Consider the following 72,089-nt stretch of genomic DNA (forward strand, 5'->3'; position numbering starts at 1 on the left):
GAAAGTTATTTGTTTCTGGCCATTTTGAGCCTTTAATCGAACCCACAATTGCTGATGCTCCAGATACTCAACTAGTCTCAAGAAGGACAGTTTTATTGCTTCTTTAAATCAGCACAACAGTTTTCAGCTGTGCTAACATAATTGCAAAAGGGTTTTCTAAAGATCAATTAGCCTTTTAAAATGATAAACTTGGATTAGCAAACACAACGTGCCATTGGAACACTGGACTGATGGTTGCTGATAATGGGCCTCTGTACGCCTATGTACAGTTGAAGTCGGAAGTTTACATACGCCTTAGCCAAATACATTTAAACTCAGTTTTTCACAATTCCTGACATTTAATCCTAGTAAAAATTCCCTGTTTTAGGTCAGTTAGGATCACCACTTTATTTTAAGAATGTGAAATGTCAGAATAATAGTAGAGAGAATGATTTATTTCAGCTTTTATTTCTTTCATCACATTCCCGGTGGGTCAGAAGTTTACATACACTCAATTAGTATTTGGTGGCATTGCCTTTAAATTGTTTAACTTGGGTCAAACGTTTCGGGTAGCCTTCCACAAGCTTCCCACTGTAAGTTGGGTGAATTTTGGCCCATTCCTCCTGACAGAGCTGGTGTAACTGAGTCAGGTTTGTAGGCCTCCTTGCTCGCACACTTTTTCAGTTCTGCCCACAAATGTTCTATAGGATTGAGGTCAGGGCTTTGTGATGGCCACTCCAATACCTTGACTTTGTTGTCCTTAAGCCATTTTGCCACAACTTTGGAAGTATGCTTGGGGTCATTGTCCATTTGGAAGGTCCATTTGCGACCAAGCTTTAACTTCCTGACTGATGTCTTGAGATGTTGCTTCAATATATCCACATAATTTTCCTTCCTCATGATGCCATCTATTTTGTGAAGTGCACCAGTCCCTCCTGCAGCAAAGCACCCCCACAGCATGATGCTGCCACCCCTGTGCTTCACGGTTGGGATGGTGTTCTTCGGCTTGCAAGCAACCCCCTTTTTCCTCCAAACATAACAATGGTCATTATGGCCAAACAGTTCTATTTTTGTTTCACCAGACAAGAGGACATTTCTCTAAAAAGTACGATCTTTGTCCCCATGTGCAGTTGCAAACCGTAGTCTGGCTTTTTTATGGCGTTTTTGGAGCAGTGGCTTCTTCCTTGCTGAGCGGCCTTTCAGGTTCTGTTGATATAGGACTCGTTTTACTGTGGATATAGATACTTTTGTACCTGTTTCCTCCAGCATCTTCACAAGGTCCTTTGCTGTTGTTCTGGGATTGATTTGCACTTTTCGCACCAAATTATGTTCATCTCTAGGAGACAGAACGCGTCTCCTTCCTGAGTGGTATGACGGCTGCGTGGTCCCATGGTGTTTATACTTGCGTACTATTGTTTGTACAGATGAACGTGGTACCTTCAGGCGTTTGGAAATTGCTCCCAATGATGAACCAGACTTGTGGAGGTCTACAAGTTGTTTTCTGAGGTCATGGCTGATTTCTTTTCATTTTCCCATAATAATAATAATATGCCATTTAGCAGACGCTTTTATCCAAAGCGACTTACAGTCATGCGTGCATACATTTTTGTGTTTGGGTGGTCCCGGGGATCAAACCCTCTACCTTGGCGTTACAAGCGCCATGCTCTACCAGCTGAGCTACAGAGGACCACAATTGTTTAAAGACATGATGTCAAGCAAAGAGGCACTGAGTTTGAAGGTAGGCCTTGAAATACATCCACATGTACACCTCCAATTGACTCAAATGATGTCAATTAGCCTATCAGAAGCTTCTAAAGCCATGACATCATTTTCTGGAATTTTCCAAGCTGTTTAAAGGCACAGTCAACTTAGTGTATGTAAACTTCTGACCCACTGGAATTGTGATACAGTGAATTATAAGTGAAATAATCTGTCTGTAAACAATTGTTGGAAAAATTACTTGTGTCATGCATAAAGTAGATGTCCTAACCGACTTGTCAAAACTATAGTTTGTTAACAAGAAATGTGTGTAGTGGTTGAAAAACGAGTTTTAATGACTCCATCCTAAGTGTATGTAAACTTCCGACTTCAACTGTAGATATTCCATACAAAATCTGTCGTTTCCAGCTACAATAGCCATTTACAACATGAACACTGTATTTCTGATCAATTTTATGTTATTTTAATGGAGAAAAAAAAATTGCTTTTCTTTTGAAAACAAGGACATTTCTAAGTGACCCCAAACTTTTGAACGGTAGTGTATATAGTTTTGGAGCACCAAAAACATACAGTTTGAGACCTGATGGCCTGCGTAATGTTTTTCAACAGACTGTTCCATGTCTTCCATCACTGGCTCCAACCCCTCATGACCAAGCAGGTATCACTCAGCCCAACTATGTGTCGTGGCTCAATGAACACAGCCAGAAGAAGAAGCTGTCTCTGAAGGCTTTGGAAGAAACACGGGATGGACCCAACAACACCTCACAGTAAGACTTAATACAGTACTCTAAAGTTACTCACTTACATGCCGTGGCAAAGGGTCAAATCCAAAACTAAAGTGTGTGTGTGTTTTGTATGTCAGGTGCTGTAGGTATGTGGTAGGTGAGAAAGAATACCCAGAGGGCTTTGGGAACACTAAGAAGGAAGCTAAGGAGGAAGCAGCAATGCTGGTCTATCAGGAGATATGTGGCGGTAGTCAGACCATAGGGGTAAGTGTTACTAAGGCCACACCGTAGACCACACTACATCTCGTTGCCTGCATGGTAGGATATGCCATCTAAATGCAGTTGGTTTTTTATGATAGTGGTGAAGTAAAGAATGTGTTATTTCCAAGACTGTAGACGAAAACTGCAATGGCACTATTGAAAAACACAAGGAGGAATTGAATGGAAAGGTTGTAGCCCTCTGGTAAGCCAAAACCATTTGTTTTTATTTTTATTCAAAGTCTCCAGTGCATATATTACTAAGTCATCTGTAGTTGTCTGTTATTGAGGCATCTCTGTCACATAATTAGCAGTCTAGCATAAACATTGTCTTTTTGATTTCTTATGTCTTCCAGTGAGAAGGTTGGACACCTGAACATGAGCCCAGAACAGAATGTATCAGAACAACGTAGCGTCATTACAAAAGAGGAGACCAACTTCATAGGCATACTCAACCACTACTGTCAGAAAACCAAAGGGTTTCTTGACTTTAAACTAGTGGGGAAGAGCGGACCATCACACGACCCTCTGTGAGTCTACTGACACTACGAGAAGATCATATCCAAACTGTCATTGAATGTCACTGAAAAAAAAATATGACCTATTTTGTCCCCACACAGATTTGTTTATAAAGTATTGATCGACAAGAACGAATACCCAGATGGTTCGGGTAAGACAGCCAAGGAGGCCAAACAACAAGCGGCTCAGTTAGCATGGTCTGCTCTGCAAGAACAGTCTGACTGGAACAGCCAGGTAGACATTTAGCATCATCAGCACTGTGGTTATTACCAGCAGCATTATGTGTTATAGCGCACTTAAGCCCGATGAAGCCGACAGATGCAGCGTTACCTTGAATGTGAAACATTGCCTTTTTTAAAAGGTGCATAGCTGAAGAAGTGTAAACGGATTGAATCCCGGCCTAAGACAATTTTCCCCTCGGGCCGGGACATTAAAGGTTATCCTATCACTCTAACCGCCTTTCCTGAAAATAGCCTCTCCTAGTTTCAAATGTGTCTTTTTCTCTACAATGTAAAATAGACAAGTGTCTGTCTGTCTGTCTCTGTTGATGAATACTTTGTTGTCTCTACGTTGTGGTTTATAGGTGTCCTGCAGATCAACAGTTTCAGAAGATGGAGGACTGTCCTCTCTAACCCCCTCCAGTACATGGCAAGATGGAGGACTGTCCTCTCTAACCCCCTCCAGTACATGGTAAGATGGAGGACTGTCCTCTCTAACCCCCTCCAGTACATGGTAAGATGGAGGACTGTCCTCTCTAGCCCCCTCCAGTACATGGTAAGATGGAGGACTATCCTAAATAACCCCCTCCAGTACATGGTAAGATGGAGGACTGTCCTCTCTAACCCCCTCCAGTACATGGTAAGATGGAGGACTGTCCTCTCTAACCCCCTCCAGTACATGGTAAGATGGAGGACTATCCTAAATAACCCCCTCCAGTACATGGTAAGATGGAGGACTGTCCTCTCTAACCCCCTCCAGTACATGGTAAGATGGAGGACTGTCCTTTCTAACCCCTCCAGTACATGGTAAGATGGAGGACTGTCCTCTCTAACCCCTCCAGTACATGGTAAGATGGAGGACTGTCCTCTCTAACCCCCTCCAGTACATGGTAAGATGGAGGACTATCCTAAATAACCCCCTCCAGTACATGGTAAGATGGAGGACTGTCCTCTCTAACCCCCTCCAGTACATGGTAAGACGGAGGACTGTCCTCTCTAACCCCCTCCAGTACATGGTAAGATGGAGGACTGTCCTCTCTAACCCCTCCAGTACATGGTAAGATGGAGGACTGTCCTCTCTAACCCCCTCCAGTACATGGTAAGATGGAGGACTGTCCTCTCTAACCCCCTCCAGTACATGGTAAGATGGAGGACTGTCCTCTCTAACCCCCTCCAGTACATGGTAAGATGGAGGACTATCCTAAATAACCCCCTCCAGTACATGGTAAGATGGAGGACTGTCCTCTCTAACCCCCTCCAGTACATGGTAAGACGGAGGACTGTCCTCTCTAACCCCCTCCAGTACATGGTAAGATGGAGGACTGTCCTCTCTAACCCCCTCCAGTACATGGTAAGATGGAGGACTGTCCTCTCTAACCCCCTCCAGTACATGGTAAGATGGAGGACTGTCCTCTCTAACCCCCTCCAGTACATGGTAAGATGGAGGACTGTCCTCTCTAACCCCCTCCAGTACATGGTAAGGCATGGAGCAATACTGTCTGGGGTAGCTCAACTGAAAATAAAACATATGGAATTAAATATCAGTGTGAAAAACATGAGACTGTATGTGTTTTTTAATGTCTATTGTGACAGAAAATCAATCCATTTCCTTTGAAAAATGGACAATAAAGTATATTTTCTGTTCTATCCTATCAGGGAATCCCAAGGTGCAACACCATCATCCCGGAGTATAGCAGGAAGTACCTGTAGCTCCATCATATTCACAGACTCCCCCCAGGTACAGATCCTCTTATTGTTGCTATAGCTTCAGCCAATAGGATTCACAGGATGTGAGCAGTGGTACTGTGAATATAAACACCTATCGTTTCTTTAAGCATGGTGTAAGACATTGGTTATTGTTGTGACACCAAATCAATATCTGTTCTGTTCTATAAGCAGGAGGAAATCCCTGAGGAAAGCCCTGTAAATGTGAAGCCTAAAATAAAGTAAGCCCCAATTCAAGACTCTTCCTTCAAGATGTTGATGAAGTTGTTTTTATTTTACCTGGACTATCTGACCTCTGACCTCCTATTTAGACTAGCAGCTAACTTCCAGATGTCACCGGTCAAGACCACACAGGTATTAGCCTCCAAGATACTAAATAAACCCTTCTGGGAGAAGGTTCTGGCTTGATTGATTGATTGATTGGTTGGTTGATTAATTGATTGATCGGTTGATTAGATTTAATTTATTTGACAGAGATTGCGCAAAGCCACTGACTTATTTCCTTTGTGGTCCAAGATGAAAGTAATTATCTTGATTATACAGTTACAGCTGTGGTGAAATATATCATATAAATATATTGGCATCCTTGCACTTTTCTTCAATCATTCCAAATTCTTCTAAAATAAGTTGAAATAGAAAATAAAAAATAAAATAAAAAATAAGACATGTCATGGACAATATTATTGGCACCTCTGAGTTAGTACTTGGTTGCACAGCCTTTGGCCAAGATAACTGCAGACAAACTTCTTGTAGACATCAATGAGCTTGCTGCACCTTCCTCCTGGCAGCTTGGCCCACTCTGCAGCGCCAAACTGCTCTAATTCTTTGAGGGGTGTCCTCCACCAACTGCCGTTGTCAGATCTCGCCATAGGTTCTGGAGGTGAGTCAGATCTGGATACTTCGCAGGCCACTCCAGAACAGTTGAGCATCTCTTCTTGAAACCATTCTTCTGTGCTTTTTTGATGTGTTGTTTTGGGGTAGTTGTCCTGCTGGAAGACCCACAACCTTCAATGGAGACCCAGTGTTTGGACACTGGGTTGAACATTGGACTCCAAAACACCTGATCATCTGCTGAGTTAATGATGCCTTGCACACGTTCAAGAGCCCCCAGTAACAGAGGCAGCAAAGCATTTTCTGGAATGTAGAAAATCCAATAACAAGATGTGGAGACCAAACTGTCTTTTCAATAGGGAAATATTTAAGAAAAGTGCATCGGTTGCCAATATATTTGGCTGCAACTGACTGTATCTGATTACTGTTATGGTAACTGAAACACAACTAGAAATGTGATCTTCTGGCAGTTTGTTGTAGGCTCCTCTATAAACATGCTGTAAAGCAGGGATGGGCAACTGATGCCTTTTTGAAGACCCTCGGATCAAAAAATTATTATTATTGCATTTTTGAGGGAACTCAGTCGGGGTCTCAATTTACTGTTGCGAGTTAGAAAAGTAGAATACACAAGGTGCAATTTCTAAATGTGGCTGTGAATCAGCGGTTTTACTCGTGTTCTGTCAGTCACTGACAGTCAGTCAATCAGCCCATGTCAGCTAACATTTTTCTGATCGCTAAGTTAGTTTAGCGGCCAGCTATCAAAACTTGTTATCATGGTCTAATTGCCGGCCGTGGGGCTCCCACTGATTTTGTTAGTCAGTCTCACTCAGATATCATATTAAAAACTGCAAAAATTAGTTATAAAATTGCAAAGTCTTCTCTCCGCCCCACGCCAAAATGTGTAGAACTCTAAAATAGATTAGGGTTTCCATTATGAAAAATGTGGCTCTGGATAGTCATAATAATATCAATTTATTAATAATACTCAATCACCGTTCGCAAAAAAATCTGTTCAGTTCATGGCTGAGCGCATATAGAGTTGAAGCCGATGCGCTCCGCTGGTGCCAATAAGATAGGTTGTTACTGTTGTAGGAAATTAAGTTGAGAATTTTGAAAAAGACAATCTTTACAGAAATAGACATTTCCAAACTACGTTTTTCCTGCGATTTTTTAAATTTTTTATATTGTGATATGGCCTGGTTTGGCCTCTTCTTTTCACACAGTCACAACTCAACAATAATCTGCCCAAATTTTCGCACTCTGTCTTTCTTTTCGACTGTAGGCAATGCGATTTTAGAACAATCCACAACTTAAAAATGTTTATAGCTAGTGGAAGCTAATGATCCTCTGTGGCCAAATCATGCTTTAGGAGCCTATTCTGTTCAGACAGGAGGAGGCTAATTAGGCTATATACATTTTATTCAATTCACTTAAGGAAAGCTTCCCCTTTTCACGCTTTTGGCTACACGCGAATGTGGATTCAGACAATGAGAGACAGTTGAAAACCAATAGAACATGAGAGAAACTACTAGAGGCTACTGGTTACAATGGCAGCACGGAAGTCTGTATGAAATAATTGCCTCCATGGATATGGTCGGGTTTTCCCTGGGTTACTTTGAAGCGAGGTAAAACGTGTAGTAAATCATTCAGGTTTAAAAAAAATAATAAAAAAAATAAGTAGCTGTATGTTTTCAAAATGCCTCCAGCTTCATTGAAAAGTGGTGTGTGACGTGCTGATGGCGCCTGCCTTCTGTTGCATTTGAATTGCGAATGGGAAGCACGCTTCCATTAGCAGTAAAGAAACAACAACAACAACAAAAACTATTTTTAATCGTGGCCCAAAAAAACTATTTTTGACACACGATTGCATTTAGAATTGTTGCGTAGTATTTGGGCTTATAAACGTGCCGTCTGACAGATTTTCCTTCAAAGGCTCTGTATCTGTATGCTGTACGGTGTGATGAATAGTATACTCTCGGCTCTCTCTCTCTCTCTCTCTCTCTCTCTCTCTGTCTCGGCTCTCTCTGTCTCGGCTCTCTCGCTTTCTGTCTGTTTCTCTGCCTCTGTTTCTTCCTCCGTTTGTCTACATACACAGTGCATTCGGAAAGTATTCAAAACCCCTTTACTTTTTCCACATTCTGTTACGTTACAGCCTTAATATAACATTGATTAAATTGTTTTTTTCCCCTCATCAATCTACACACAATACCCCATAATGACAAAGTAAAAACAGGTTTTTAGAAATGTTAGCAAATGTATAAAAAATATACTGAAATATCACATTTACATAAGTATTCAGACCCTTTACTCAGTACTTTGTTGAAGCACCTTTGGCAGCGATTACAGACTCAATTCTTCTTGGGTATGACGCTACAAGCTTATCACACCTGTATTTGGGGAGTTTCTCCCATTCTTCTTTGCAGATCCTCTCAAGCTCTGTCAGGTTGGAAGGGTCTCTCCAGAGATGTTCGATCGGGTTCAAGTCCGGACTCTGGCTGGGCCACTCAAGGACATTCAGAGACTTGTCCCAAAGCCACTCCTGCGTTGTCTTGGCTGTGTGCTTAGGGTCGTTGTCCTGTTGGAAGGTGAACCTTCACCCCAGTCTGAGGTCCTGAGCACTCTGGAGCAGGTTTTCATCAAGGATCTCTCTGTACTTTGCTCCGTTCATCTTTCCCTCGATCCCGACTAGTCTCCCAGTCCCTGCCACTGAAAAACATCCCCACAGCATGATGCTGCCACCACCATGCTTCACTGTAGGGATGGTGCCAGGTTTCTTTCAGACGTAACGCTTGGCATTCAGTTCAATCTTGGTTTCATCAGACCAGAGAATCTTGTTTCTCATGGTCTGAGAGTCTTTAGGTGCCTTTTGGCAAACTCCAAGTGGGCTGTCATGTGCCTTTTACTGAGGAGTGGCTTCCATCTGGCCACTCTACCATAAAGGCCTGATTGGTGGAGTGCTGCAGAGATGGTTGTCCTTCTGGAAAGTTCTCCCATCTCCACAGAGGAACTCTGGAGCTCTGTCAGAGTGACCATCGGGTTCTTGTTCACCTCCCTGACCAAGGCCCTTCTCCCCTGATTGCTCAGTTTGGCCGGGCGGCCAGCTCTAGGAAGAGTCTTGGTGGTTCCAAACTTCTTCCATTTAAGAATGATGGAGGCCACTGTGTTCTTGGGGACCTTCAATGCTGCATACATTTTTTGGTACCCTGCCCCAGATCTGTGCCTCGACACAATCCTGTTTCGGAGCTCTACGGACAATTCCTTCTACCTCATGCCTTGGTTTTTGCTCTGACATGCACTGTCAACTGTGGGACCTTATATAGACAGGTGTGTGCCTTTCCAAATCATGTCCAATCAATTTAATTTACCACAGGTGGACTCCAATCAAGTTGTTAGAAACATCTCAAGGATGATCAATGGAAACAGGATGCACCTGAGCTAAATTTCGAGTCTCATAGCAAAGGGTCTAAATACTTATGTAAATAAGGTATTTGTTTTTTATTGTTAATAAATTAGCAAACATTTCTAAAATGGTTTTTGTTTTGTCATTATGGGGTATTGTGTGTAGATTCATCCATTTCAGAATAAGGCTGTAATGTAACAAAATGTGGAAAAAGGGAAGAGGTCTGAATACTTTTCGTACAGAACTAATATACACTCCAATTTAATTTCACTAAATTATGCTAATTTAGCCATAGACTGATAAGCATGACTGGTCAAATGTATTTACATCAACTGTTATTTCCATCAATGAATACGATGCTAAAAATTATTATTTTGCAGTGGGATGTTTTTTCTTCTCCCGGACAATTGGCCGGTGCCAATTTAAAATTTATCGGCTTTTCTATTGTTTTTGCGGCCAAAATCCGTCTATTACCGACTAACGGAAACGTTATGGATGTGGGTACGCAGACCAGCGGGCAGCTGCGGGCCCTCATGATGAGTTCAGATTTTTTTTTTGGGCCCACCCCCATCAAAGTTGCCCACCCCTGCTGTTGAGGATATATGGACTGCAGTATTAAATGTTGATTGAGTGTTTGTCATTGTTTTTCTAAGGACGGTCCCAATTTAAAAGGCAACATTGGAAGGACATCCAACCAACCAGTTATATCTAGGTACATTATGGGGTTACTTTCAGCATGACAACTATCCTCATTTTATCTAGCCCACATTTTAATGTACATTTACATTTACATTATTTAGCAGACACATTGAAAATCTATTGCTGAGGGAATCATCTATGATACTGATGACAATACAGTTTGATAATGTTGATGGATTGATTATTTAAATATGGTTTATTTTCTCAGGTTTTCATCAGAGTTTGATTCGATAGAGAAGATTGGCAAAGGAGGCTTTGGCCACGTTTACAAGGCCCGACGGAAACTGGAGAATAAGTATTTTGCTGTGAAGATAGTACGGAGTACAGAGTAAGTCAGTTATGTTCTAGATCTTTCCCTCAATGCAGCCACTGCATTATATTCAACAACTTTGAGGGATTTCACTGTGACTCTTTCCTCAGGAAAGCCAAGCGGGAGGTCGGTGCCTTGGCAGAACTTCAGCACCCCAACATAGTGCGTTACTACACCGCCTGGGTAGAGGACACCGAGTACCGATGTGACGCCGCTTCTGAGAGCTACAGCACTTCACAGTAACATTATTACTACTGTCCCTGTCGTATGGCACTATGTGATGTTACGGAATAATTACATTTTACTATAAGAACATTTTACGTTTACATGTTAGTGTTGCGTTCCCCAGCAAGAAAACCAAAAATGTCGCTCAAACAGAAGGGGAAACTAACAACTAAAACTAAACAGGGGGTTTTAGGAGGGGTTCTGAAAGACACTCATGGGGGTGTCCACTGAAAGTTTACTAGCAACAACTGGCACCTAAAGGACACCCACCATGAGCTGGCACCTAGAGGACACCCACCATGAGCTGGGACCTAAAGGACACCCACCATGAGCTGGTACCTAAAGGACACCCACCATGAGCTGGGACCTAGAGGACACCCACCATGAGCTGGGACCTAGAGGACACCCACCATGAGCTGGCACCTAGAGGACACCCACCATGAGCTGGGACCTAGAGGACACCCACCATGAGCTGGGACCTAGAGGACACCCACCATGAGCTGGGACCTAGAGGACACCTCCATGAGCTGGGACCTAGAGGACACCCACCATGAGCTGGTACCTAAAGGACACCCACCATGAGCTGGCACCTAGAGGACACCCACCATGAGCTGGGACCTAGAGGACACCCACCATGAGCTGGCACCTAAAGGACACCCACCATGAGCTGGGACCTAGAGGACACCCACCATGAGCTGGGACCTAGAGGACACCCACCATGAGCTGGGACCTAGAGGACACCCACCATGAGCTGGGACCTAAAGGACACCCACCATGAGCTGGGACCTAAAGGACACCCACCATGAGCTGGGACCTAGAGGACACCCACCATGAGCTGGGACCTAGAGGACACCCACCATGAGCTGGGACCTAAAGGACACCCACCATGAGCTGGGACCTAGAGGACACCCACCATGAGCCGGGACCTAGAGGACACCCACCATGAGCTGGGACCTAGAGGACACCCACCATGAGCTGGGACCTAGAGGACACCCACCATGAGCTGGGACCTAGAGGACACCCACCATGAGCTGGGACCTAAAGGACACCCACCATGAGCTGGGACCTAGAGGACACCCACCATGAGCTGGCACCTAGAGGACACCCACCATGAGCTGGGACCTAGAGGACACCCACCATGAGCACCCACTAAATTTGCCTGAGTAGAGGCAAACCAAAAGAAAAGCCACCCCAAACTTAAAGACAGGAAGCAAACCAAAAAGGTGGAGCCAAACCAAATCAGATAAAGGATTGTTTGTCTAGAAATCAAATAGGGAGCATCAACTAAAGGTGTTGACCCTCCACATCTCTCAAGATAACTGGAGCACTGGGCCAGCCACTCTTAAATATCACCGGGGCCAGCACAGGTGTAACACCTTTCCACTAACTAGATGGCAACCAGCACAGGTGTAACACATACTGACTAACGAGGTGACGCCAATCGGTGCGCCCTACGGTGCGCCCTACGTGCAACCTCAAAACATAAATGGAAAAACCGAAGCCTGTAACATTAGTCATTAAGCAAACATTCTTATCCAGAGGGACTTAGTCAGTGTATTCAACTAAGGTAGATAAATGACCCCATATCATAGTGCGTAAAAAGAACAATCATATTTTCCCTTTTATTGGTATAAGTTGTTGCTGCCATTTCAGTAAGGTCTGTTCCCATTTCAGACCATTTGACCAACTGAAACTGAAAAGCATGATATTGTTCTTTACTTCCTGGTGCTTTAGTTCAGGCAGCAGTTCGTCCTCTGAGTTCCTGTACATCCAGATGGAACTATGTGACAAGAGGACTTTAAAAGTGTGGATCGATGACAGGAACGCCCATCGGAAACCCAAACGCAGGGAGGAGAGTCTACACATCACCCAGCAGATAGTGGACGGAGTAGAATACATCCACTCCAAGAAACTCCTACACAGAGACCTAAAGGTGGGTTACTTACCTACTTATCTTGGCCACCTCGTCCATCACAGTGGTTTTGGACCACGTTTTATATTTGAACAGCTTCTTTTTTTTTTTTTTTCAGCCCGCTAACATCATGTTTGGTATTAGTGACGGAGAGGGTAAGGGAGAGGTAAAGATCGGGGACTTTGGTCTGGTGACGGCAGAAGACAATGACAACGATGAAAACATGCTGGAGAGAACGAAAAAGACAGGAACTAAGTCTTACATGGCCCCTGAACAGGTAACTAACTCCCAAGTCTTACATGGCCCCTGAACAGGTAACTAACTCCAAGTCTTACATGGCCCCTGAACAGGTAACTAACTCCAAGTCTTACATGGCCCCTGAACAGGTAACTAACTCCAAGTCTTACATGGCCCCTGAACAGGTAACTAACTCCAAGTCTTACATGGCCCCTGAACAGGTAACTAACTCCAAGTCTTACATGGCCCCTGAACAGGTAACTAACTCCCAAGTCTTACATGGCCCCTGAACAGGTAACTAACTCCAAGTCTTACATGGCCCCTGAACAGGTAACTAACTCCCAAGTCTTACATGGCCCCTGAACAGGTAACTAACTCCAAGTCTTACATGGCCCCTGAACAGGTAACTAACTCCAAGTCTTACATGGCCCCTGAACAGGTAACTAACTCCAAGTCTTACATGGCCCCTGAACAGGTAACTAACTCTGTGATGACACAGTTAGAATACAGGTATACCGGTTCTAAGTCAGGTGTTATTACCACACCTGTTAAAGGAGCAATACGCAGTTGGTACATACATTTTTGGACTTTGAAATTAATTATATATAACCAATGATTCTTGAAGGATATAATGTAGAAATGCCTCGTCAGCTTAGTTCAACTGTCGTACCCCGTCAGAACCCAAAATATAAGCTTGTTTTACTCCAATGTTTGTAAACATTGTAAATGTAAACAAACACTGTATAGCTTCAAAACATGCTTGAAACTATCATTTTGATGGTCAGTCCTTGCATCCCATAGCTCTGTCTATGAATTTGAGAGTGGTTACATTTCTCTAGGCGTATCCCTCAGCTTTTTACCAAAACACTTTTTACCAGACGCTTTTTAAAAATTGTTTTAGATGCAGATTGACCCCTGTAGCCCTTTCCTGCAGTCAAATGACCAAATCGCCCCCTAGTGGCCTCATGGGTGGAATGTTATTAATATTTGTCATAATTGTATAATTAATACATTTTTTTTGTTGTTGTTGCCGTAAATCCAGTGTTTCTATGTCAAACTGTTTTGTCATATTTCAGTCTTCTGTGATGTATATAAAGTGTAATATTGGGATGCAAACTCAAAAAATTTAATACATTTCAACTCTATATCTGACATGGTACAAGTGTCTTCTTTCTTTTAAGCCCATAACCACGTGTGTGAGGTGTATACTTTTGTTTCAAAGTAGATTTTGTTTTAGACTACCAAGAGACACTGCAGTAAAAGGTTAAACATGTCTAATGAGTGTTATGCAATGTCCAATCTGTGTCAACAGAGGAACCAGACCTCTTATGACAGAAAAGTGGACATATTTGCGTTGGGTCTGATCTACTTTGAACTGCTCTGGAACCTGTCTGGAATGGAGAAATCAAAGGTGACTGCGACAATGACTTTTGATGGAAGGAATCAAGGAAAGATTCATTAAGATAGTATATATCATAGTCATATAGGGTCTGCAATGCATTCAGAAAGTATTCACACCCCCTGGCCTTTTTCCACATTTTGATGGGTTACAGCCTGAATTTAAAATGACGTTAAATTTAGATTCTGTGTCACTGATCTACACACAATACCCCACAATGTCAAAGTGGAATTATGTTTTTAGAAATGTTTACAAATTAATTAAAAATGAAAGGCTGAAATGTCTTGAGTCAATAAGTATTCAACTCCTTTGTTATGGCAAGCCTAAATAAGTTCAGGAGTACAAATGTGGTTAACAAGCCACATAATAAGTTGCCTAGACTCACACTGTGTCCAATAAAAGTGTTTAACATGATTTTTAAATGACTACCCCATCTCTATACCCACACATACAATGATCTGTAAGGTCCCTAAGTCGAGCAGAGAATTTCAAGCACAGATTCAAACACAAAGACCAGGGAGGTTTTCCAATACCTCGCAAAGAAGGGCACCTATTGGTAGATGGGTAAAAAAAAAAAAAGCAGACATTGAATATCCCTTTGAGCATGGAGAAGTTATTAATTACACTTTGAATGGTGTATCAATACACTCAGTCACTATAAAGATACAGGCGCCCTTCCTAACTCAGTTGCCGGAGAGGAAGGAAACCGCTCTGGGATTTCATGATGAGGCCAGTGGTGATTTTAAATCATACAGAGTTTAATGGCTGTGATAGGAGAAAACTCTGGATCAACAACATTGTAGTTACTCCACAATACTAACCTAATTGACTGAGTGAAAAGAAGGAAGCCTGTACATAATTAAAATATTCCAAAACATGCATCCTGTTTGCAATAAGGCACTAAAGTAATACTGCAAAAAATAAATTCACTTTTTGTCCTGAGTACAAAGCGTTGTGTTTGGGGAAAATCCAACACAAGACATAACTGAGTACCACTCTTCATATTTTCAAGCATGGTGGTGGCTGCATCATGTTATGGGTATGCTTGTCATCGGCAAGGACTGGGGATTTTTTAGGATAAAAATACATGGAATAGAGCTAAGCACAGGCAAAATCCTAGAGGAAAACCTGGTTCAGTCTGCTTTCCAACAGACACTGGAAGATTAGTTCACCTTTCAGCAGGACAATAACCTAAAACACAAGGCCAAATATAGACTGGCGTTGCTAACCAATATGACACTGAATGTTCCTGAGTGGCCTAGTTACCGTTTTGACTTAAATCGGCTTGAAAATCTATGACAAGACTTGAAAATGGCTGTCTAGCAATGATCATCAAAGAAGTTGACAGAGCTTGAATTATTTTTAAAAGAATAATGTGCAAATATTGTACAATCCAGGTGTGCAAAGCTCTTAGAGACTTACCCAGAAAGACTCACAGCTGTAATCGCTGCCAAAGGTGATTCTAACATGTATTGACTCAGGGGGTTGAATCCTTATCTAATCAAGATATATTAGTGTTTTATTTGAGAGGACATGCAGTCACCCCCCTCCACAGACACACTCCCGATACGCAGTTTAAAGGCTGAGAGAGGAAACACAGAAATACATGTCTGTAAACACATGTAAACACGTTATAGACCTCTATAAGTCTTTGTGTAAAGTGGAACCCAATGCCATACACATATCACTCACCATATGGACTCTTGCAGAAGTTGTTCTGGATGTCTGCCTCTCCCTCAGCAGCCAGACTGCACAGATAACTGTTCCTGAGGACACCAAGAGACATGCCACGGAGAACAGGGACCCTGATGAGCGTAAGCCGCTGATCCCCCCACCCGAACCCCGACAGCAAGCCCCTCAACGGCACAGAATGGAGCTCCGCCAGAGTACCCTCAGCCCGCACAGACGAACAGGCCTTACTCACATCCATCCTTACCAAGACAGCCGTGAACATCATCGACGTCTCGGCTGCAGACTGTCAAGGCATGGAGCAGCATGAGTACATGGACAAAGCTCGGCAATACAGTACAAAACTGGCCTTGTTGAGTAACAGTCTGTCTCAGAAGAAGCCCCTCCCTCTCCCTTCCCTTACCAGCCAGCCGCACCAAGTGCTCGCTAGTGATCTGGTGCCAGACTCGGATGTACAACAGGTGTCCAAGATAGCTGCCTATGCTTACAGTGCAATCTCTCAGATCAAGGTGGATGCTAAAGAAGAGCTAGTGGTTCAATTTGCCATCCCCTGATCTACCCTCTGGCTGCCATAATACTCATCCCGTCCCGTCCCGTCCCCCATACCCACAATGCATCTATGATTACCAGTCCTTGTGCTACCCAGCTATGCCACTAGCAACCTGCTGCTCCAGCTGAGGGCTATGACAACCAGGCCTCCCCTGCTAAAAGGGTTTTAACCAACCTCCTCAGAACCACCTTTCAAAGCCACCATTCATCCTTCCTTCACCAGCCGTCAATGAATGTTTTAACTCTCATATAACGATAATGGTGTTAGGGCAGTTTTTTGTAATTTTAAAGTTTCTCGTTTGAAGAGTGACTGAGTCTGATTTAATGAATAAACGGTTAGCTAGCTGCGCGGCATTGGCTAGGCTGCTGGTGGCGTTAGCTCTGGCTGTGAGTTTCAGGAGTAGCTAGCCTCGTCTGATATACAGCTACGGTAATATACTAACTAACTAACCACAGCTAGGAAAAGAGGGTAATTTAAGCATGTCCAAATGTAGCACAGTAACAGGACAAAAAAAGATGTCCACAGCCAGCCAACTCACTAGTCAGCATGTTGTTCTGACACTGGGTGGACCCGTCACCCAGAACACACATCCCACCCCTCATGTCTCATGTCAGTATGAAAAATAATGTATGCACTCACTAACTGTAAGTCGCTCTGGATAAGAGCGTCTGCTAAATGACTAAAATGTAAATGTATTTTCCATTCATAAAATTTTTTTTAAAAAAATTGAATTCTTCCTCTTTGACATTACAGAGTATTTTGTGTAGATCGTTGACAAAAAAATGACAATTAAATCCATTTTAATCCCACTTTGTAACGCAACAAAACATGGAAAAAGTGAAAGGGTGTGAATACTTTCTGAAGGCCCTGTATGTCAATTACTTTGATGTAGTATACTCTTGAACTATAATGGAATGTAGGCCTACAACCAGAATGTACCATATCATAACTGTATGTATTCCTTGTTTAGGTCTGGGATGATGTCAGAAGCAAGGTGTTTCCTCAACAGTTCGACACGCAGTTCCCCTTAGAGGTACACATACATGTATTTGGTTGAAAACATATTTTAGAACATGTCAAAAGTGTGGATGCTGTGGGTGGTTGTGTTAGAGTGGATGCTGTGGGTGGTTGTGTTAGAGTGGATGCTGTGGGTGGTTGTGTTACAGAACAAGGTGATACAGTTGATGCTGTGGGTGGTTGTGTTACAGAACAAGGTGTTAGAGTGGATGCTGTGGGTGGTTGTGTTACAGAACAAGGTGTTAGAGTGGATGCTGTGGGTGGTTGTGTTACAGAACAAGGTGTTAGAGTGGATGCTGTGGGTGGTTGTGTTACAGAACAAGGTGTTAGAGTGGATGCTGTGGGTGGTTGTGTTACAGAACAAGGTGTTAGAGTGGATGCTGTGGGTGGTTGTGTTAGAGTGGATGCTGTGGGTGGTTGTGTTACAGAACAAGGTGTTAGAGTGGATGCTGTGGGTGGTTGTGTTAGAGTGGATGCTGTGGGTGGTTGTGTTACAGAACAAGGTGTTAGAGTGGATGCTGTGGGTGGTTGTGTTAGAGTGGATGCTGTGGGTGGTTGTGTTACAGAACAAGGTGTTAGAGTGGATGCTGTGGGTGGTTGTGTTACAGAACAAGGTGTTAGAGTGGATGCTGTGGGTGGTTGTGTTACAGAACAAGGTGTTAGAGTGGATGCTGTGGGTGGTTGTGTTAGAGTGGATGCTGTGGGTGGTTGTGTTACAGAACAAGGTGTTAGAGTTGATGCTGTGGGTGGTTGTGTTACAGAACAAGGTGATACAGTGGATGCTGTGTGCCAACCCAGAGGAGAGACCAGATGCCAGGCAGCTGAAAACAAAACTGAACCAGTGTTTTGTTCCGACCAGGGATAACAACTTCCATCAAGACAACATGACCATCTAAAGACAGTCAGTCGTATTCATAAAGGGTCTCAGAATAGTATTAATTGTGATATAAAATGCACAATTGATCCTAGATCAGCTTTCTACTCTGAGAGCTGTGAATGCAGGCCCTGAACATCCAACAAGACAACACAATGATATGATCCCAGATCAGCTTTCTACTCTGAGAGCTGTGAATGCAGGCCCTGAACATCCAACAAGACAACACAATGATATGATCCCAGATCAGCTTTCTACTCTGAGAGCTGTGAATGCAGGCCCTGAACATCCAACAAGACAACAGAACTATCTGAATTTCAACTGTATTATACAGACTTTGAATGTGTCACAAATCATGTGTTTTCACTGGATCTGTCTTTAAACAGTATACTGTAATGAACTCTAAGTCCCAGCAGAATCCAGGATAGTTTATCAGTTCAAAATGTAATTATTGCTGCATTCATGACATGTCGGAACTAGGAAACTCAGAAATGTTCGACTTGGAAACTCATTGTTGAAAGATGATACCCGAGTTTCCCACTAGAAAAGTATCAGAATCAACCAACAGGAAGCTCTACGCAAATAACTTACATTAATCTGAATGTAGTTTCCCACTTGTCATGAATGCAGTGTCCGTTATAACCATGAATAAGTAGTTTACTGACTATAATGGGTACAAGTCCCATGTTGAAACCTTAGTGTTATTTTACCAAGAGTACCTGGTCCTTAATGTTATTGGTGGTACTATACACCATGGTATGTAGGCTACGGTATGTTATGTACTGTAGGCTACTGTATGTTATGTACTGTAGGCTATGGTATGTTATGTACTGTAGGCTATGGTATGTTATGTACTGTAGGCTACTGGATGTTATGTACTGTAGACTACTGGATGTTATGTACTGTAGACTACTGGATGTTATGTACTGTAGACTACTGAAGTTATTAACAGCTATAGGTATAGATAGATAAAGCAGAATAGATTAACAGGAAGTAATATATGATGTGCTTTTCTTAAATGGACAGGAACGTTATGAATGTTTGAAAATTAGATTGATTAGATGGGCTTTGAAAAATAAATGTAATATACTGACAAAAGATTGGTATTTTATTAGGATCCCCATTAGCTGTTGCAAAAGCAGCAGCTACTCTTCCTGGGGTCCACACAGAACATGAAACATGACATAATACAGAACTTTATTTTATTTTTTTACAGGTTTGTTGTTCATTTGAGCAATATGAGATGGAAGGGAGTTCCATGCAACAATGGCTGTATATAATACTGTGCGTTTTCTTGAATTTGTTCTCGATTTGGGGATTGTGAAAAGCAGGCGCTGATAGGGATATTTAAGACCAACCAAAAGCTGATTTTAGCGGTAATGCAGTTGGTTATGGCGTGATTTTTGACAGAGAAACGCAGCCTATCCAGCCGTGATGCACACTACCCATATGCGCATGGAACAAGAGTAGCCTAATGTGCTTTTGGTGCCTGTATACTTCATATTTAGAAACATAAAAAACTTATGTTTTTTCACATTTTGTTTTATTTGATTAAAAACCAAGCATAGCCTCCCCTCCTCTCAATTAAGGCTTTTTTTGTCTGCACCAATGCAATCGCGAAGTAGTCAAGACTGTCGATGAAGGGTTTGGTTCCTGAGACCACTTGGAAATAAATCTTAATCACCACAGCTTTATTAAAATATCAAGTTTCAGAGGCGTAAATCAACAATTTCCTGCATATTATGCAAGCTCATGCATATCTGACCAATCACCCACTTTTCCCTGCATAAAACAGTCAAATCATCGCAATATTATTGCATAAAACAGACCCATCAACGCAGTACAAAAACAGGGCTTACAATTTCAACCAATCACCACACAATATGGTTGAATCAAGCCACACGTCAACAACTTGTTCAAAATCAAGCATTTTTGCCAGCAAATATCACCAACTATCCCCGCAAAATCTTGAAGGGATTGCTAAGAGCTCGATTCAATCCGTATCGTAGAGGTTTAGCGCTACAGCGCAATTGAAATTAAAAGGAAACGTTCTTGCATTCGCAGAGACTGAATTCACGGTAAACGCTGCATATGTCGGCTCAATTGGAAGCTCTTTGAGACTCCCAGCTGTAATCGTTGCCAAAGGTGTTTCTACAAGGTATTGACTCAGGGCTGTGAATACTTATGTGAATGAGATATTTCTGTATTTAATTTTCAACTTATTAGCAAACATTTCTAAAAACATGTTTTCACTTTGTCATTATGGGGTATTGTGTGTAGATGGGTGAGAAAAAATATCATTTGAATCCATTTTGAATTCAGGCTGTAACACAACAAATGTGGAATAAGTCAAGGGGTCTGAATACTTTATGAAGGCACTGAAACAGACCACCCTGAAGGCTCTCTGTGACTTGGGAATAATGAGGGCAAAAACCTCAAAATTATTTCAAAGTTTCTCCATAAACCATTTATAACCCCTTTATTCATAGGTTGTCTCTGTCTCTGTCTCTGTATCTGTCTCTCTCTCTCTCTCTCTCTCTCTCTCTCTCTCTCTCTCTCTCTCTCTCTCTCTCTCTCTCTCTCTCTCTCTCTCTCTCTCTCTCTCTCTCTCTCTCTCTCTCTCTCTCTCTCTCTATTTAAGGGGCTTTATTGGCATGGGAAACATATGTTAACGTTGCCAAAGCAAGTGAAATAGATAATAAACAAATGTGAAATAAACAATAAAAAATGAACAGTAAACATTACACTCACACAAGTTCCAAAGGAATAAAGACATTTCAAATGTCATATTATGCATTCAGAAAGTATTCAGACCCCTTGCTTTTATCCCCCATTTTGTTACGTTACAGCCTTATTCTAAAATTGATTAAATAAAAATGTTTCCTCATCAATCTACACACAATATCCCATAATGACAAAGTGAAAACAAGCTTTTAGAAATTGTTGCAAATGTATTAAAAATAAATAACTGAAATCTCATTTTTACATAAGTATTCAGACCCTTTGCAATGAGACTCGAAATTGAGCTCAGGTGCATCTTGTTTCCATTTATCATAATAATATGCCATTTAGCAGACGCTTTTATCCAAAGCGACTTACAGTCATGTGTGCATACATTTTTGTGTATGGGTGGTCCCGGGGATCGAACCCACTACCTTGGCGTTACAAGTGCCATGCTCTACCAGCTGAGCTACAGAGGACCTTGAGATGTTTCTGCAACTTGATTGGAGTCCACCTGTGGTAAATTCAATTGATTGGACATCATTTGGAAAGGCAAACACCTGTCTATATAAAGTCCCACAGTTGACAGTGCATGTATGAAAAATGTATGCACCCAATAACTGTAAGTCGCTCTGGATAAGAGCATCTGCTAAATGACTCAAATGTTTAAAAAAATGTCAGAGCAAAAAACAAGCCATGAGGTCACAAATGTAATGTCGAAGGAATTGTCCGAAGAGCTCCGAGACAGGATTGTGTCGAGGCACAGATCTGGGGAAGGGTACCAAACCATTTCTGCAGCATTGAAGGTCCCCAAGAACACAGTGGCCTCCATCATTCTTAAATGGAAGAAGATTGGAACCACCAAGACTCTTCCTAGAGCCGGCCGCCCGGCCAAACTGAGCAATCAGGGGAGAAGGGCCTTGGTCAGGGAGGTGACCAAGAACCCGATGGTCACTCTGACAGAGCTCCAGAGTTCCTTTGTGGAGATGATATTCAATCAGCTGCATCTGTCATATTCTAGAATGATATTGAATAGGCTACAGCCGTCATATTCTAGAATTATATTCAATAGGCTACATCTGTCATATTCTAGAATGATATTCAATAGGCTATATCTGTCATATTCTAGAATGATATTCAATAGGCTACATCTGTCATAATCTAGAATGATATTGAATAGGCTACAGATGTCATATTCTAGAACGATATTCAATAGGCTACAGCTGTCATATTCTAGAATGATATTCAATAAGCTACAGCTGTCATATTCTAGAAGGATATTCAATAGGCTACATCTGTCATATTCTAGAATGATATTCAATAGGCTACATCTGTCATATTCTAGAATGATATTCAATAGGCTACATCTGTCATATTCTAGAATGATATTGAATAGGCTACAGATGTCATATTCTAGAATGATATTCAATAGGCTACAGCTGTCATATTCTAGAATGATATTCAATAGGCTACATCTGTCATATTCTAGAATGATATTCAATAGGCTACATCTGTCATAATCTAGAATTATATTCAATAGGCTACATCTGTCATATTCTAGAATGATATTCAATCTGTTGGTACAAAGGTTAAGAAATTATGACGTCGTTTACATTTTTATTGCTCTCCAGCACCTACAAAATGTGCACTATACCAGGGTTTCCAAAACTCGGTCCTCAGGACCCAAGGGGTGCACGTTTTGGCTTTTGCACTAACACTACACAGCTGATTCAAATAATGAACTAATCATCAAGCTTTGATCATTTGAATCAGATGTGTAGTGTTAGGGCAAAAACCAAAATGTGCACCCTTGGGGTCCCGAGGACCGAGTTTGGGAAACGCTGGTTTAGAGTTAGACTTTGGGTTCGTGGCTCTGGATAGGACTCATTAGGACTAAAATAAGACTAAAACTACATCCAATACTATAAGTAACAAATACTACAGCTAATACTATAAGTAACTAATACTACAGCTAATACTATAAGTAACTAATACTACAGCTAATACTATAAGTAACTAATACTACAGCTAATACTATAAGTAACTAATACTACAGCTAATACTATAAGTAGCTAATACTACAGCTAATACTATAACTAACTAATACTACAGCTAATACTATAAGTAACTAATACTACATATAATACTATAAGTAACTAATACTACAGCTAATACTATAAGTAGCTAATACTACATATAATACTATAAGTAACTAATACTACAGCTAATACTATAAGTAACAAATACTACAGCTAATACTATAAGTAACACATACTACAGCTAATACTATAAGTAACTAATACTACATCTAATACTATAAGTAACTAATACTACAGCTAATACTATAAGTAACTAATACTACAGATAATACTATAAGTAACCAATACTACAGCTAATACTATAAGTAACTAATACCACAGCTAATACTATAAGTAACAAATACTACAGCTAATACTATAAGTAACTAATAATACAGCTAATACTATAAGTAACTAATACTACAGCTAATACTACAAGTAGCTAATACTACAGCTAATACTATAAGTAACTAATACTACAGCTAATACTATAAGTAGCTAATACTACAGCTAATACTATAACTAACTAATACTACAGCTAATACTATAACTAACTAATACTACAGCTAATACTATAACTAACTAATACTACAGCTAATACTATAAGTAACTAATACCACAGCTAATACTATAAGTAACTAATACTACAGCTAATACTATACGTAACTGATACTACAGCTAATACTATATGTATCTAATACTACAGCTAATACTATAAGTAACTAATACTACAGTTAATACTATACGTAACTAATACTACAGCTAATACTATAAGTATCTAATACTACAGCTAATACTATAAGTAACTAATACTACAGCTAATACTATAAGTAACTAATACTACAGCTAATACTATAAGTATCTAATAATACAGCTAATACTATATGTAACTAATACTACAGCTAATACTATAAGTATCTAATACTACAGCTAATACTATAAGTAAGTAATACTACAGCTAATACTATAAGTAACTAATACTACAGCTAATACTATACGTATCTAATACTACAGCTAATACTATAAGTAACTAATACTACAGTTAATACTATACGTAACTAATACTATAGCTAATACTATAAGTATATAATACTACAGCTAATACTATAAGTAACTAATACTACAGCTAATACTATATGTAACTAATACTACAGCTAATACTATAAGTAACTAATACTACAGCTAATACTATAAGTATCTAATACTACAGCTAATACTATAAGTAACTAATACTACAGCTAATACTATAAGTATCTAATACTACAGCTAATACTATAAGTAACTAATACTACAGCTAATACTACAAGTAGCTAATACTACAGCTAATACTATAAGTAACTAATACTACAGCTAATACTATAAGTAGCTAATACTACAGCTAATACTATAACTAACTAATACTACAGCTAATACTATAACTAACTAATACTACAGCTAATACTATAACTAACTAATACTACAGCTAATACTATAAGTAACTAATACCACAGCTAATACTATAAGTAACTAATACTACAGCTAATACTATAAGTAACTAATACTACAGCTAATACTATAAGTAGCTAATACTACAGCTAATACTATAACTAACTAATACTACAGCTAATACTATAACTAACTAATACTACAGCTAATACTATAACTAACTAATACTACAGCTAATACTATAAGTAACTAATACTACAGCTAATACTATAAGTAACTAATACCACAGCTAATACTATAAGTAACTAATACTACAGCTAATACTATACGTAACTAATACTACAGCTAATACTATACGTATCTAATACCACAGCTAATACTATAAGTAACTAATAATACAGCTAATACTATACGTAACTAATACTACAGCTAATACTATACGTATCTAATACTACAGCTAATACTATAAGTAACTAATACTACAGTTAATACTATACGTAACTAATACTACAGCTAATACTATAACTAACTAATACTACAGCTAATACTATAACTAACTAATACTACAGCTAATACTATAAGTAACTAATACTACAGCTAATACTATAAGTATCTAATACTACAGCTAATACTATAAGTAACTAATACTACAGCTAATACTATAAGTAACTAATACTACAGCTAATACTATAAGTATCTAATACTACAGCTAATACTATATGTAACTAATACTACAGCTAATACTATAAGTATCTAATACTACAGCTAATACTATACGTATCTAATACTACAGCTAATACTATAAGTAACTAATACTACAGTTAATACTATACGTAACTAATACTATAGCTAATACTATAAGTATATAATACTACAGCTAATACTATAAGTAACTAATACTACATCTAATACTATATGTAACTAATACTACAGTTAATACTATAAGTATCTAATACTACAGCTTATACTATAAGTAAGTAATACTACAGCTAATACTATAAGTAACTAATACTACATCTAATACTATATGTAACTAATACTACAGCTAATACTATAAGTAACTAATACTACAGCTAATACTATAAGTATCTAATACTACAGCTAATACTATATGTAACTAATACTACAGCTAATACTATAAGTAAGTAATACTACAGCTAATACTATAAGTAACTAATACTACAGCTAATACTATACGTATGTAATACTACAGCTAATACTATAAGTAACTAATACTACAGTTAATACTATACGTAACTAATACTATAGCTAATACTATAAGTATATAATACTACAGCTAATACTATAAGTAACTAATACTACATCTAATACTATATGTAACTAATACTACAGTTAATACTATAAGTATCTAATACTACAGCTTATACTATAAGTAAGTAATACTACAGCTAATACTATAAGTAACTAATACTACAGCTAATACTATACGTATCTAATACTACAGCTAATACTATAAGTAACTAATACTACAGTTAATACTATACGTAACTAATACTATAGCTAATACTATAAGTATATAATACTACAGCTAATACTATAAGTAACTAATACTACATCTAATACTATATGTAACTAATACTACAGCTAATACTATAAGTAACTAATACTACAGCTAATACTATAAGTATCTAATACTACATCTAATACTATATGTAACTAATACTACAGCTAATACTATAAGTAACTCAGAATAGTATTAATTGTGATATAAAATGCACAACTGATCCCAGATCAGCTTTCTACTGTGAGAGCTGTGAATGCAGGCCCTGAACATCCAACAAGACAACACAATGATATGATCCCAGATCAGCTTTCTACTCTGAGAGCTGTGAATGCAGGCCCTGAACATCCAACAAGACAACACAATGATATGATCCCAGATCAGCTTTCTACTCTGAGAGCTGTGAATGCAGGCCCTGAACATCCAACAAGACAACACAATGATATGATCCCAGATCAGCTTTCTACTCTGAGAGCTGTGAATGCAGGCCCTGAACATCCAACAAGACAACACAATGATATGATCCCAGATCAGCTTTCTACTCTGAGAGCTGTGAATGCAGGCCCTGAACATCCAACAAGACAACACAATGATATGATCCCAGATCAGCTTTCTACTCTGAGAGCTGTGAATGCAGGCCCTGAACATCCAACAAGACAACACAATGATATGATCCCAGATCAGCTTTCTACTCTGAGAGCTGTGAATGCAGGCCCTGAACATCCAACAAGACAACACAATGATATGATCCCAGATCAGCTTTCTACTCTGAGAGCTGTGAATGCAGGCCCTGAACATCCAACAAGACAACACAATGATATGATCCCAGATCAGCTTTCTACTCTGAGAGCTGTGAATGCAGGCCCTGAACATCCAACAAGACAACACAATGATATGATCCCAGATCAGCTTTCTACTCTGAGAGCTGTGAATGCAGGCCCTGAACATCCAACAAGACAACAGAACTATCTGAATTTCAACTGTATTATACAGACTTTGAATGTGTCACAAATCATGTGTTTTCACTGGATCTGTCTTTAAACAGTATACTGTAATGAACTCTAAGTCCCAGCAGAATCCAGGATAGTTTATCAGTTCAAAATGTAATTATTGCTGCATTCATGACATGTCGGAACTCAGAAATGTTCGACTTGGAAACTCATTGTTGAAAGATGATACCCGAGTTTCCCACTAGAAAAGTATCAGAATCAACCAACAGGAAGCTCTACGCAAATAACTTACATTAATCTGAATGTAGTTTCCCACTTGTCATGAATGAAGTGTCCGTTATATCCATGAATAAGTAGTTTACTGACTATAAAGGGGCCAAGTCCCATGTTGTAACCTTAGTGTTATTTTACCAAGAGTACCTGGTCCTTAATGTTATTGGTGGTACTATACACCATGGTATGTAGGCTACGGTATGTTATGTACTGTAGGCTATGGTATGTTATGTACTGTAGGCTATGGTATATTATGTACTGTAGGCTATGGTATGTTATGTACTGTAGGCTATGGTATATTATGTACTGTAGGCTACGGTATGTTATGTACTGTAGGCTGCGGTATGTTATGTACTGTAGGCAACGGTATGTTATGTACTGTAGGCTACTGTATGTTATGTACTGTAGGGTACTGTGTTATGTACTGTAGGCTACTGTATGTTATGTACTGTAGGCTACGGTATGTTATGTACTGTAGGCTACGGTATGTTATGTACTGTAGGCTACTGTATGTTATGTACTGTAGGCTACGGTATGTACTGTAGTCTACTGTATGTTATGTACTGTAGGCTATGGTATGCTATGTACTGTAGGCTACTGTATGTACTGTAGGCTATGGTATGTTATGTACTGTAGGCTACTGTGTTATGTACTGTAGGCTATGGTATGTACTGTGGGCTACGGTATGTTATGTACTGTAGGCTAGGTTATGTACTGTAGGCTACTGTTTGTTATGTACTGTAGGCTACTGTATGTTAGGTACTGTAGGCTACGGTATGTTAGGTACTGTAGGCTACTGGATGGTATGTACTGTAGGCTACGGTATGTTATGTACTGTAGGCTACGGTATGTTATGTACTGTAGGCTACGGTATGTACTGTAGTCTACTGTATGTTATGTACTGTAGGCTATGGTATGTTATGTACTGTAGGCTACGGTATGTTAGGTACTGTAGGCTACGGTATATTATGTACTGTAGGCTACGGTATGTACTGTAGTCTACTGTATGTTATGTACTGTAGGCTATGGTATGTTATGTACTGTAGGCTACTGTATGTACTGTAGGCTATGGTATGTTATGTACTGTAGGCTACTGTGTTATGTACTGTAGGCTACTGTATGGTATGTACTGTAGGCTACTGTATGGTATGTACTGTAGGCTACGGTATGTTATGTACTGTAGGCTACGGTATGTTATGTACTGCAGGCTACTGTATGTTATGTACTGTAGGCTACGGTATGTTATGTACTGTAGACTACTGGATGTTATGTACTGTAGGCTACTGGATGTTATGTACTTTAGGCTACGGTATGTACTGTAGGCTACTGGATGTTATGTACTGTAGACTACTGGATGTTATGTACTGTAGGCTACTGGATGTTATGTACTGTAGACTACTGGATGTTATGTACTGTAGACTACTGGATGTTATGTACTGTAGGCTACTGGATGTTATGTACTGTATGCTACTGGATGTTATGTACTGTAGGCTACTGGATGTTATGTACTGTAGACTACTGGATGTTATGTACTGTAGGCTACGGTATGTTATGTACTGTAGACTACTGGATGTTATGTACTGTAGACTACTGGATGTTATGTACTGTAGACTACTGGATGTTATGTACTGTAGACTACTGGATGTTATGTACTGTAGACTACTGGATGTTATGTACTGTAGCCTAATGGATGTTATGTACTGTAGACTACTGGATGTTATGTACTGTAGACTACTGGATGTTATGTACTGTAGACTACTGGATGTTATGTACTGTAGACTACTGGATGTTATGTACTGTAGACTACTGAAGTTATTAACAGCTATAGGTATAGATAGATAAAGCAGAATAGATTAACAGGAAGTAATATATGATGTGCTTTTCTTAAATGGACAGGAACGTTATGAATGTTTGAAAGTTATACTGTTGATTAGATGGGCTTTGAAAAATAAATGTAATATACTGACAAAAGATTGGTATTTTATTAGGATCCCCATTAGCTGTTGCAAAAGCAGCAGCTACTCTTCCTGGGGTCCACACAGAACATGAAACATGACGTAATACAGAACTTTTTTAACAGGTTTGTTGTTCATTTGAGCAATATGAGATGGAAGGGAGTTCCATGCAACAATGGCTCTATATAATACTGTACGCTTTCTTGAATTTGTTCTCGATTTGGGGATTGTGAAAAGCAGGTAGCCCTGTTTGATAAGAACACATGTGTTAATCATATTCTATGTCCTATTTTGAGTTAAATAAAATGCCTAAGTAATAAAAGTGGAACTTTGCCTAAAATAAAACTAGAATCGTTTTCAATAATTGACAGTGATCATGGCTGAGTAAGAGGAAACCTGAACAGCCGCTAGTGGTCACTGTTTAACGGTCAATAGCGACCACTAGCGGCTGTTCAGGATAGTCACAGGCTGAGTTTCCATCAGTTTCAGTACCGTTTTCAGGCGAATCGAAAACGAAATGATCTACAGGACGTTATAGAGAGAAATAGTAATGGCGTCTTTTTGTAGGCACTAACCCCGCCATGGTACTTTGGACAAATCCTATGGAGAAAATAAACGGGATAATCTTCATCAGCTAACGTCACTTTTTGTGATTTTCTTTTTTAGAATTTGTAAAAAATAAAAACATAAAAAGCACATAAAGGCTTCATAATTCATAAAGGTCATGTTAGCTGACTGTTATTATCTAATAGGACAAAACGTATAAGATCTCCTTAGCCTGTGTTAACCTCAGACCTTCTTTCTGGCGTTATTCTTTCCCCATTCATTTTCCCCAGGGGTGGCTGAACGAACCAGAGGTAACTCATTTCCTGGTTTTAGGACTACAAGCTCTAAGAACAGAAGGGTAATGCTAGAAGGGATCCAGCTTTTGTCAGAATTGACTTTTCGAAGCAGGTTTAGGAGAATTTACGCAGAAGGTTAGGAGAGTAAACGTGACAGGTTATGAGAATTAGGAAAAGAGTTCGGGTTAGCTAAAATGCAAAAAAAGTATCTACTTTTGACCTACATTTGACAAAAGCTGGATCCCTTCTAGGCATGACCGAAAAGAAAACGATAGGAAGTCATATCATCTGGAAGGTAAAACGAAATCCATCATCTGGAAGGTAAGACGAAATCCGACGTCTATAAATGTAAAGTTCCACACTTTATTTATATGACATTCGACCTTACCAGGTGAGCATGTTGCGGTTGGCTACTGTAGCCAGCTGTGGGCTGGAGGGATACGATAGGTTAGCTATGGGACAACTTTAGAAAATACTGGCATCAAGTATTCATGTTTCACACTGATGAAATTGATCAATACATTTAACCGCACATAGCTGTAGTCATAACTTATAAAACGAATAGCTGCTTTTCAGCTGTTTGTGTTATTTAAGGTTGAAAGGCATACACTCTGTTCTTAAACCACTTTATGCACCTGACTGATGGAACCAGGCTGATCGCTGCTTCACCTTCTCTATTTCACTCAGGATTTTGGCAGAGACAGACGAACTCGCGGATACCATTTTTATGTCTGCGTGCAGTTTGGAGGAAGTTGCTAACTAGCGTTAGCGCAATGACTGGACGTCTATGGCAACTTCTAGCATGCTAGTAGATACCATATACTTCCAGTCTTTATGAATGTTTCCTTCATACTGGATGCTGAGACACACAAATGGTTCATCTGACTGGGGAAGTAGATAAAGGACTTCATTGCCAAAATCTCGAAGTATCCCATACATTGACGCAGCAATCAGGCTGCTTCCACCAGGGTAACTTCCAACAGTATATGACAATGATTTCATAATTGTAACTTACAGCTAAAGCCTGTAATTTTTTTCCTTTATCCTTACTCCCATGCTTCAACATTTCTAGTGACTATGTCCTGTGACAACGAGCAACGAGACCAGTTGGACTTGAAGGAGAGAATATGTACCTTTTTAAAGGTGAAGAAAGAAGGATCCACTGCCCTCCAGATAGCTAAGGCTGTTGGACTGAGGAAGGCCAAGGATGTAAACAGTGTCCTGTACACTTTAAACAGAGCTGGACATCTTAATGTAACATCAGACAGTCCACCAGTCTGGTCTGTAGAGAACCCAGGGGTGGTGTCTGTCTCTGTGAGTCCTCCTGAGTCAGATCGAGGGCCTAGTCCTCCTGAGTCAGATCGAGGGCCTAGTCCTCCTGAGACCCCTGGCTTATCAGTGGAGGTACTGAGGAGGTTGCTGACGTCGAAGAGTGATGGAAGCGGGATGAGTGCGCCACAAATTGCCAGAGAATTGGGCCAATCACGAAAAGTAGTGAATAAGCAACTTCATGACCTGCGAAGAAGAGGCAAGGTGGAGAAGATGGGAGAGAAAGTGTGGATAATTAATGATGAAGCAAGCTGTGGAGGACAGCTTATTGAATACCAGAGGTGAGTCTGTCAATGTGGCACACATAGTGGAAAAAATAAATATATAACAAATAAAACCAAAAAATATCCAATACAGAAATGTAATAATGGTCAACGTTCAGAATCTAATTCAACAAACAAAATAGAAAATGACTGGAGGTACTTCTATAGTCTATTACAGATAACCCATGGAGGGGATAGTACATGATGTTTCCTCCCTTAGCTGGTGGCCAGCTGGGACCTACTGTGCTGCCAACTCTATCACATCAGACCTTTCCTCCAAAACTATGCAGTTTCTCTTGGTTTGATTGTTCTGTGAATGTAAAACTTTTCATTTTGAATTAGGGGAAGGAGTTTCTAATTGATATATATTTGGGGCAGGTGATTTAGAAAGTGTTCTTCACGTTCCATCTCTCCTGACCCACGGCGATGACAGTCTGTCCTCTCTGGCTAACCATGTTTATTTGATGGAGTCCGGTTTCAATTGCCAAGCTATGATCAGTAATTCTGTATTTGGTTAAGGTTTAGCTTTGTTTGGGCTCTTTTACATGGTAACAGCTAAAGTGAATCTCTCTCTCTCTCTCTCTCTCTCTCTCTCTCTTTCTCTGCAGTGATGATCAAGATATTTCCATCAGACTAACTAAAAGCTCCAGGTAGACTGCTCTTTATTAATCAAACTGTTCCTAGGTGACCAATAGGACTATCTGACCAATAGGACTATCTGACCAATAGGACTATCTGACCAATAGGACTATCTGACCAATAGGACTAGGACTAAGATCCCATTCACCTATGAATAAAGGGAGAAAAACGCATATTACCTCATAGTCTACCCTCACTATTAAAACACTCACCATAGGCTACCCTCACTATTAAAACACTCACCATAGGCCACCCTCACTATTAAAACACTCACCATAGTCTACCCTCACTATTAAAAGACTCAACATCTGAATTATATTTATGATTTCAGGTTTTCCAAAGATTTCACATTTCTTAGTGTGCTGGGTGCAGGAGGCTTTGGGTGTGTGACTAAAGCCCAGCACAATGTGGACGGAAAAACGTATGCCGTGAAGATTGTGAAGGATATGGGGTAAGACCAGAGGAGAAATACTGCCCCCTCTCATTGAAACCATGAAGTTGAAGGCCGACCGCAGTACTGCAGGCACTGATAGCAGGAAAAACAGGACCCCCCATTATAGTGAATGGATAAATGGCCGTCTATGTGGAAAACCTTGAAGAAAACAATAATTCAAAGACAATCATGCTACCAATAGCTGCTTCTAATACACCAGATGTCCTTGAACCGATTATTTTAAAATCACACACAGAAGAAGTTATAAGGATAATTTAGTTGCTAACGGCAGCCTGCAGTACCCCGGTCGGCCTTCAACTTGACTTACTCAATGAGAGGGGGCAGCACTGAGCTGGCCTCCAACGTCACTTCCTGGAGAAGCTCAAACTGCGCATGTTATGTCTCTACGAGACGCCATATTAACCGACTTCACTTGGCTTCAATACACTATTGAGTCTTCACATAGGAATGAATGGTGTCACGTGATCGATAGCTTTGTCTATTCATATATACAGCCATTGGCTAAGACATTACTATCCATAATTTTTCCCCCTCCGAAACGTATTATGAATAATGTGTATCCCTCTTACCTTGTTGTGTGTCTTGTGTATGCTGTAGTTGATGCTCATTAGCAGCTATCAAATGTTCATTTACGTGCTGTAATTATGATGTTCATGTAACCGGTGTGAAATGGCTAGCTAGTTAGCGGTGCGCGCTAGTAGCGTTTCAATCGGTGACGTCACTCCCTCTGAGACCTTGAAGTAGTTGTTTCCCTTTTGCTCTGCGAGGGTCCCGCGGCTTTTGTGGAGCGACGGGTAACGGGTGCTTCGAGGGTGACTGTTGTCGATGTGTGCAGAGGGTCCCTGGTTCGAGCCCAGGTAGGGGCGAGGAGAGGGACGGAAGCAACACTGTTACATTCATCCTATCTCTTACAGAGAAGCCAATCGGGAAGTGAAAGCGCTGGCTACCTTGGAACATTCTAGCATTGTTCGCTACTACTCGACTTGGTCTGAGGATGCCAATTGGGTCGACGGAAGCTACAGCACAGAGTTAGTAAAGACATTATTATTATTAAGTCTAATTTTGCCATTTAGATTCATTAATTTGATCATCAAAAATTTCAAATTCTGGAGCCTATTATTGTATTCAACTCTTAGGTCGTCAGTCCTGTCTAAAATCTCAGAAGACTCTGACAATTATTCAGACCAGGGAGATGGATCTACACATGTAACAAACCAATCAGATTTAGACCTGTCTGATACAGCCAGTGAAGACCAAGCAAACCACTCAATGACCGATTCCAGCTCAAGGTGAATCACTTTACCGTTATGTGTGTATTTATCATTTCAGTTGACTGAACGTCCCTGAGAAAGTTTCTTGACTGCTGTATTTGTCTGTTTTTTTTCTTCTTCAGAAATGGGGACTGGCTTTGTTTGTTCATTCAGATGGAGTTCTGTGAGGGAGGGACACTGAAGGACTGGATTATCACAAATAACGGTAGAAGTAAGGACAAGGCACTTGGAATATTTCAGCAAATGCTGTGCGGAGTGGAATACATCCACTCCAAAGGACTTATTCACAGAGACTTAAAGGTATTTGTGAGAATCACCTCTCTACGTTGTCTCTAGTCTTCCCTTTGTTTTCAAATGCCAAGTTAACCGCATTATTTATAGAAAAACAAAGCCTAATAAATGTGCTATATTTTTAGCCAGAGAACATATTGTTTGGAAGTGATGGCATGGTGAAGATTGGAGACTTTGGTCTTGTGACTACTATCACTACTCCGAGTGCAGCGTCAATGTACCGGACCGTCAACAAAGGAACACCATTATACATGAGCCCTGAGCAGGTAATGGAGTTTTGTTTTGCAAATCAAGCATATTTTCAGCTCAACAAATTGATCCTTGGTCTAGCCATAATATGGGCCATTTAGCAGATGCTTTTATCCAAAGTGACTAGTCGTGCATCTTCAACTGTATGGTTCCACAGAGCAAAACCCTGATGTACGTAGTCGTGCCGTCCGTCCATGGGAACTCCTGTTTACTTCTTCTCTCAAAAAACTAAAATCATTTTTGTATTTCCAGAAGACTGGGGGGAAATATGATGAGAAAACTGATATATTCTCTCTGGGAATGATATATTTTGAACTCCTGTGGGACATGTCCACTGTCTCGGAGAAGATCAAGGTGAGCACACTGCTCAGTTTCTTTCACATCTGGTTCTGTATCATGTTAAACCACGTCATCACGCACAGCCTTTTATCTGAAACAAGTCAATTTGATGGAAACATCTCGGGTGGGAAAATGCAGATTGTTTTTATGCAGATTGTAGAATATTCGCATGAAAATCTGTCGCCAATTGGATGGAAACCCAGCTATGCAGCACATCTTACTCTGGAGTTTTGCCCCTTGTAATATCACAGGTGTTCGAGAGCCTGCGGACACAGATATTTCCCTGTGACTTCTGTAAGAAGTTTTTCTTCGAGGTAAGGAGTCTGTCCGTTTGCCTGTCTATACGACTTGTTTTAGAGTGAGTACACAGTATCTTCATTTTGTCTCATATATGTTTTCTGCTGCAGCATAAACTCATCAGTAAAATGCTGTCAGAGTCACCTGCAAACCGACCAAACGCCAAAGAGATTGCTGCATTCCTGAAACGCTGCCTGCTCCAAAATCAAACTGGACAACTACTGAAAACTGTATGAAATGTTGTAGGGTAGTGGCTTGAAATGCTTGTGTAGAACACTGAGAGTAGAATAGACGTGTCATATTCAAGACCGGGTTAGAGCTCATAGTGACAGGCATGTCTCAACTGAAGCAGCAAACTCTGTTTTTTTTTTCTACTGTACAGTTTCTCAAATGTGATAACTTTTTAAAAGTTGGTGATTACATAGAATAGAGGGTAAATTGTAATATTAATATTATGTGTAGGATTTTTCTAGGGGTCTACCACATAATTCTAATGCTGAAACCAAGGTGTACTTTTTAAAATTTTATTTTTATTTAACCTTTATTTAACCAGTTAAGACCCATTGAGGTTAAAAACCTATTGTGGCTGGCAAGAAGGCAAAACAGGGAAATAGCATCGTGTAAATAAAATATTACAGAAAAATACAAAAGATACACAAAAAACAAAGTGTCACAAGTTCCAGAAACAATTTAAGATTAGAAACAACTGGAGCTGTCACAAACAGTGTCGTCGATCAGAGAATTAAAAACAGGCAAGGACACTAACTTTTATATATTTTGAAGCATGTTCCAGGATGAAGGGGCATTATGGGAAAAATATTGTTTCCCCATCTCAGTTCTAGCCTAAGAAACAGACAAGGACAACAGCAACTGTGAACGAAGACTGTATTGAGTGACTGATCTGGTCAGTAATCACAACATGTACAGGGTTGAAATGATGTCAATTTTATTGTGATAATTTCTACTTCATAACTTTCTACTTATAACAAGGGCACATTGACAGAATCATGGAGTTTATTTAAAAGTAAATGAAAACATGCAACATTGAATGTTTTTACAGGAAAATGGGTACTCATATGGTTTCTTCCTTCCTAATGTCTTTTCATAACTATGCAACTTGTGGGCTTTTTTAATTAACGTGATTTAGAATTAAATGTTGCAATCGCATACTGTATTAAGAGCTTATTAAATAAATGTCCAACACCAATCTTGTTAAGGTATTTTTATTTTATGGAGGAAATGTATACTTTTAAGATGATCATAAAGCCTGTACCTCGATGTCTAGAAGAGATGCATACTTTGTAACACATGGGGGCAGTCTCAGTCTAGTTGTGATATGGCAGCAGTGCCATACCCCTTGACATATAGCACATTATGTTGTGTTACAGCCTGAATTCAAAATGGATTAAATATTATTTTTTTTCTCTCACCCCATCTACACACAATACCCCATAATGACAAAGTGAAAACATACAAAGTGAAAACATGTTTTTATAAATGTTTGCTGATTAATTGAAAAATGAAATACAGAAATATTGAATTCACATAAGTATTCACACCCCTGAGTCAGTACTTTGTAGACGCACTTTTGCTTTTGGCCACTATGACAGATGTGAGTCTCTAAGAGTTTTCCACACCTGGCTTGTGCAACATTTGCCCATTATTCTTTTCAAAATACTTCAAGCTCTGTCATTTTGGTTGTTGATCATTGCTAGACAACCATTTTCAGGTCTTGCCATAGAACTGACAGTAGCCTAGTAGTTTGTATATCTGTGTGAATGTTATGGTTAAGACATTTTGGATTACATGTACACAGGGTGCCATGGAACCAAAGAAGTGATTTTTGCTTCTGACCCGATCCTACTTAGAAATGTTGTTGTTGGTTTAAAAAGCAGATTGATTGTTTTTCCTTTTAATTTGATTAAAAACCAAACTTATTAGAAATATTCACCCTCCATGGGTTCATGGTGAGAGCGTAGGCTACATGGCTCGAATGCAAATATGATCAGTAAAATGGTTCCATGATGTTTATAAAACACTACATTTGTGAGCAGTATAACCTAGTGGACATTCCCACTTTCTCTTTATATTGGATCTTTATCCAGCTCCTGTGAAAAGTTTGGATGTGCATAAAACCCTCCATAGTCAAAGTTGCCTTGTCTGTATTAAACCTTACAGGGAGCAATTATAGTGCTTGGGGCTGTATTTAGACGTGGGGCTGTATTTTCGGCTGGCGTTAAGGCAACGCCAGCGTCAAACGCACGTTAGTTTGACATTTCGTCGTGTAAAAACTGGCATTTTCCAGCCCTGGCGCCAGGTTCGGAGATTTACCTCGCTTGTGCTCAGATGAGCGGCGTGGAAATATTTGAGGTGTGTCCTTAAAATCATGATCCAAAGTACTAATTTCACGCAGCGCTGATAGGGATATTTAAGACCAACCAAAAGCTGATTTTAGCGGTAATGCAGTTGGTTATGGCGTGATTTTTGACAGAGAAACGCAACCTATCCAGCCGTGATGCACACTACCCATATGCGCATGGAACAAGAGTAGCCTAATGTGCTTCTGGTGCCTGTATACTTCATATTTAGAAACATACAAAACTCATGTCTTTTCACATTTTGTTTTATTTGATTAAAAACCAAGCATAGCCTCCCCTCCTCTCAATTAAGGCTTTTTTTGTCTGCACCAATGCAATCGCGAAGTAGTCAAGACTGTCGATGAAGGGTTTGGTTCCTGAGACCACTTGGAAATAAATCTTAAATCACCACAGCTTTATTAAAATATCAAGTTTCAGAGGCGTAAATCAACAATTTCCTGCATATTATGCAAGCTCATGCATATCTGACCAATCACCCACTTTTTCCTGCATAAAACAGTCAAATCATGGCAATATTATTGCATAAAACAGACCCATCAACGCAGTACAAAAACAGGGCTTACAATTTCAACCAATCACCACACAATATGGTTGAATCAAGCCACACGTCAACAACTTGTTCAAAATCAAGCATTTTTGCCAGCAAATATCACCAACTATCCCCGCAAAATCTTGAAGGGATTGCTAAAAACTCGATTCAATCCGTATCGCTAAAAGCTCGATTCAATCCGTATCGTAGAGGTTTAGCGCTACAGCGCAATTGAAATTAAAAGGAAACGTTCTTGCATTCGCAGAGACTGAATTCACGGTAAACGCTGCATATGTCGGCTCAATTGGAAGCTCTTTGAGACTCACAGCTGTAATCGTTGCCAAAGGTGTTTCTACAAGGTATTGACTCAGGGCTGTGAATACTTATGTGAATGAGATATTTCTGTATTTAATTTTCAACTTATTAGCAAACATTTCTAAAAACATGTTTTCACTTTGTCATTATGGGGTATTGTGTGTAGATGGGTGAGATAATTTTTTTATATTTAATCCATTTTGAATTCAGGCTGTAACACAACATAATGTGCTATATGTCAAGGGGTATGGCACTGCTGCCATATCACAACTAGACTGAGACTGCCCCCATGTGTTACAAAGTATGCATCTCTTCTAGACATCGAGGTACAGGCTTTATGATCATCTTAAAAGTATACATTTCCTCCATAAAATAAAAATACCTTAACAAGATTGGTGTTGGACATTTATTTAATAAGCTCTTAATACAGTATGCGACTGCAACATTTAATTATAAATCACGTTAATTAAAAAAGCCCACAAGTTGCATAGTTATGAAAAGACATTAGGAAGGAAGAAACCATATGAGTACCCATTTTCCTGTAAAAACATTCAATGTTGCATGTTTTCATTTACTTTTAAATAAACTCCATGATTCTGTCAATGTGCCCTTGTTATAAGTAGAAAGTTATGAAGAAGAAATGATCACAATAAAATTTGACATCATTTCAACCCTGTACATGTTGTGATTACTGACCAGATCAGTCACTCACTACAGTCTTCGTTCACAGTGGCTGTTGTCCTTGTCTGTTTCTAAGGCTAGAACTGAGATGGGGAAACAATATTTTTCCCATAATGCCCCTTCATCCTGGAACATGCTTCAAAATATATAAAAGTTAGTGTCCTTGCCTGTTTTTAATTCTCTGATCGACGACACTGTTTGTGACAGCTCCAGTTGTTTCTAATCTTCAATTGTTTCTGGAACTTGTGACACTTTGTCTTTTGTATTTTTCTGTAATATTTTATTTACACGCTGCTATTTCCCTGTTTTGCCTTCTTGCCAGCCACAATAGGTTTTTAACCTCAATGGGTCTTAACTGGTTAAATAAAGGTTAAATAAAAATAAATACAATTTTAAAAAGTACACCTTGGTTTCAGCATTAGAATTATGTGGTAGACCCCTAGAAAAATCCTACACATAATATTAATATTACAATTTACCCTCTATTCTATGTAATCACCAACTTTTAAAAAGTTATCACATTTGAGAAACTGTACTGTAGAAAAAAAAAAGAGACAGCGTTTGCTGCTTCAGTTGAGACATGACTGTCACTATGAGCTCTAACCCTGTCTTGAATATGACATATCTATTCTACTCTCAGTGTTCTACACAAGCATTTCAAGCCACTACCCTACAACATTTCATACAGTTTTCAGTAGTTGTCCAGTTTGATTTTGGAGCAGGCAGCGTTTCAGGAATGCAGCAATCTCTTTGGCGTTTTGCCGGTTTGCAGGTGACTCTGACAGCATTTTACTGATGAGTTTATGCTGCAGCAGAAAACATATATGAGACTAAATGAAGATACTGTGTACTCACTCTAAAACAAGTCGTATAGACAGGCAAACGGACAGACTCCTTACCTCGAAGAAAAACTTCTTACAGAAGTTACAAGGAAATATCTGTGTCCGCAGGCTCTCGAACACCTGTGATATTACAAGGGGCAAAACTCCAGAGTAAGATGTGCTGCATAGCTGGGTTTCCATCCAATTGGCGACAGATTTTCATGCGAATATTCTACAATCTGCATAAAAACAATCTGCATTTTCCCACCAGAGATGTTTCCATCAAATTGACTTGTTTCAGATAAAAGGCTGTGCGTGATGACGTGGTTTAACATGATACAGAACCAGATGTGAAAGAAACTGTGCTCACCTTGATCTTCTCCGAGACAGTGGACATGTCCCACAGGAGTTCAAAATATATCATTCCCAGAGAGAATATATCAGTTTTCTCATCATATTTCCCCCCAGTCTTCTGGAAATACAAAAATTATTTTAGTTTTTTGAGAGAAGAAGTAAACAGGAGTTCCCATGGACGGACGGCACGACTACGTACATCAGGGTTTTGCTCTGTGGAACCATACAGTTGAAGACGCACGACTAGTCACTTTGGATAAAAGCATCTGCTAAATGGCACATATTATGGCTAGACCAAGGATCAATTTGTTGAGCTGAAAATATGCTTGATTTGCAAAACAAAACTCCATTACCTGCTCAGGGCTCATGTATAATGGTGTTCCTTTGTTGACGGTCCTGTACATTGAAGCTGCACTCGGAGTAGTGATAGTGGTCACAAGACCAAAGTCTCCAATCTTCACCATGCCATCACTTCCAAACAATATGTTCTCTGGCTAAAAATATGGCACATTTATTAGGCTTTGTTTTTCTATAAATAATGCGGTTAACTTGGCATCTGAAAACAAAGGGAAGACTAGAGACAACGTAGAGAGGTGATTCTCACAAATACCTTTAAGTCTCTGTGAATAAGTCCTTTGGAGTGGATGTATTCCACTCCGCACCGCATTTGCTGAAATATTCCAAGTGCCTCGTCCTTACTTCTACCGTTATTTTTGATAATCCAGTCCTTCAGTGTCCCTCCCTCACAGAACTCCATCTGAATGAACAAACAAAGCCAGTCCCCATTTCTGAAGAAAAAAAAAAAAACAGACGAATACAGCAGTCAAGAAACTTTCTCAGGGACGTTCAGTCAACTGAAATGATAAATACACACATAACGGTAAAGTGATTCACCTTGAGCTGGAATCGGTCATTGAGTGGTTTGCTTGGTCTTCACTGGCTGTTTCAGACAGGTCTAAATCTGATTGGTTTGTTACATGTGTAGATCCATCTCCCTGGTCTGAATAATTGTCCGAGTCTTCTGAGATTTTAGACAGGACTGACGACCTAAGAGTTGAATACAATAATAGGCTCCAGAATTTGAAATTTTTGATGATCAAATTAATGAATCTAAATGGCAAAATTAGACTTAATAATAATAATGTCTTTACTAACTCTGTGCTGTAGCTTCCGTCGACCCAATTGGCATCCTCAGACCAAGTCGAGTAGTAGCGAACAATGCTAGAATGTTCCAAGGTAGCCAGCGCTTTCACTTCACGATTGGCTTCTCTGTAAGAGATAGGATGAATGTAACAGTGTTGCTTCCGTCCCTCTCCTCGCCCCGAACCAGGGACCCTCTGCACACATCGACAACAGTCACACTCGAAGCACCCGTTACCCGTCGCTCCGCAAAAGCCGCGGGACCCTCGCAGAGCAAAAGGGAAACAACTACTTCAAGGTCTCAGAGGGAGTGACGTCACCCGATTGAAATGCTACTAGCGCGCACCGCTAACTAGCTAGCCGTTTCACACCGGTTACATGAACATCATAATTACAGCATGTAAATGAACATCTGATAGCTGCTAATGAGCATCAACTACAGCATACACAAGACACACAACAAGGTAAGAGGGATACACATTATTCATAATACGTTTCGGAGGGGGGAAAAATTATGGATAGTAATGTCTTAGCCAATGGCTGTATATAGGAATAGACAAAGCTATCGATCACGTGACACCATTCATTCCTATGTGAAGACTCAATAGTGTATTGAAGCCAAGTGAAGTCGGTTAAGATGGCGTCTCGTGGAGACATAACATGCGCAGTTTGAGCTTCTCCAGGAAGTGACGTTGGAGGCCAGCTCAGTGCTGCCCCCTCTCATTGAGTGAGTCAAGTTGAAGGCCGACCGGGGTACTGCAGGCTGCCGTTAGCAACTAAATTATCCTTATAACTTCTTCTGTGTGTGATTTTAAAATAATTGGTTCAAGGACATCTGATGTATTAGAAGCAGCTATTGGTAGCATGATTGTCTTTGAATTATTGTTTTCTTCAAGGTTTTCCACATAGACGGCCATTTTTCCATTCACTATAATGGGGGGTCCTGTTTTTCCTGCTATCAGTGCCTGCAGTACCGCGGTCGGCCTTCAACTTCATGGCTTCAATGAGAGGGGGCAGTATTTCTCCTCTGGTCTTACCCCATATCCTTCACAATCTTCACGGCATACGTTTTTCCATCCACTTTGTGCTGGGCTTTAGTCACACACCCAAAGCCTCCTGCACCCAGCACACTAAGAAATGTGAAATCTTTGGAAAACCTGAAATCATAATATAATTCAGATGTTGAGTCATTTAATAGTGAGGGTAGACTATGGTGAGTGTTTTAATAGTGAGGGTGGCCTATGGTGAGTGTTTGAATAGTGAGGGTAGCCTATGGTGAGAGTTTTAATGGTGAGGGTAGACTATGGTGAGAGTTTTAATAGTGAGGGTACCCTATGGTGAGAGTTTTAATAGTGAGGGTAGCCTATGGTGAGAGTTTTAATAGTGAGGGTAGCCTATGGTGAGAGTTTTAATAGTGAGGGTAGCCTATGGTGAGTGTTTTAATAGTGAGGGTAGCCTATGGTGAGAGTTTTAATAGTGAGGGTAGCCTATGGTGAGTGTTTTAATAGTGAGGGTAGCCTATGGTGAGTGTTTTAATAGTGAGGGTAGCCTATGGTGAGAGTTTTAATAGTGAGGGTAGCCTATGGTGAGTGTTTTAATAGTGAGGGTAGCCTATGGTGAGTGTTTTAATAGTGAGGGTAGACTATGGTGAGAGTTTTAATAGTGAGGGTAGACTATGGTGAGAGTTTTAATAGTGACGGTAGCCTATGGTGAGTGTTTTAATAGTGAGGGTAGCCTATGGTGAGAGTTTTAATAGTGAGGGTAGCCTATGGTGAGTGTTTTAATAGTGAGGGTAGCCTATGAGGTAATATCCGTTTTTCTCCCTTTATTCATAGGTGAATGGGATCTTAGTCCTAGTCCTATTGGTCAGATAGTCCTATTGGTCAGATAGTCCTATTGGTCAGATAGTCCTATTGGTCAGATAGGAACAGTTTGATTAATAAAGAGCAGTCTACCTGGAGCTTTTAGTTAGTCTGATGGAAATATATTGATCATCACTGCAGAGAAAGAGAGAGAGAGAGAGAGATTCACTTTAGCTGTTACCATGTAAAAGAGCCCAAACAAAGCTAAACCTTAACCAAATACAGAATTACTGATCATAGCTTGGCAATTGAAACCGGACTCCATCAAATAAACATGGTTAGCCAGAGAGGACAGACTGTCATCGCCGTGGGTCAGGAGAGATGGAACGTGAAGAACACTTTCTAAATCACCTGCCCCAAATATATATCAATTAGAAACTCCTTCCCCTAATTCAAAATGAAAAGTTTTACATTCACAGAACAATCAAACCAAGAGAAACGGCATAGTTTTGGAGGAAAGGTCTGATGTGATAGAGTTGGCAGCACAGTCGGTCCCAGCTGGCCACCATTTAAGGGAGGAAACATCATGTACCAGCCTCTCCATGGGTTATCTGTAATAGACTATAGAAGTACCTCCAGTCATTTTCTATTTTGTTTGTTGAATTAGATTCTGAACGTTGACCATTATTACATTTCTGTATTGGATATTTTTTGGTTTTATTTGTTATATATTTATTTTTTCCACTATGTGTGCCACATTGACAGACTCACCTCTGGTATTTAATAAGCTTTCCTCCACAGCTTGCTTCATCATTCATTGTCCACACTTTCTCTCCCATCTTCTCCACCTTGCCTCTTCTTCGCAGGTCATGAAGTTGCTTATTCACTACTTTTCGTGATTGGCCCATTAGTTAGTTAGCAACTTCCTCCAAACTGCACGCAGACATAAAAATGGTATCCACGAGTTCGTCTGTCTCTGCCAAAATCCTGAGTGAAATAGAGAAGGTGAAGCAGCGATCAGCCTGGTTCCATCAGTCAGGTGCATAAAGTGGTTTAAGAACAGAGTGTATGCCTTTCAACCTTAAATAACACAAACAGCTGAAAAGCAGCTATTCGTTTTATAAGTTATGACTACAGCTATGTGCGGTTAAATGTATTGATCAATTTCATCAGTGTGAAACATGAATACTTGATGCCAGTATTTTCTAAAGTTGTCCCATAGCTAACCTATCGTATCCCTCCAGCCCACAGCTGGCTACAGTAGCCAACCGCAACATGCTCACCTGGTAAGGTCGAATGTCATATAAATAAAGTGTGGAACTTTACATTTATAGACGTCGGATTTCGTCTTACCTTCCAGATGATGGATTTCGTTTTACCTTCCAGATGATGGATTTCGTCTTACCTTCCAGATGATATGACTTGCTATCGTTTTCTTTTCGGTCATGCCTAGAAGGGATCCAGCTTTTGTCAAATGTAGGTCAAAAGTAGATACTTTTTTTTGCATTTTAGCTAACCCGAACTCTTTTCCTAATTCTCATAACCTGTCACGTTTACTCTCCTAACCTTCTGCGTAAATTCTCCTAAACCTGCTTCGAAAAGTCAATTCTGACAAAAGCTGGATCCCTTCTAGCATTACCCTTCTGTTCTTAGAGCTTGTAGTCCTAAAACCAGGAAATGAGTTACCTCTGGTTCGTTCAGCCACCCCTGGGGAAAATGAATGGGGAAAGAATAACGCCAGAAAGAAGGTCTGAGGTTAACACAGGCTAAGGAGATCTTATACGTTTTGTCCTATTAGATAATAACAGTCAGCTAACATGACCTTTATGAATTATGAAGCCTTTATGTGCTTTTTATGTTTTTATTTTTTACAAATTCTAAAAAATTCACAAAAAGTGACGTTAGCTGATGAAGATTATCCCGTTTATTTTCTCCATAGGATTTGTCCAAAGTACCATGGCGGGGTTAGTGCCTACAAAAAGACGCCATTACTATTTCTCTCTATAACGTCCTGTAGATCATTTCGTTTTCGATTCGCCTGAAAACGGTACTGAAACTGATGGAAACTCAGCCTGTGACTATCCTGAACAGCCGCTAGTGGTCGCTATTGACCGTTAAACAGTGACCACTAGCGGCTGTTCAGGTTTCCTCTTACTCAGCCATGATCACTGTCAATTATTGAAAACGATTCTAGTTTTATTTTAGGCAAAGTTCCACTTTTATTACTTAGGCATTTTATTTAACTCAAAATAGGACATAGAATATGATTAACACATGTGTTCTTATCAAACAGGGCTACCTGCTTTTCACAATCCCCAAATCGAGAACAAATTCAAGAAAACGCACAGTATTATATAGAGCCATTGTTGCATGGAACTCCCTTCCATCTCATATTGCTCAAATGAACAACAAACCTGTTAAAAAAGTTCTGTATTACGTCATGTTTCATGTTCTGTGTGGACCCCAGGAAGAGTAGCTGCTGCTTTTGCAACAGCTAATGGGGATCCTAATAAAATACAAATCTTTTGTCAGTATATTACATTTATTTTTCAAAGCCCATCTAATCAACAGTATAACTTTCAAACATTCATAACGTTCCTGTCCATTTAAGAAAATCACATCATATATTACTTCCTGTTAATCTATTCTGCTTTATCTATCTATACCTATAGCTGTTAATAACTTCAGTAGTCTACAGTACATAACATCCAGTAGTCTACAGTACATAACATCCAGTAGTCTACAGTACATAACATCCAGTAGTCTACAGTACATAACATCCATTAGGCTACAGTACATAACATCCAGTAGCCTACAGTACATAACATCCAGTAGCCTACAGTACATAACATCCAGTAGTCTACAGTACATAACATACAGTAGCCTACAGTACATAACATACCGTAGCCTACAGTACATAACATACCGTAGCCTACAGTACATACCATACAGTAGCCTACAGTACATAACATACAGTAGCCTACAGTACATACCATACAGTAGCCTACAGTACATAACACAGTAGCCTACAGTACATAACATACCATAGCCTACAGTACATACAGTAGCCTACAGTACATAACATACCATAGCCTACAGTACATAACATACAGTAGACTACAGTACATACCGTAGCCTACAGTACATAACATACCGTAGCCTACAGTACATAACATACCGTAGCCTACAGTACATAACATACCGTAGCCTACAGTACCTAACATACAGTAGCCTACAGTACCTAACAAACAGTAGCCTACAGTACATAACATAGCCCACAGTACATAACATACCGTAGCCCACAGTACATACCATAGCCTACAGTACATAACATAGAGTAGCCTACAGTACATAACATACAGTAGCCTACAGTACATAACATACCGTAGCCTACAGTACATAACATACCGTAGCCTACAGTACATAACATACCATAGCCTACAGTACATACAGTAGCCTACAGTACATAACATACCGTAGCCTACAGTACATAACATACCATAGCCTACAGTACATACCGTAGCCTACAGTACATAACATACCGTAGCCTACAGTACCTAACATACCGTAGCCTACAGTACCTAACATACCGTAGCCTACAGTACATAACATACCATAGCCTACAGTACATAACATACCATAGCCTACAGTACATAACATACCGTAGCCTACAGTACATAACATACAGTAGCCTACAGTACCTAACATACCGTAGCCTACAGTACCTAACATACAGTAGCCTACAGTACATAACATACCGTAGCCTACAGTACATAACATACAGTAGCCTACAGCACATAACATCCAGTAGCCTACAGTACATAACATACCGTAGCCTACAGTACATAACATCCAGTAGCCTACAGTACATAACATCCAGTAGCCTTGAGTACATAACATCCAGTAGTCTACAGTACATAACACACAGTAGCCTACAGTACATAACATCCAGTAGCCTACAGTACATAACATCCAGTAGCCTACAGTACATAACATCCAGTAGCCTACAGTACATAACATCCAGTAGTCTACAGTACATAACACACAGTAGCCCACAGTACATAGCATCCAGTTGCCTACAGTACATAACATCCAGTAGCCTACAGTACATAACATACCGTAGCCTACAGTACATAACATACCGTAGCCTACAGTACATAACATACCGTAGCCTACAGTACATAACACACAGTAGCCTACAGTACATAACATCCAGTAGCCTTGAGTACATAACATCTAGTAGTCTACAGTACATGACACACAGTAGCCTACAGTACATAACATCCAGTAGCCTTGAGTACATAACATCCAGTAGTCTACAGTACATAACACACAGTAGCCTACAGTACATAACACCCAGTAGCCTACAGTACATAACATCCAGTAGCCTACAGTACATAACATCCAATAGCCTTGAGTACATAACATCCAGTAGTCTACAGTACATAACACACAGTAGCCTACAGTACATAACATCCAGTAGCCTTGAGTACATATCATCCAGTAGCCTACAGTACATAACACACAGTAGTCTACAGTACATAACATCCAGTAGCCTACAGTACATACCATCCAGTAGCCTACAGTACATAACATCCAGTAGCCTACAGTACATAACATCCAGTAGCCTACAGTACATAACATCCAGTAGCCTACAGTACATACCATCCAGTAGCCTACAGTACATAACATCCAGTAGTCTACAGTACATAACACCCAGTAGCCTACAGTACATAACATCCAGTAGCCTACAGTACATAACATACAGTAGCCTACAGTACATAACATACCATAGCCTACAGTACATAACATACAGTAGCCCACAGTACATAACATAACATAGCCTACAGTACATAACATACAGTAGCCTACAGTACATAACATACCATAGCCTACAGTACATAACATACCATAGCCTACAGTACATAACATACCGTAGCCTACAGTACATAACATCCAGTAGCCTACAGTACATAACATACCATAGCCTACAGTACATAACATACCATAGCCTACAGTACATAACATACCGTAGCCTACATACCATGGTGTATAGTACCACCAATAACATTAAGGACCAGGTACTCTTTGTAAAATAACACTAAGGTTTCAACAAGGGACTTGTCCCCTTTATAGTCAGTAAACTACTTATTCATGGTTATAACGGAAACTACATTCAGATTAATGTAAGTTATTTGCGTAGAGCTTCCTGTTGGTTGATTCTGATACTTTTCTAGTGGGAAACTCGGGTATCATCTTTCAACAATGAGTTTCCAAGTCGAACATTTCTGAGTTCCGACATGTCATGAATGCAGCAATAATTACATTTTGAACTGATAAACTATCCTGGATTCTGCTGGGACTTAGAGTTCATTACAATATACTGTTTAAAGACAGATCCAGTGAAAACACATGATTTGTGACACATTCAAAGTCTGTATAATACAGTTGAAATTCAGATAGTTCTGTTGTTTTGTTGGATGTTCAGGGCCTGCATTCACAGCTCTCAGAGTAGAAAGCTGATCTGGGATCATATCATTGTGTTGTCTTGTTGGATGTTCAGGGCCTGCATTCACAGCTCTCAGAGTAGAAAGCTGATCTGGGATCATATCATTGTGTTGTCTTGTTGGATGTTCAGGGCCTGCATTCACAGCTCTCAGAGTAGAAAGCTGATCTGGGATCATATCATTGTGTTGTCTTGTTGGATGTACAGGGCCTGCATTCACAGCTCTCAGAGTAGAAAGCTGATCTGGGATCATATCATTGTGTTGTCTTGTTGGATGTTCAGGGCCTGCATTCACAGCTCTCAGAGTAGAAAGCTGATCTGGGATCATATCATTGTGTTGTCTTGTTGGATGTTCAGGGCCTGCATTCACAGCTCTCAGAGTAGAAAGCTGATCTGGGATCATATCATTGTGTTGTCTTGTTGGATGTTCAGGGCCTGCATTCACAGCTCTCAGAGTAGAAAGCTGATCTGGGATCATATCATTGTGTTGTCTTGTTGGATGTTCAGGGCCTGCATTCACAGCTCTCAGAGTAGAAAGCTGATCTGGGATCATATCATTGTGTTGTCTTGTTGGATGTTCAGGGCCTGCATTCACAGCTCTCAGAGTAGAAAGCTGATCTAGGATCAATTGTGCATTTTATATCACAATTAATACTATTCTGAGACCCTTTATGAATACGACTGACTGTCTTTAGATGGTCATGTTGTCTTGATGGAAGTTGTTATCCCTGGTCGGAACAAAACACTGGTTCAGTTTTGTTTTCAGCTGCCTGGCATCTGGTCTCTCCTCTGGGTTGGCACACAGCATCCACTGTATCACCTTGTTCTGTAACACAACCACCCACAGCATCCACTGTATCACCTTGTTCTGTAACACAACCACCCACAGCATCCACTCTAACACAACCACCCACAGCATCAACTGTATCACCTTGTTCTGTAACACAACCACCCACAGCATCCACTCTAACACCTTGTTCTGTAACACAACCACCCACAGCATCCACTCTAACACCTTGTTCTGTAACACAACAACCCACAGCATCCACTCTAACACAACCACCCACAGCATCCACTCTAACACAACCACCCACAGCATCCACTCTAACACAACCACCCACAGCATCAACTGTATCACCTTGTTCTGTAACACAACCACCCACAGCATCCACTCTAACACCTTGTTCTGTAACACAACCACCCACAGCATCCACTCTAACACCTTGTTCTGTAACACAACAACCCACAGCATCCACTCTAACACAACCACCCACAGCATCCACTCTAACACCTTGTTCTGTAACACAACCACCCACAGCATCAACTGTATCACCTTGTTCTGTAACACAACAACCCACAGCATCCACTCTAACACAACCACCCACAGCATCCACTCTAACACCTTGTTCTGTAACACAACCACCCACAGCATCCACTCTAACACCTTGTTCTGTAACACAACCACCCACAGCATCCACTCTAACACAACCACCCACAGCATCCACTCTAACACAACCACCCACAGCATCAACTGTATCACCTTGTTCTGTAACACAACCACCCACAGCATCCACTCTAACACCTTGTTCTGTAACACAACAACCCACAGCATCCACTCTATCACCTTGTTCTGTAACACAACCACCCACAGCATCCACTCTAACACCTTGTTCTGTAACACAACCACCCACAGCATCCACTCTAACACAACCACCCACAGCATCCACTCTAACACAACCACCCACAGCATCCACTCTAACACAACCACCCACAGCATCCACTCTAACACAACCACCCACAGCATCAACTGTATCACCTTGTTCTGTAACACAACCACCCACAGCATCCACTCTAACACCTTGTTCTGTAACACAACAACCCACAGCATCCACTCTATCACCTTGTTCTGTAACACAACCACCCACAGCATCCACTCTAACACCTTGTTCTGTAACACAACCACCCACAGCATCCACTCTAACACAACCACCCACAGCATCAACTGTATCACCTTGTTCTGTAACACAACCACCCACAGCATCCACTCTAACACAACCACCCACAGCATCCACTCTAACACCTTGTTCTGTAACACAACAACCCACAGCATCCACACTTTTGACATGTTCTAAAATATGTTTTCAACCAAATACATGTATGTGTACCTCTAAGGGGAACTGCGTGTCGAACTGTTGAGGAAACACCTTGCTTCTGACATCATCCCAGACCTAAACAAGGAATACATACAGTTATGATATGGTACATTCTGGTTGTAGGCCTACAGTCCATTATAGTTCAAGAGTATACTACATCAAAGTAATTGACATACAGGGCCTTCAGAAAGTATTCACACCCTTTCACTTTTTCCATGTTTTGTTGCGTTACAAAGTGAGATTAAAATGGATTTAATTGTCATTTTTTTTGTCAACGATCTACACAAAATACTCTGTAATGTCAAAGAGGAAGAATTCAAATTTTTTTTGTTTGTTTATGAATGGAAAATACATTTACATTTTAGTCATTTAGCAGACGCTCTTATCCAGAGCGACTTACAGTTAGTGAGTGCATACATTATTTTTCATACTGACATGAGACATGAGGGGTGGGATGTGTGTTCTGGGTGACGGGTCCACCCAGTGTCAGAACAACATGCTGACTAGTGAGTTGGCTGGCTGTGGACATCTTTTTTTGTCCTGTTACTGTGCTACATTTGGACATGCTTAAATTACCCTCTTTTCCTAGCTGTGGTTAGTTAGTTAGTATATTACCGTAGCTGTATATCAGACGAGGCTAGCTACTCCTGAAACTCACAGCCAGAGCTAAACGCCACCAGCAGCCTAGCCAATGCCGCGCAGCTAGCTAACCGTTTATTCATTAAATCAGACTCAGTCACTCTTCAAACGAGAAAGTTTAAAATTACAAAAACTGCCCTAACACCATTATCGTTATACTACCATATGAGAGTTAAAAAATTCCTTGACGGCTGGTGAAGCAAGGATGAATGGTGGCTTTGAAAGGTGGTTCTGAGGAGTGCAGGGCAAGGTTGGTTAATGTCGTAGTAAATATAATTTGTCGTAGTAAATATAAAATGTTATAGATTGGTCTGACTAAAATGTTGTGCAAGACCCATTTGTGTTAGGAGCTTGTTTTCAATAAATGCTGTTCCAGGTCAGAGAACAAAGGACAGAGGAGAACACCATATCTTGTCACCAGATGGCCTAGTCTTGCAGGAATGCGATAACAGGACAACACCCCCACCTCCGGCCATAAACCACCAGTTACTCCCCACGAGTTCCCTGGACACACACCAATATTTCATTTTCACGCACACTCATTCTCAACTCCCCACGAGTTCCCTGGACACACACAGACATTTCACTGCACGCACACTCAAACTCACTCCCCTGTCTACTGGTCGGGTGCCAAGGGCAGAGGACTCTGCCGTGCACCAATGGGGCATCTGCTCTGGACAGAGCAGACCCGCCTCCTACGCCTCGGGAACCAATCAAGGGACTAGAAGAAGGACCCCTTCCTTTATGTTACATTGTATAAAGTAATGCTGTAAACTCTGTTTAAACATCCTTCTCAACTGTCTCCATAAGAGGCAATTGATTGGGTCCATGCATGTAGCTTGAGCAGGACAAGATATCTCTGTTTTAATAAACTGCCTTTTGCTTAAACCTAATTCCACTCTGTCCAGCGTCGTTGGTTTGTACTCCCTCTCCATATCTTAGAACACCAACATTAACCTTTTCAGCAGGGGAGGCCTGGTTGTCATAGCCCTCAGCTGGAGTAGCAGGTTGCTAGTGGCATAGCTGGGTAGCACAAGGACTGGTAATCATAGATGCATTGTGGGTATGGGGGACGGGACGGGACGGGACGGGACGGGACGAGTATTATGGCGGCCAGAGGGTAGATCAGGGTGACGGCAAATTGAACCACGAGCTCTTCTTTAGCATCCACCTTGATCTGAGAGATTGCACTGTAAGCATAGGCAGCTATCTTGGACACCTGTTGTACATCCGAGTCTGGCACCAGATCACTAGCGAGCACTTGGTGCGGCTGGCTGGTGAGGGAAGGGAAGGGAGAGGGAGGGGCTTCTTCTGAGACAGACTGTTACTCAACAAAGGCCAGTTTTGTACTGTATAGCCGAGCTTTGTCCATGTACTCATGCTGCCGAGCTTTGGCCATGTACTCATGCTGCCGAGCTTTGGCCATGTACTCATACTGCCGAGCTTTGTCCATGTACTCATACTGCCGAGCTTTGTCCATGTACTCATGCTGCCGAGCTTTGGCCATGTACTCATGCTGCCGAGCTTTGGCCATGTACTCATACTGCCGAGCTTTGTCCATGTACTCATACTGCCGAGCTTTGTCCATGTACTCATGCTGCCGAGCTTTGGCCATGTACTCATGCTGCCGAGCTTTGGCCATGTACTCATACTGCCGAGCTTTGTCCATGTACTCATGCTGCCGAGCTTTGGCCATGTACTCATACTGCCGAGCTTTGTCCATGTACTCATACTGCCGAGCTTTGTCCATGTACTCATGCTGCCGAGCTTTGGCCATGTACTCATGCTGCCGAGCTTTGGCCATGTACTCATGTTGCTCCATGCCTTGAGAGTCTGCCGCCGAGACGTCGATGATGTTCACGGCTGTCTTGGTAAGGATGGATGTGAGTAAGGCCTGTTCGTCTGTGCGGGCTGAGGGTACTCTGGCGGAGCTCCATTCTGTGCCGTTGAGGGGCTTGCTGTCGGGGTTCGGGTGGGGGGGATCAGCGGCTTACGCTCATCAGGGTCCCTGTTCTCCGTGGCATGTCTCTTGGTTTCCTCAGGAACAGTGATCTGTGCAGTCTGGCTGCTGAGGGAGATGCAGACATCCAGAACAACTTCTGCAAGAGTCCATATGGTGAGTGATATGTGTATGGCATTGGGTTACACTTTACACAAAGACTTATAGAGGTCTATAACGTGTTTACATGTGTTTACAGACATGTATTTCTGTGTTTCCTCTCTCAGCCTTTAAACTGCGTATCGGGAGTGTGTCTGTGGAGGGGGGTGACTGCAAATGTCCTCTCAAATAAAACACTAATATATCTTGATTAGATAAGTATTCAACCCCCTGAGTCAATACATGTTAGAATCACCTTTGGCAGCGATTACAGCTGTGAGTCTTTCTGGGTAAGTCTCTAAGAGCTTTGCACACCTGGATTGTACAATATTTGCACATTATTCTTTTAAAAATAATTCAAGCTCTGTCAACTTCTTTGATGATCATTGCTAGACAGCCATTTTCAAGTCTTGTCATAGATTTTCAAGGCAATTTAAGTCAAAACTGTAACTAGGCCACTCAGGAACATTCAGTGTCATATTGGTTAGCAACTCCAGTCTATATTTGGCCTTGTGTTTTAGGTTATTGTCCTGCTGAAAGGTGAACTCATCTCCCAGTGTCTGGTGGAAAGCAGACTGAACCAGGTTTTCCTCTAGGATTTTGCCTGTGCTTAGCTCTATTCCATGTATTTTTATCCTAAAAAATCTATAGTCCTTGCCAATGACAAGCATACCCATAACAAGATGCAGCCACCACCATGCTTGAAAATATGAAGAGTGGTACTTAGTTATGTCTTGTGTTGGATTTTCCCCAAACACAACGCTTTGTATTCAGGACAAAAAGTGAATTTCTTTTTTGCAGTATTACTTTAGTGCCTTATTGCAAACAGGATGCATGTTTTGGAATATTTTAATTATGTACAGGCTTCCTTCTTTTCACTCAGTCAATTAGGTTAGTATTGTGGAGTAACTACAATGTTGTTGATCCAGAGTTTTCTCCTATCACAGCCATTAAACTCTGTATGATTTAAAATCACCACTGGCCTCATCGTGAAATCCCAGAGCGGTTTCCTTCCTCTCTGGCAACTGAGTTAGGAAGGGCGCCTGTATCTTTATAGTGACTGAGTGTATTGATACACCATCCAAAGTGTAATTAATAACTTCACCATGCTCAAAGGGATATTCAATGTCTGCTTTTTTTTTTTTTTTTTTTACCCATCTACCAAAAGGTGCCCTTCTTTGCGAGGTATTGGAAAACCTCCCTGGTCTTTGTGTTTGAATCTATGCTTGAAATTCTCTGCTCGACTTAGGGACCTTACAGATAATTGTATGTGTGGGGTACAGAGATGGGGTAGTCATTTAAAAATCATGTTAAACACTATTATTGGACACAGTGTGAGTCTAGGCAACTTATTATGTGGCTTGTTAAGCACATTTGTACTCCTGAACTTATTTAGGCTTGCCATAACAAAGGAGTTGAATACTTATTGACTCAAGACATTTCAGCCTTTCATTTTTAATTAATTTGTAAACATTTCTAAAAACATAATTCCACTTTGACATTATGGGGTATTGTGTGTAGATCAGTGACACAGAATCTAAATTTAACGTCATTTTAAATTCAGGCTGTAACCCATCAAAATGTGGAAAAAGGCCAGGGGGTGTGAATACTTTCTGAATGCATTGCAGACCCTATATGACTATGATATATACTATCTTAATGAATCTTTCCTTGATTCCTTCCATCAAAAGTCATTGTCGCAGTCACCTTTGATTTCTCCATTCCAGACAGGTTCCAGAGCAGTTCAAAGTAGATCAGACCCAACGCAAATATGTCCACTTTTCTGTCATAAGAGGTCTGGTTCCTCTGTTGACACAGATTGGACATTGCATAACACTCATTAGACATGTTTAACCTTTTACTGCAGTGTTTCTTGGTAGTCTTAAACAAATCTACTTTGAAACAAAAGTATACACCTCACACACACGTATATTATAGTATTAGCTGTAGTATTAGTTACATATAGTATTAGATGTAGTATTAGTTACTTTTAGTATTAGCTGTAGTATTAGTTACGTATAGTATTAGCTGTAGTATTAGTTACTTATAGTATTAGCTGTAGTATTATATACTTATAGTATTAGCTATAGTATTAGGTACGTATAGTATTAACTGTAGTATTAGTTACTTATAGTATTAGCTGTAGTATTAGATACGTATAGTATTAGCTGTAGTATTAGTTACTTATAGTATTAGCTGTAGTATTACTTACTTATAGTATTAGCTGTAGTATTAGTTACTTATAGTATTCAATGTAGTATTAGTTACTTATAGTATTAGCTGTAGTATTAGTTACTTATAGTATTAGCTGTAGTATTACTTACTTATAGTATTATCTGTAGTATTAGTTACTTATAGTATTCAATGTAGTATTAGTTACTTATAGTATTAGCTGTACAGTAATAGATGTATTATTAGTTTGCTATAGTATTAGCTGTAGTATTAGTTATAGTATTAGCTGTATCATTAGTTACTTATAGTATTAGTTGTAGTATTAGTTATAGTATTAGCTGTATTATTAGTTATTTGTAGTATTAGCTGTAGTATTAGTTATTTATAGTATTAGCTGTTGTATTAGTTAGTTATAGTAATAGCTGTATTATTAGTTACTTATAGTATTAGCTGTAGTATTAGTTACTTATAGTATTAGCTGTAGTATTAGTTAGTTATAGTATTTGCTGTAGTATTAGTTAGTTATAGTATTATATGTAGTATTAGTTACTTATAGTATTTGCTGTAGTATTAGTTAGTTATAGTATTAGCTGTAGTATTAGTTAGTTAAAGTATTAGCTGTAGTATTAGCTACTTATAGTATTAGTTACTTATAGTATTAGCTGTAGTATTAGTTAGTTAGTTAGTTATAGTATTAGCTGTAGTATTAGTTACTTATAGTATTAGCTGTAGTATTAGTTACTTATAGTATTAGCTGTAGTATTTGTTACTTATAGTATTAGCTGTGGTATTAGTTATTTATAGTATTAGCTGTAGTATTGGTTACTTATAGTATTATCTGTAGTATTAGTTACATATAGAATTAGCTGTAGTATTAGTTACTTATAGTATTAGCTGTAGTATTAGTTACTTATAGTATTAGATGTAGTATTAGTTACTTATAGTATTAGCTGTAGTATGTGTTACTTATAGTATTAGCTGTAGTATTTGTTACTTATACTATTCGCTGTAGTATTAGTTACTTATAGTATTATATGTAGTATTAGCTACTTATAGTATTAGCTGTAGTATTAGTTACTTATAGTATTAGATGTAGTATTAGTTACTTATAGTATTAGCTGTAGTATTAGTTAGTTATAGTATTAGCTGTAGTATTAGCTACTTATAGTATTAGCTGTAGTATTTGTTACTTCTAGTATTGTATCTAGTTTTAGTCTTATTTTAGTCCTAATGAGTCCTATCCAGAGCCAAAACCCAAAGTCTAACTCTAAACCAGCGTTTCCCAAACTCGGTCCTCGGGACCCCAAGGGTGCACATTTTGGTTTTTGCCCTAACACTACACATCTGATTCAAATGATCAAAGCTTGATGATTCGTTCATTATTTGAATCAGCTGTGTAGTGTTAGTGCAAAAGCCAAAACGTGCACCCCTTGGGTCCTGAGGACCGAGTTTGGGAAACCCTGGTATAGTGCACATTTTGTAGGTGCTGGAGAGCAATAAAAATGTAAACGACGTCATAATTTCTGATTGAATATCATCTCCACAAAGGAACTCTGGAGCTCTGTCAGAGTGACCATCGGGTTCTTGGTCACCTCCCTGACCAAGGCCCTTCTCCCCTGATTGCTCAGTTTGGCCGGGCGGCCAGCTCTAGGAAGAGTCTTGGTGGTTCCAAACTTCTTCCATTTAAGAATGATGGAGGCCACTGTGTTCTTGGGGACCTTCAATGCTGCAGAAATGGTTTGGTACCCTTCCCCAGATCTGTGCCTCGACACAATCCTGTCTCGGAGCTCTTCGGACAATTCTTTCGACATTACATTTGTGACCTCATGGCTTGTTTTTTGCTCTGACATTTTTTTAAACATTTGAGTCATTTAGCAGACGCTCTTATCCAGAGCGACTTACAGTTATTGGGTGCATACATTTTTCATACATGCACTGTCAACTGTGGGACCTTATATAGACAGGTGTTTGCCTTTCCAAATCATGTCCAATCAATTGAATTTACCACAGGTGGACTCCAATCAAGTTGCAGAAACATCTCAAGGTCCTCTGTAGCTCAGCTGGTAGAGCATGGCACTTGTAACGCCAAGGTAGTGGGTTCGATCCCCGGGACCACCCATACACAAAAATGTATGCACACATGACTGTAAGTCGCTTTGGATAAAAGCGTCTGCTAAATGGCATATTATTATGATAAATGGAAACAAGATGCACCTGAGCTCAATTTCGAGTCTCATTGCAAAGGGTCTGAATACTTATGTAAAAATGAGATTTCAGTTATTTATTTTTAATACATTTGCAACAATTTCTAAAAGCCTGTTTTCACTTTGTCATTATGGGGTATTGTGTGTAGATTGATGAGGAAACATTTTTATTTAATCAATTTTAGAATAAGGCTGTAACGTAACAAAATGGGGGATAAAAGCAAGGGGTCTGAATACTTTCTGAATGCATAATATGACATTTGAAATGTCTTTATTCCTTTGGAACTTGTATGAGTGTAATGTTTACTGTTCATTTTTTATTGTTTATTTCACATTTGTTTATTATCTATTTCACTTGCGTTGGCAATGTTAACATATGTTTCCCATGCCAATAAAGCCCCTTAGAGAGAGAGAGAGAGAGAGAGAGAGAGAGAGAGAGAGAGAGAGAGAGAGAGAGAGAGAGAGAGAGAGAGAGAGAGAGAGAGAGAGAGAGAGAGACTACCTATGAATAAAGGGGTTATAAATGGTTTATGGAGAAACTTTGAAATAATTTTGAGGTTTTTGCCCTCATTATTCCCAAGTCACAGAAAGCCTTCAGGGTGGTCTGTTTCAGTGCCTTCAATAAGTATTCATACCCCTTGACTTATTCCACATTTTGTTGTGTTACAGCCTGAATTCAAAATGGATTCAAATGATATTTTTTCTCACCCATCTACACACAATACCCCATAATGACAAAGTGAAAACATGTTTTTATAAATGTTTGCTAATAAGTTGAAAATTAAATACAGAAATATCTCATTCACATAAGTATTCACAGCCCTGAGTCAATACCTTGTAGAAACACCTTTGGCAACGATTACAGCTGTGAGTCTCAAAGAGCTTCCAATTGAGCCGACATATGCAGCGTTTACCGTGAATTCAGTCTCTGCAAATGCAAGAACGTTTCCTTTTAATTTCAATTGCGTTGTAGCGCTGAACCTCCGCAATACGGATTGAATCGAGCTCTTAGCAATCCCTACAAGATTTTGCGGGGATTGTTGGTGATATTTGCTGGCAAAAATGCTTGATTTTGAACAAGTTGTTGACTTGTGGCTTGATTCAACCATATTGTGTGGTGATTGGTTTAAATTGTAAGCCCTGTTTTTGTACTGCGTTGATGGGTCTGTTTTATGCAATAATATTGCGATGATTTGACTGTTTTATGCAGGAAAAAGTGGGTGATTGGTCAGATATGCATGTCCTTGCATAATATGCAGGAAATTGTTGATTTACGCCTCTGAAACTTGATATTTTAATAAAGCTGTGGTGATTAAGATTTATTTCCAAGTGGTCTCAGGAACCAAACCCTTCATCGACCGTCTTGACTACTTCGCGATTGCATGATGCAGACAAAAAAAGCCTTAATTGAGAGGAGGGGAGGCTATGCTTGGTTTTTAATCAAATAAAACAAAATGTGAAAAAACATGAGTTTTTTATGTTTCTAAATATGAAGTATACAGGCACCAAAAGCACATTAGGCTACTCTTGTTCCATGCGCATATGGGTAGTGTGCATCACGGCTGGATAGGCTGCGTTTCTCTGTCAAAAATCACGCCATAACCAACTGCATTACCGCTAAAATCAGCTTTTGGTTGGTCTTAAATATCCCTATCAGCGCTGCGTGAAATTAGTACTTTGGATCATGATTTTAAGGACACACCTCAAATATTTCCACGCCGCCCATCTGAGCACAAGCGAGGTAAATCTCCGAACCTGGCGCCAGGGCTGGAAAATGCCAGTTTTTACACGACGAAATGTCAAACTAACGTGCGTTTGACGCTGGCGTTGCCTTAACGCCAGCCGAAAATACAGCCCCACGTCTAAATACAGCCCCAAGCACTATAATTGCTCCCTGTAAGGTTTAATACAGACAAGGCAACTTTGACTATGGAGGGTTTTACGCACATCCAAACTTTTCACAGGAGCTGGATAAAAATCCAATATAAAGAGAAAGTGGGAATGTCCACTAGGTTATACTGCTCACAAATGTAATGTTTTATAAACATCATGGAACCATTTTACAGATCATATTTGCATTCGAGCCATGTAGCCTACGCTCTCACCATGAACCCATGGAGGGTGAATATTTCTAATAAGTTTGGTTTTTAATCAAATTGAAAGGAAAAACAACCAATCTGCTTTTTAAACCAACAACAACATTTCTAAGTAGGATCGGGTCAGAAGCATACATCACTTCTCTGGTTCCATGGCACCCTGTGTACATGTAATCCTAAATGTCTTAACCATAACATTCACACATCTATACAAACTACTAGGCTACTGTCAGTTCTATGGCAAGACCTGAAAATGGTTGTCAAGCAATGATCAACAACCAAAATGACAGAGCTTGAAGTATTTTGAAAAGAATAATGGGCAAATGTTGCACAAGCCAGGTGTGGAAAACTCTTAGAGACTCACATCTGTCATAGTGGCCAAAAGCAAAAGTGCGTCTACAAAGTACTGACTCAGGGGTGTGAATACTTATGTGAATTCAATATTTCAATATTTCATTTTTCAATTAATCAGCAAACATTTATAAAAACATGTTTTCACTTTGTTATTATGGGGTATTGTGTGTAGATGGGTGAGAAAAAATATCATTTGAATCCATTTTGAATTCAGGCTGGAACACAACAACAAAATGTGGAATAAGTCAAGGGGTATGAATACTTATTGAAGGCACTGAAACAGACCACCCTGAAGGCTCTCTGTGACTTGGGAATAATGAGGGCAAAAACCTCAAAATTATTTCAAAGTTTCTCCATAAACCATTTATAACCCCTTTATTCATAGGTTCTCTCTCTCTCTCTCTCTCTCTCTCTCTCTCTCTCTCTCTCTCTCTCTCTCTCTCTCTCTCTCTCTCTCTCTCTCTCTCTCTCTCTCTCTCTCTCTCTCTCTCTCTCTCTCTCTCTCTCTCTCTCTCTCTCTCTCTCTCTCTCTCTCTCTCTCTCTCTCTCTCTCTCTCTCTCTCTCTCTTTCTATTTAAGGGGCTTTATTGGCATGGGAAACATATGTTAACGTTGCCAAAGCAAGTGAAATAGATAATAAACAAATGTGAAATAAACAATAAAAAATGAACAGTAAACATTACACTCACACAAGTTCCAAAGGAATAAAGACATTTCAAATGTCATATTATGCATTCAGAAAGTATTCAGACCCCTTGCTTTTATCCCCCATTTTGTTACGTTACAGCCTTATTCTAAAATTCATTAAATAAAAATGTTTCCTCATCAATCTACACACAATACCCCATAATGACAAAGTGAAAACAGGTTTTTAGAAATTGTTGCAAATGTATTAAAAATAAATAACTGAAATCTCATTTTTACATAAGTATTCAGACCCTTTGCAATGAGACTCGAAATTGAGCTCAGGTGCATCTTGTTTCCATTTATCATAATAATATGCCATTTAGCAGACGCTTTTATCCAAAGCGACTTACAGTCATGCGTGCATACATTTTTGTGTATGGGTGGTCCCGGGGATCGAACCCACTACCTTGGCGTTACAAGTGCCATGCTCTACCAGCTGAGCTACAGAGGACCTTGAGATGTTTCTGCAACTTGATTGGTGTCCACCTGTGGTAAATTCAATTGATTGGACATGATTTGGAAAGGCAAACACCTGTCTATATAAGGTCCCACAGTTGACAGTGCATGTATGAAAAATGTATGCACCCAATAACTGTAAGTCGCTCTGGATAAGAGCGTCTGCTAAATGACTCAAATGTTTAAAAAAATGTCAGAGCAAAAAACAAGCCATGAGGTCACAAATGTAATGTCGAAGGAATTGTCCGAAGAGCTCCGAGACAGGATTGTGTCGAGGCACAGATCTGGGGAAGGGTACCAAACCATTTCTGCAGCATTGAAGGTCCCCAAGAACACAGTGGCCTCCATCATTCTTAAATGGAAGAAGTTTGGAACCACCAAGACACTTCCTAGAGCTGGCCGCCCGGCCAAACTGAGCAATCAGGGGAGAAGGGCCTTGGTCAGGGAGGTGACCAAGAACCCGATGGTCACTCTGACAGAGCTCCAGAGTTCCTTTGTGGAGATGATATTCAATCAGCTGCCTCTGTCATATTCTAGAATGATATTGAATAGGCTACAGCCGTCATATTCTAGAATTATATTCAATAGGCTACATCTGTCATATTCTAGAATGATATTCAATAGGCTATATCTGTCATCTTCTAGAATGATATTCAATAGGCTACATCTGTCATATTCTAGAATGATATTCATTACGCTACATTTGTCATATTCTAGAATGATATTCAATAGGCTACATCTGTCATATTCTAGAATGATATTCAATAGGCTACATCTGTCATATTCTAGAATGATATTGAATAGGCTACAGATGTCATATTCTAGAATGATATTCAATAGGCTACATCTGTCATATTGTAGAATGATATTCAATAAGCTACATTTGTCATTGTAGAATGATATTCAATAGGCTACTGTACATCTGTCATATTCTAGAATTATATTAAATTGTCTACATCTGTCATATTGTAGAATGATATTCAATAAGCTACATTTGTCATTGTAGAATGATATTCAATAGGCTACATCTGTCATATTCTAGAATGATATTCAATAGGCTACATCTGTCATATTCTAGAATTATATTCAATAGGCTACATCTGTCATAACCTAGAATGATATTCAATAGGCTACATCTGTCATAATCTAGAATTATATTCAATAGGCTACATCTGTCATATTCTAGAATGATATTCAATAGGCTACATCTGTCATATTCTAGAATGATATTCAATCTGTCGGTACAAAGGTTAAGAAATTATGACGTCGTTTACATTTTTATTGCTCTCCAGCACCTACAAAATGTGCACTATACCAGGGTTTCCCAAACTCGGTCCTCAGGACCCAAGGGGTGCACGTTTTGGCTTTTGCACTAACACTACACAGCTGATTCAAATAATGAACGAATCATCAAGCTTTGATCATTTGAATCAGATGTGTAGTGTTAGGGCAAAAACCAAAATGTGCACCCTTGGGGTCCCGAGGACCGAGTTTGGGAAACGCTGGTTTAGAGTTAGACTTTGGGTTCGTGGCTCTGGATAGGACTCATTAGGACTAAAATAAGACTAAAACTACAGCTAATACTATAAGTAACTAATACTACAGCTAATACTATAAGTAGCTAATACTACAGCTAATAATATAAGTAATTAATACTACAGCTAATACTATAAGTAGCTAATACTACAGCTAATACTATAAGTAGCTAATACTACAGCTAATAATATAAGTAATTAATACTACAGCTAATACTATAAGTAACTAATACTACAGCTAATACTATACGTAACTAATACTACAGCTAATACTAAAAGTAACTAATACTACATCTAATACTATATGTAACTAATACTACAGCTAATACTATAAGTAACTAATACTATAGATGTTACTATAAGTAACTAATATTACAGCTAATACTATAAATAACTAAAAATACAGCTAATACTATAACTAATACTACAGCTAATAATACAGCTAATACTATAAGTAACTAATGATACAGCTAATACTATAGCACACTAATACTACAGCTAATACTATACAGCTAATAATATAAGTAAATAATACTACATTGAATACTATAAGTAACTAATACTACAGCTAATACTATAAGTAAGTAATACTACAGCTAATACTATAAGTAACTAATATTACAGCTAATACTATAAGTAACTAATGATACAGCTAATACTATAACTAATACTACAGCTAATAATACAGCTAATACTATAACTAATACTACAGCTAATACTATAAGTAACTAATGATGCAGCTAATACTATAACTAATACTACAGCTAATATTATAGCAAACTAATACTACATCTAATACTATACAGCTAATACTATAAGTAAATAATACTATGGCTAATACTATAAGTAAGTAATACTACAGCTAATAATATAAGTAACTAATACTACAGCTAACACTATTAGTATCTAATACTACATCTAATACTATAAGTAACTAATACTACAGCTAATACTATGCATAACTAATACTACAGCTAATACTATAAGTAACTAATATTACAGCTAATACTATAAATAACTAATAATACAGCTAATAATACATTTACGTCATTTAGCAGACGCTCTTATCCAGAGCGACTTACAGTTAGTGAATACATATTTTTTTATACTGGCCCCCCGTGGGAATCGAACCCACAACCCTGGCGTTGCAAACGCCATGCTCTATCAACTGAGCTACATCCCTGCCGGCCATTCCCTCCCCTACCCTGGACGACGCTGGGCCAATTGTGTCTCCCGGTCGCGGCCGGCTGCGACAGAGCCTGGATTCGAACCAGGATCTCTAGTGGCACAGTTAGCACTGCTATGCAGTGCCTTAGACCACTGCGCCACTCAGGAGTAATGATACAGCTAATACTATAGCAAACTAATACTACATCTAATACTATACAGCTAATACTATAAGTAAATAATACTACATTTAACACTATACGTAACTAATACTACAGCTAATACTATAAGTAAGTAATACTACAGCTAATACTATAAGTAACTAATACTACAGCTAATACTATATTAATCTAATACTACAGCTAATACTATAAGTAACGAATACTACAGCTAATAGTATAACAAAGTAATACTACAGCTAATACTTTACATAACTAATACAGCTACTACAGCTAATACAATAACTAGCTAATACTATATTTAATACTATAAGTAACTAACTAAGACTACTGCTTACGTAAGAACAAATCAAAGTGTGTGTGTGGGGTTGCTACATTGTCCCGCGAATGTCCCACAAATTCATCCTGTTTTCCTGCATTTGGGTATTTTAAATGTGGTCAAGAGCAACTCCCTTTAAAAAGCAACTATTCCTTTTGAAAACCTATGTGGCATCAATATGTCAGAAACAGTTGTTCTAGTTTAAAAATTGACTACAAAGTGTAAATTGGATAATTTAGGTCATACAGCTAATAATACAGCTAATACTATAACTAATACTACAGCTAATACTATACATCTAATACTATAAGTAAATAATACTACATTTAATACTATAAGTATATAATACTACAGCTAATACTATAAGTAACTAATACTACAGCTAACACTATAAGTATCTAATACTACATATAATACTAGAAGTAACTAATACTACAGCTAATACTATACGTAACTAATACTACAGCTAATACTATACGTATCTAATACTACAGCTAATACTATAAGTAACTAATATTACAGCTAATACTATAAGTAACTAATGATACAGCAAATACGATAACTAATACTACAGCTAATACTATAGCAAACTAATACTACATCTAATACTATACATCTAATACTATAAGTAAATAATACTACATTTAATACTATAAGTAGATAATACTACAGCTAATACTATAAGTAACTAATACTACAGCTAACACTATAAGTATCTAATACTACATCTAATACTAGAAGTAACTAATAGTACAGCTAATACTATACGTAACTAATACTACAGCTAATACTATACGTATCTAATACTACAGCTAATACTATAAGTAACTAATATTACAGCTAATACTATAAATAACTAATAATACAGCTAATACTATAACTAATACTACAGCTAATACTATAAGTAACTAATATTACAGCTAATACTATAAGTAACTAATGATACAGTAAATACGATAACTAATACTACAGCTAATACTATAGCAAACTAATACTACATCTAATACTATACAGCTAATACTACAAGTCAATAATACTACATTTCATACTATACGTAACTAATACTACAGCTACTACTATAAGTAAGTAATACTACAGCTAATACTATAAGTAACTAATACTACAGCTAATACTATACGTATCTAATACTACAGCTAACACTATAAGTAACTAATACTACAGCTAATACTATACGTAACTAATACTACAGCTAATACTATAAGTAACTAATACTACATCTAATACTATAAGTAACTAATACTACAGCTAATAGTATAACAAAGTAATACTACAGCTAATACTTTACATAACTAATACTACAACTAATACTATAACTAGCTAATACTATAACTAACTAATACTACAGCTAATACTATAACTAACTAATACTACAGCTAATACTATAACTATCTAATCCTATATTTAATACTATAAGTAACTAACTAAGACTACTGTTTACGTAAGAACAAATCAAAGTGTGTGTGTGGGGTTGTGCTGCCAATGTTTTTATTAATGTAGGCTACATTGTCCCGCGAATGTCCCACAAAATCATCCTGTTTTCCTGCATTTGGGTATTTTAAATGTGGTCAAGAGCAACTGCCTTTAAAAAGCAGCTATTCCTTTTGAAAACGGCCTATGTGGCATCAATATGTCTGAAACAGTTGTTCTAGTTTAAAAATTTACTACAAAGTGTAAATTGGATAATTTAGGTCATAAAGTCAGTCTCGTCTTAAACTGAGTTTGGAACATCCATGCGGTACAAAGGGTAAATGAAGGTTGGGTTTTGATTTGATCATGTCCATTGGCCCACTAACGTGGTGAACAACTGCGGTGATGGCTCTCTATCCAATAGCATAAGAACAAAATCCAACAGTCACGCATTTTTTTACTTGAGGAATACTGCACCAAACACCTTAGGTTGATGTAGAATTGCGCAACTTAAACATCCTCTGCAAAAACGTCAAAATTAATGACAGAATTCTTGATTCATTCTGGGGATTTGAGGAAGTGAAATAGGCTTCTGCGTCTACAGTGTCTCATGTGGGACAAACACCTCCAAGACTGAAATCTCGTTTTTCTAATGAGCAACAGAAAAACACGTACCAATCGGCGTGTTCAGTGGCTCTTTAAGTGTATTTACATGAGTACATATGCACCACGCTAATGGTAAGTATTTTACAAAGTTACTTTTTAGGAAATGTGTATCTAACGGTCGCATGCTAACGCTAACGTCAACACTATGCACTAGCTAGCCTACCATAGGTAGCTAGTTGTTGTTATGTGTTTTTGTTACATTTAATATCTCTTCTATAATTAGTTTGTACAATTAGCACTGTTTATATAAAGTGAATCAGATGTACTGTTGTTGCCTCAACAAGGCATGGGGTGTGTTTAGTTGTTTTGCACAACGCCATCTTTAGAGATAGGGTGGCTAATGTTTGCTAGACCAACACTAACTAGATGGTCGCTAACGTTAGCTAAACAACTTGTAGAAAATACGCTTTATAACACTGTCATGAAGCATTATGACCCTCCTGTGTCACTTTACTTTGACTAAGAAAATACACTTTATGACACTGTCAAGAAGCATTATAACAACAGTTGCCAGAATATGCCTGATATGAAAATGGGGTCGCGGGAAATTTCCCAAATCCTGGTAAAAGAAATGTATACAAAATTATGATATTATACAGTGGGGAAAAAAAGTATTTAGTCAGCCACCAATTGTGCAAGTTCTCCCACTTAAAAATATGAGAGAGGTCTGTAATTTTCATCATAGGTACACGTCAACTATGACAGACAAATTGAGAAAAATTAAATCCAGAAAATCACATTGTAGGATTTTTTATGAATTTATTTGCAAATTATGGTGGAAAATAAGTATTTGGTCACCTACAAACAAGCAAGATTTCTGGCTCTCACAGACCTGTAACTTCTTCTTTAATTGCTCCTCTGTCCTCCACTCGTTACCTGTATTAATGGCACCTGTTTGAACTTGTTATCAGTATAAAAGACACCTGTCCACAACCTCAAACAGTCACACTCCAAACTCCACTATGGCCAAGACCAAAGAGCTGTCAAAGGACACCAGAAACAAAATTGTAGACCTGCACCAGGCTGGGAAGACTGAATCTGCAATAGGTAAGCAGCTTGGTTTGAAGAAATCAACTGTGGGAGCAATTATTAGGAAATGGAAGACATACAAGACCACTGATAATCTCCCTCCATCTGGGGCTCCACGCAAGATCTCACCCCGTGGGGTCAAGATGATCACAAGAACGGTGAGCAAAAATCCCAGAACCACACGGGGGGACCTAGTGAATGACCTGCAGAGAGCTGGGACCAAAGTAACAAAGCCTACCATCAGTAACACACTACGCCGCCAGGGACTCAAATCCTGCAGTGCCAGACGTGTCCCCCTACTTAAGCCAGTACATGTCCAGGCCCGTCTGAAGTTTGCTAGAGTGCATTTGGATGATCCAGAAGAGGATTGGGAGAATGTCATATGGTCAGATGAAACCAAAATAGAACTTTTTTGGTAAAAACTCAACTCGTCGTGTTTGGAGGACAAAGAATGCTGAGTTGCATCCAAAGAACACCATACCTACTGTGAAGCATGGGGGTGGAAACATCATGCTTTGGGGCTGTTTTTCTGCAAAGGGACCAGGACGACTGATCCGTGTAAAGGAAAGAATGAATGGGGCCATGTATCGTGAGATTTTGAGTGAAAACCTCCTTCCATCAGCAAGGGCATTGAAGATGAAACGTGGCTGGGTCTTTCAGCATGACAATGATCCCAAACACACCGCCCGGGCAATGAAGGAGTGGCTTCGTAAGAAGCATTTCAAGGTCCTGGAGTGGCCTAGCCAGTCTCCAGATCTCAACCCCATAGAAAATCTTTGGAGGGAGTTGAAAGTCTGTGTTGCCCAGCGACAGCCCCAAAACATCACTGCTCTAGAGGAGATCTGCATGGAGGAATGGGCCAAAATACCAGCGACAGTGTGTGAAAACCTTGTGAAGACTTATAGAAAACGTTTGACCTGTGTCATTGCCAACAAAGGGTATATAACAAAGTATTGAGAAACTTTTGTTATTGACCAAATACTTATTTTCCACCATAATTTGCAAATAAATTCATAAAAAATCCTACAATGTGATTTTCTGGATTTTTTTTCTCTCATTTTGTCTGTCATAGTTGACGTGTGCCTATGATGAAAATTACAGGCCTCTCTCATCTTTTTAAGTGGGAGAACTTGCACAATTGGTGGCTGACTAAATACTTTTTTTTCCCCACTGTAATATATATTTTTTATTATTGATCCCCATTAGTTGCTGCGAAGGCAGCAGCTACTCTTCCTGGGGTCCAGCAAAATTAAGGCATTTATACTTTTTTTTTAACATTACAATACATTCACAACAGATTTCACAACACATTAAGTGTGTGCCCTCAGGCCTCTACTCTACTACCACATATCTACAACACAAAATCCATGTGTACGTGTGTGTATAGTGCGTATGCTATCGTGTGTTTGTATGCATGTGTCTATGTTTGTGTTGCTTCACAGTCCCCGCTGTTCCAAAAGGTCTATTTTTATCAGTTTTTTTTTCAAATCTAGTTTTCCTGCTTTCATGAGTTACTTGATGTGGAATTCCAAGCAGTTTAGCCTCCTCAACTTGCTCAATTTCCACATTATTATTTACAAGATTTAGTTGAGGTTAAGGGTTTAGTGAATGATTTGACCCAAATACAATGATTTTAGTTTTTGAAATATTTAGGACTAACTTATTCCTTACCACCCATTCTGAAACTAACTGCAGCTCTTTGTTAAGGGTTGCAGTCATTTCAGTCGCTGTGGTAGCTGACGTGTATAGTGTTGAGTCATCCACATACATAGACACACTGGCTTTACTCAAAGCCAGTGGCATGTCGTTAGTAAAGATTGAAAAAAGTAAGGGGCCTAGACAGCTGCCCTGGGGAATTCCTGATTCTACCTGGATTATGTTGGAGAGGCTTCCATTAAAGAACACCCTCTGTGTTCTGTTAGACAGGTAACTCTTTATCCACAATATAGCAGGGGGTGTAAATCCATAACACATACGTTTTTCTAGCAACACATTATGATCGATAATGTCAAAAGCCGCACTGAAGTCTAACAAAGCAGCCCCCACAATATTTGTATCTTGTTTATCATGGTCTGAGAGTCCTTTAGGTGCAAGTAAAGCAATGAAAACAATCAAGCATCCCAGAAAAGAGCTAAAAGTAGCCCACTTTAACATATGTAGCTTAAGAAACAAGGTTCATGAAATCAATAATTTGCTAGTAACAGATGACATTAATATTCTGACAATCTTTGAAACTCACTTAGATAATACCTTTGATGATACAGTGGTAGCAATACATGGTTATAACATCTACAGAAAATATAGAAATGCCAATGGTGGTGGTGTTACTGTTTATATTCAGAACCACATTTCTGTAAAGCTTAGAGAGGATCTCATGTTAAATACTGTTGAAGTAATATGGCCACAGGTTCATCTGCCTCACCTAAAGCCCATTCTGGTGGGAAGCTGCTATAGACCACCAAGTGCTAACAGTCAGTATCTGGATAACATGTATGAAATGCTTGATAATGTATGTGATATCAACAGAGGTATATTTTCTGGGTGATTTAACTATTGACTGGCTTTCATCAAGCTGCAAACTCAAGAAAAAGCTTCAAACTGTAACCAGTGCCTGCAACCTGGTTCAGGTTATCAGGGTAGTTACAAACAGCACAGGAATGAAGTCATCAACATGTATTGATCACATCTTTACTAATGCTGCAGAAATTTGCTTTAGAGCAGTATCCAAATCCATCGGATGTAGTGATCACAATATAGTAGCCATATCTAGGAAAACTGAAGTTCCAAAGGCTGGGCCTAATATAGTGGATATGAGGTCATACAATATGTTTTATAATGATTATTAATCAAATCAAATCAAATGTTATTTGTCACATACACGTGTTTAGCAGATGTTATAGCGGGTGTAGCGAAATGCTTGTGCTTCTAGCTCCGACAGTGTAGTAATATCTAACAAGTAATATCTAACAATTTCACAACATATACCTAATACACACAAAACTACTAAGGAATGGAATTTAAGAAAATATACATATATGGACAAGCAATGACAGAGCGGCATGGACTAAGATACAGTAGAATATTATAGAATAGAATGCAGTATATACATATGAGATGAGTAGTGCAAGATATGTAAACATTATTAAAGTGACTAGTGTTCCATTTCTTAAAGTGGCCAGTGATTTCAATAGGCAGCAGCAGCCTCTAATGTGCTAGTGATGGCTATTTAACAGTTAACAACACTATCAACAAGTCCTACAGGCCCTATCACATACATGCCTTTATATCAGTCATCAGTCAAAAAGAGGGTGTCTTGTCCTGCTCCTGAAATCTGCTCCTGCGTTCATCCCAGTCATCAGCAACAGAGCATTGGGGTCGGTGCATGTCTGACATTAATGTGTGCGCAATTACAATGATCATTTAATATGGTCAATTTCAGAAAATGTTATATAACAAACATACTGTTTACAAGCAGGCTATGGTGTAATGGAATGGTTTGCCTTATGTGGTAGGTTTTGTGGGTTTTGGCACTCTTATGTAGGTGTCATAACCAGCAGGCAATACGCTTGACCTCATCTTTACTAGATGCTGTTCTTCTACTAATCTCACTGCAACTCCCCTCCATGTCTCCGACCACTACTTTGTATCCTTTTCTCTCTCGCTCTCCTCCAACACTACTCACTCTGCCCCTACTCAGATGGTAATGCGCCGTCGCAACCTTCGCTCTCTCTCTCCCGCTACTCTCTCCTCTTCCATCCTATCATCTCTTCCCTCTGCTCAATCCTTCTCCCTCCAATCTCCTGATTCTGCCTCCTCAACCCTCCTCTCCTCCCCTTTCTGCATCCTTTGACTCTCTATGTCCCCTATCCTCCCGGCCGGCTCAGTCCTCCCCTCCAGCTCCGTGGCTTGATGACTCATTGCGAGCTCACAGAACAGGGGCTCCGGGCAGCCGAGCGGAAATGGAGGAAAACTAGACTCCCTGCGGACCTGGCATCTTTTCACTCCCTCCTCTCTACATTTTCTTCATCTGTTTCTGCTGCTAAGGCCACTTTCTACCACTCTAAATTCCAAGCATCTGCCTCTAACCCTAGGAAGCTCTTTGCCACCTTCTCCTCTCTGCTGAATCCTCCCCCCCTCCTCCCTCTCTGTGGATGACTTCGTCAACCATTTTGAAAAGAAGGTTGACGACATCCGATA

At 39.5% G+C, this 72,089-nt stretch overlaps 3 protein-coding genes, 1 long non-coding RNA gene and 2 pseudogenes across 8 annotated transcripts in view; 3 read left to right on the forward strand and 3 right to left on the reverse strand.

The window, feature by feature from the left end:
- Window positions 1–19,377, forward strand: part of eif2ak2 (eukaryotic translation initiation factor 2-alpha kinase 2) — a 47,144-nt gene extending 27,767 nt beyond the window's left edge. For 2 of the 3 annotated variants that reach the window (XM_041870494.2, XM_041870495.2), the window contains exons 4-20: window positions 2,308–2,465; window positions 2,561–2,687; window positions 2,813–2,886; window positions 3,038–3,211; window positions 3,302–3,434; window positions 3,784–3,890; window positions 5,075–5,156; window positions 5,315–5,364; window positions 5,455–5,497; window positions 10,028–10,086; window positions 10,282–10,401; window positions 10,494–10,622; window positions 12,343–12,541; window positions 12,639–12,797; window positions 14,070–14,168; window positions 17,366–17,428; window positions 18,174–19,377. In XM_041870494.2, the coding sequence (XP_041726428.2) occupies window positions 2,308–2,465; window positions 2,561–2,687; window positions 2,813–2,886; window positions 3,038–3,211; window positions 3,302–3,434; window positions 3,784–3,890; window positions 5,075–5,156; window positions 5,315–5,364; window positions 5,455–5,497; window positions 10,028–10,086; window positions 10,282–10,401; window positions 10,494–10,622; window positions 12,343–12,541; window positions 12,639–12,797; window positions 14,070–14,168; window positions 17,366–17,428; window positions 18,174–18,308 (1,911 nt within the window). In that variant the 3' untranslated portion in view covers window positions 18,309–19,377. The remainder of the gene's footprint in view (window positions 1–2,307; window positions 2,466–2,560; window positions 2,688–2,812; window positions 2,887–3,037; window positions 3,212–3,301; window positions 3,435–3,783; window positions 3,891–5,074; window positions 5,157–5,314; window positions 5,365–5,454; window positions 5,498–10,027; window positions 10,087–10,281; window positions 10,402–10,493; window positions 10,623–12,342; window positions 12,542–12,638; window positions 12,798–14,069; window positions 14,169–17,365; window positions 17,429–18,173) is intronic. The other variant, XM_041870496.2, reaches the window with a different exon arrangement.
- Window positions 15,763–16,524, forward strand: LOC121556608 (annotated as a pseudogene).
- Window positions 19,378–30,044: 10,667 nt separating the features above from the next.
- On the forward strand, window positions 30,045–36,391 carry pkz (protein kinase containing Z-DNA binding domains). 3 transcript variants are annotated; one of them, XM_041870498.2, is made up of 12 exons: window positions 30,045–30,373; window positions 30,740–31,021; window positions 31,125–31,662; window positions 32,253–32,294; window positions 32,615–32,734; window positions 33,652–33,765; window positions 33,874–34,026; window positions 34,131–34,308; window positions 34,425–34,565; window positions 34,804–34,902; window positions 35,139–35,201; window positions 35,295–36,391. In XM_041870498.2, exons 2-12 carry the CDS (start codon window positions 30,925–30,927, stop codon window positions 35,418–35,420), a joined length of 1,671 nt encoding a protein of 556 aa, XP_041726432.1. In that variant the 5' UTR covers window positions 30,045–30,373; window positions 30,740–30,924; the 3' UTR covers window positions 35,421–36,391. The 3 variants fall into 3 exon arrangements, with proteins under 3 accessions (XP_041726432.1, XP_041726431.1, XP_041726433.1); XM_041870497.2 differs by having other exon boundaries at window positions 30,046–30,373; window positions 34,801–34,902; XM_041870499.2 differs by lacking the exon at window positions 30,740–31,021 and having other exon boundaries at window positions 30,046–30,373; window positions 34,801–34,902.
- On the reverse strand, window positions 30,402–31,260 carry LOC123492175. The gene is made up of 2 exons (XR_006661656.1): window positions 31,186–31,260; window positions 30,402–30,482 (listed from the first exon to the last, which is right to left on the reverse strand). It is a non-coding gene; the product is annotated as an uncharacterized LOC123492175 (long non-coding RNA).
- Window positions 36,392–38,798: 2,407 nt separating the features above from the next.
- Window positions 38,799–43,382, reverse strand: LOC121556616 (interferon-induced, double-stranded RNA-activated protein kinase-like). Its single transcript, XM_041870503.1, has 9 exons — window positions 43,358–43,382; window positions 42,440–42,559; window positions 41,418–41,531; window positions 41,157–41,309; window positions 40,873–41,050; window positions 40,616–40,756; window positions 40,279–40,380; window positions 39,987–40,049; window positions 38,799–39,893 (listed from the first exon to the last, which is right to left on the reverse strand). Exons 2-9 carry the CDS (start codon window positions 42,442–42,444, stop codon window positions 39,768–39,770), a joined length of 882 nt encoding a protein of 293 aa, XP_041726437.1. The 5' UTR covers window positions 42,445–42,559; window positions 43,358–43,382; the 3' UTR covers window positions 38,799–39,767.
- Window positions 43,383–52,493: 9,111 nt separating this feature from the next.
- LOC121556609 lies at window positions 52,494–55,448 on the reverse strand (annotated as a pseudogene).
- Between the last annotated feature and the right edge of the window lie 16,641 nt (window positions 55,449–72,089).

Source organism: Coregonus clupeaformis, chromosome 1, assembly GCF_020615455.1.
Source record: "Coregonus clupeaformis isolate EN_2021a chromosome 1, ASM2061545v1, whole genome shotgun sequence".
Taxonomy (NCBI): domain Eukaryota; kingdom Metazoa; phylum Chordata; class Actinopteri; order Salmoniformes; family Salmonidae; genus Coregonus; species Coregonus clupeaformis.

Coding starts and splice junctions, on each gene's coding strand:
- pkz (XM_041870497.2), top strand. CDS start 30,925: ATGGTTCATCTGACTGGGGAAGTAGATAAAGGACTTCATTGCCAAAAT. Junction 34,309..34,424: donor TTATTCACAGAGACTTAAAG/GTATTTGTGAGA, acceptor CTATATTTTTAG/CCAGAGAACATATTGTTTGG. Junction 34,566..34,800: donor TATACATGAGCCCTGAGCAG/GTAATGGAGTTT, acceptor TTGTATTTCCAG/AAGACTGGGGGGAAATATGA.
- LOC121556616 (XM_041870503.1), bottom strand. Junction 41,310..41,417: donor GACGGAAGCTACAGCACAGA/GTTAGTAAAGAC, acceptor TTCAACTCTTAG/GTCGTCAGTCCTGTCTAAAA. Junction 40,381..40,615: donor TATACATGAGCCCTGAGCAG/GTAATGGAGTTT, acceptor TTGTATTTCCAG/AAGACTGGGGGGAAATATGA.